The sequence below is a fragment of the Eptatretus burgeri genome, chromosome 8 (genome assembly GCF_056783735.1).
Source record: "Eptatretus burgeri isolate ZD-2024b chromosome 8, Ebu_testis_v1, whole genome shotgun sequence".
Classification (NCBI taxonomy): domain Eukaryota; kingdom Metazoa; phylum Chordata; class Myxini; order Myxiniformes; family Myxinidae; genus Eptatretus; species Eptatretus burgeri.
In genome coordinates, this window is record NC_140968.1 from 4,004,011 (window position 1) to 4,076,099 (window position 72,089).

At 42.9% G+C, this 72,089-nt stretch overlaps 1 protein-coding gene across 2 annotated transcripts; it reads right to left on the bottom strand.

Annotated features, from left to right (window-relative positions):
• Nucleotides 1–9,024: 9,024 nt before the first annotated feature.
• Nucleotides 9,025–59,683, bottom strand: LOC147020957 (GRAM domain-containing protein 2A-like). 2 transcript variants are annotated; one of them, XM_085890682.1, is made up of 14 exons: nucleotides 59,495–59,683; nucleotides 54,670–54,789; nucleotides 49,943–50,012; nucleotides 44,253–44,325; nucleotides 38,738–38,841; nucleotides 38,127–38,225; nucleotides 36,927–36,998; nucleotides 30,557–30,655; nucleotides 28,614–28,728; nucleotides 28,217–28,315; nucleotides 21,093–21,180; nucleotides 17,934–18,023; nucleotides 16,955–17,054; nucleotides 9,025–13,153 (listed from the first exon to the last, which is right to left on the bottom strand). In XM_085890682.1, exons 1-14 carry the CDS (start codon nucleotides 59,629–59,631, stop codon nucleotides 13,109–13,111), a joined length of 1,311 nt encoding a protein of 436 aa, XP_085746808.1. In that variant the 5' UTR covers nucleotides 59,632–59,683; the 3' UTR covers nucleotides 9,025–13,108. The 2 variants fall into 2 exon arrangements, with proteins under 2 accessions (XP_085746808.1, XP_085746809.1); XM_085890683.1 differs by lacking the exon at nucleotides 59,495–59,683 and adding an exon at nucleotides 55,261–55,532.
• Nucleotides 59,684–72,089: the final 12,406 nt, after the last annotated feature.

Consider the following 72,089-nt stretch of genomic DNA (forward strand, 5'->3'; position numbering starts at 1 on the left):
TTGTGGTGAGTTGTCAGTGTGTCTTTGTACCCTCCTGCCACCTCCCACCCTCCTCCCTCCGTCTTTTTCTGTCGCTGTGTGTTTTTGACGTTTTTCTTTTCACTTCTCTACACCTTTGCCTTCGAGAGAGAAAAATATTGAGTGCGGGCCTACTCTGGGTGTGGCCTACTCTTTTTGACGATGCTTTGTAAGCCTGTTGGCTTAAAATGCATTTTTGTTTATTTTAGTTTTTGACTTATTTCATTTTGGTACCGTCTTGTCCGAACCAGACAAGAAGGGAGTGATAATATGACCATCATGGCGAATGCACCCTCTCGTAGTGAGGCGTGTGAGGGATTAACCAGGACGCATGGGTTTGTGTGTGCTCCTCCTGAAGGAGTTCCCACCGAGGACATTGTCCTCATGGTAGGGAATATAATCGGTGATGAATATATTCGTGCCGCATCGCATATGAATCAGAAAGTGTTTGTTTTTGTTTCTGACGTTTTACTCGTCCATGAGGTCGTGAGTACGGGGATAACCACGGAAAGCGGTCATTTTATCATGGCGTCGCCGTTGATAACTCCCCCTACAAGAGGAGTAATATCTAATGCTTAAATGTAAGCCACCGGGAGTGTGGCAGCAAAGATGTAAATGTTTTTGAGGAAGATGGTGGGTAGTGTGCTGATGTTTCCCAAACCCAACACTCTGGGGACCCCCCAGATGATGGATTAACAGCTCTTAAAACAAAAGTAGCTGAGAATATAGACCCGGACCCCAGTGGAGCAATGACTGATTTAACAAAATCAGATGAGAAGATGAGCATGACTGTGTTGTCACAGCCAATGGCAGATCAGCCCCAAATCCCTCCACGCCTCGTTCTCTCGTTTCTTAATGAAACTTATAGACAATGGAATGTTGTGATCATTGATCACTTTCCCAATCTGGCTCCCTTTATTCAGACTGCAAAACACGTTCTAAAAAAACTCCGAGGACCTCAATCAAACAAAATCACAGTTTCATCGACTAAAGAAAGTTATAACAAAGGCAAAGGCTGAGTATTATCAGCATCAAACATAAACTACTACCAAATGATGAAAACACTCACTTTCGCAACACTTAATATCAATGGTGATGGTGCTAACCACATCCGCCAGACCCAAGTTAATAATTTATTTAAACGGATGCAAGGTGATGTGATCCTCTTACAGGAAACTCACATCACTGATAAGGTTGAGCATGACTGGTGCAACATTTTTAAAGGTAAATGTTTCTTTAGTTACACGTCTTCCCTATCTGCTGGAGTTGGTTTTTTGTTAAAACCAGGACTCGCAGCTGAATCTTGCTTCTTTCAGGAGGTGATAAAGGGCCGTTTTGTTTCCTGAGAACTGATGATTAATAACTCAATATTAATCATTTTTATATCTATGCACCAAGCGAGATCTCTGACCGAAAAACTTTCTTTTTGGTCATGCTATTTGATGCACCCAAATGATCAACAGTACACATGGCGTCGATGCTCCAATGGTCACGTGTCCTTAGCGAGGCTTGACCGCTGGTACATCACCCCATGTTTAAAGAATGTTGTAGCCTCCTCAAATATTTTTCTCTCCATGTTCTCTGACCACCGCATGGTCACTGTGGGTCTATCCTGTCCCCAATTCCATCGTAGAAGTGCTTATTGGAAATTTAATACGAGTCTTCTTCATGATACCACTTTTAAAGAAGCTTTTCGCAATCTCTGGATAGCGTTAGCAGAAATAAAGCCTTTTTTCCAATCGAGTAATGTTTGTTGGGACAATCTGAAAACCCATACACGACCGTTTAGTCAACAGTTTAATCCATACAGGACTCGTACAAATCAAATCACATTAGCCTAGTTAGAAACCCAAATTCTCTAACTGGAGAACAAACTGGCAAAACAAGAAAAATGAGACAAATTATAAGTTACTCCTCGAAAAAAGGACTCAGAGAGTTATTGCAAGAAAAAGCTGCTAGTTCATTAGTTTGGCATAGAATACATAATCTAAAAGTATAGGATAGTCCTAGTAAATCCTTTTTCCACCTCAAAGCCGAAACCAAGCCATCTCGGCTTATTTTATCAATTTTGGACCCCAGTGAAAATGTAATCACAAATTCTGATGAGGTAAAAAAAATACCATTATAAAGTTTTATTCAGAACTATTTTCCAAAAAAGATGTTTGTGAGGATAAGATGAACATCTTTTCCTCCCCATCTTCCATCCCTGATTGAGATTCAGCATCTATAGCTGGTGGTGCCATTAACCCTCACAGAATTAGAACGAACCCTGGGTGAAATGGACTCTGGAAAGGCACCCGGAAATGATAACATACCTGCTGAATTTTATTTGGAATTTTGGGACCTTATAGGTCCGGAACTCTTGAACGTTATCCAAGAATCTTTGCGATCTGGTGTAATGCCATTAAGTCTCCGGAGAGCAGTGGTGAGTCTCCTCCCAAAGTCGGGTGATCTCCGACGGATGGAAAACTGGCGACCGGTCTCATTGCTGTGTACTGACTATAAACTCCTTTCAAAAGCGATGGCAAATCGACTGAAGAAAGTCATTGGCAATCTCGTCCGACCTGATCAGACTTTCTGCATCTCCGGTCGTTACATTTATGACAACATTTTCTTGGTTCGAGATCTAATGTACGCTTGTTATGATCGAAATGACTTTGGTATATTTTTTTTAGACTTGGGAAAAGCTTTCGATAGTATTGATCATGTTTTCTTGTGGCGGATCCTCGAAGCATATGGATTTGGAGTGAATTTCAGAACCTTTATATCATTATTGTATGCTGAAATATTTAGTATAATGAAGGTTAACAATTAATTGATTTCCCCAATACAGGTTCAGAGAGGGGTGCAGCAAGGTTGCCCAGTTTCAGGCTTGCTCTTTGCATTGGCAATAGAACCATTACTTTCTACACTCAGGGAGAATATCTCTGGTCTAACTTGCTTTCCAAGGAGTCCTCTGTTGAAGATATCTGCTTATGCTGATGATGTTTGCATCATCAAGAGCAACCAAGATATCACGACACTCACAGAATCCCTGAGAACCTTTTTCATGGCTTCTTCTTTAAAAGTTAATTGGAAGAAAAGTAAGGCACTGTGGGTGCCATACCTTAATAATTGCCTTCCTGTCTTGACACCTTCACAGCTGTTAGGGTTTTCCTGGGTTCCACACAATTTATGAAAAAGAACTGGGAAGACACGACTGAAGAAATAAGGAAAAATTGAAGAGGTGGCGAAGAGCCCTACCACATCTATCTTTTAAGGGCCGTGTCTTGGTGGCCAATAACTTGGTTGCTGCAGCTCCATGGCATAAACTTATTTGTCTGCAACCACCAGAAGTACTGCCTGGCACGATCCAGGCAAAATTGGTGGACTTTTTTGGGAGAGGCCATCACTGGCTGCACCAAATGTAATATGCCATACTTCGTCCAATGGAGGTCAAAACCTAGTTCCTGTGAAGTCCTGCATCATGGCTTTTCACTTGTCCTCCATTAAACACCTCCGACACACTGAACACCTGCCAAACCACCCCTTGGCCTATCACATTTCACCACAAGCGGGAAGTTTTGGCTATGGTCTCAAAATATTCCTGACACACCTCAAGGTTGTGGATACATCGGTACTCCCCTTATTTTATCAGAGCCTTCTCAATGCCTGGAAAAGGCGCTCTGTGAGTCGCAAAGCGGACGCATACTCCCTCAGGGTGTATGAAATTGAGCCGCTATTTTTTTAGTCCTCTTTTTCCTGATATATTCAGGAGCCGTGAATTGTGCCAACGTTTCAATGACGCGGGCATAAACAAAGTATGGCACCTACGGCCAAACTCTGGTGTATGGTGGACGACTGTGGAGGAAATTTCAACTTCACCAGGGATTCGATCCAAGAGGACACTTGGGCTAATAATGAGGAAAGTTGTGCAAAAAAATAATCAATTATGACTACGATGGACTCAAAACATTCATGTTCATCCAAATGATCCCTATTTCCCTAAACTGCTCTTTGACTGTTCTCCCATAGATCTCCCCCCTGTTAACACAGGGACACATTAACTACATACTGCCCCCAGCAAGAACCTGCACAAGTAATGTTTGAAGATAATTCTAGGCGTTTCACCACTAAATGGAGTGTCACATTGGAAGAGCCTACTTCCTGCCAGTTCCCCCACTGAACCTGTATGGGAATCGATGTATTGTAAGCTATTTACCAAAAGAACGGGTGATCTCCAGTGGCGCCTTGCCCACTGGATCATCCCATGTAGCACATATGTCAGGAACTTTGCTCCAATATCCGCATGCTGTCCATTTTGTTCTGTAAACGAGAAGGTATTTCATTTTTTTATTGACTGTGAAAGACTTTTTCCATTATTTCATTGGTTAATCTTGTTTCTCTCAAAATGAATTTCACGTTCAATTTTTCCATCATTTCTTTTTGGGTATTAAAAAAAGAATGCCAACATGCCAAAAAGTATGAATTGCTGTGATTTTTTTGTTAGTATAGCAAAGCTATGTATTTATCGAGAAAGGGGAAGAGAAATGGAAAACCCCTTCAACAATGTAATGTAATGTAATTTTTCATTGTGCTTGTGTCTGTAAGATTAAAACTAGAACTTAAATTTTCCAAAGCCATGGATATTGTTGATTTTGTGCAAAAATGGTGCTTGGAGGATGTTTGCGAGGTTTCTGAAAATGTTTTGGTATTACTTGTTTGAGATCATTCCTGAAATGATGTAACCTGTTTTGGAATTTGTCGTGTTGATATATTTTTTTTCTGTTTTACTTTTTCTTCGATTCCAATTGAACATTTTTTTTTCCTGCTTTTTTCCTCTCACTTTAATCCTTTTTCTCTTCTTCGTTTTCTTGATGTTTTCTGATTTGTAAATTGTACATTCATATATTTTTTACTTTTTTAATAAAAGGATTCCAAAAGTCAGTCTGTGTCTCTCTCTCTGTGTGTCTCTCTCTCTCTGTGTCTGTCTCTGTCTCTGTCTCTGTCTCTGTCTCTGTCTCTGTCTCTGTCTCTCTCTCTCTCTCTCTCTCTCTCTCTCTCTCTCTCTCTCTCTCTCTCTCTCTCTCTCTCTCTCTCTCTCTCTCTCTCTCTCTCTCTCTCTCTCTCTCTCTCTCTCTCCTCGCCCCCTGCATACCTGCCAACCTTTTTTTGAAGGAAAAGCGCTAGGCTGGCGTCACACGCGTCCCTAGGGGGTCCGGGGGCATGCCCCCCCGGAAATTTTTCAAAAAAATGAAGCAAAATGGTGCAATCTCCTGCATTTTGAGACCACAGTTAGCTGAAATATATCAACATATTTTTCGAGTGAAAAAGAGAAAAGTTAACATGGTTGATCTACTCACCAATCTTTATTTTTCTAAGACATCATGATCATCAGTCACGTTTCCATAAATTACTGACTGTCCAAGCTCCACATGTATGTGCCCATACGTGTACACTAGAGTTTACATAAACTCACTGATACATCTTTATGAATGAAATGACTGGCCACTCTGATTTCATAACATATTTACAGTTTACCTTACGCGAAGCCTTGATACACTTGAACTCTGTTGTCCAACTTGGCTTAAACTCGTTGACCCAGCGTGGGGGTGGTTTTTTTCTTTTCTGATGTTTGCATTGTTGTCGTGCACTGAAGCGATGAGTCCTCTCTGTTAACTTCAGTCTTTGATCATGAATGGAAAATGCCAATGGCGCATTGTCTGGAAATGAATGGCCGCTGTTTCCTGTCGTCCCGTTTGATTGGTCATGCTTCGTTTGGAAGCAATAACCAATCGCTGACGAGATAAGAAATCAAGGTCAGGCACGAGTTTTGTAGAATGTAGAAGCAGCCGCGTGTAATACGATCTTGGCAGTGAGAAACGAACGCAAAACTGAAAAAACACAACTATTTTTTTCCAATAATAATTTCCAAATGCGGTATGTCTGACGAATAAAATCGGTAGGGTTGGCAGGTGTGGCCCTGCTGGCCGTTGGTACATTGCGTGGACTGTCATGGCGGCTGCTTGCTTCGTGTCGTGAGTTCCTGTCCTCCATGGAATCCCATGTAATAACAGATTTGCCTTTCTGGAAGAAGAAAATAACCCAGAAACGTCTGCTTGTTCAAACATCATCAATAAAGCAATCGTACTGAACTTGCCAATCAGCGTCTCCAACCCCACAGAGAGCGTCCGCTCGCACAAGGACGTTCCTAATGTAGACTGCTCCCATATCCAACAGTCACAGGAGGAAGAGAAACTTTTACAGTCTCTTTCTCTCTCTAACAAAACAATAAATGAAACAACAAAGAACACTGAGGAAACGAGGGAGGATAGTTTAAATTCTCCAATGCAGAGTGACACTCACGACCCGAGCACCGTGGCCGTTTCACGGACAGGCTTGGAGTCCACTCTCTTACATTCCGAAGAATCCCCAGACATAACTCTGACATATCACGCCGCCGAAGAAGATTGTTTCATGGAAACCGAGCAATCACGTGATGCTCACAATGAAACTGAAACACCAATCGATTCCCCATGTGAGTAATCTGATGATGAAAGTCAAGATGAGTCCTCTCACATTCTAAAGGCTGAAAGCAGACCTTCGGATGACGAGCTTCGGGACTTCTTGAGGGACTCTTATCATAAGAGAAATATTGAACTGAAAGATCATTTCCCTGATCTTCCCATGTTGATTACGAAATTGAAAGAAATTGTACGTAACCCTGTCACCCCAAACTTAACTGAGGCTCAGAAGCACAGGTGAAAAAACAAACAAACTGAGGCTCAGAAGCACAGGTTGAGAACGCAAACTTCAGGTAAAAGACCTGACTCGGCATTTGCACCTGGACGTCTTGTTATTGCAAGAGACGCATGGAGATCTGACTGCCCAAGCCCAATGGAGAAGGCTCATGAAGGGTCAGTGGTTCTTCAGTGATATAAATTCCTTCACTGCCAGGATCGCCTTCTTTGTCTCTCCCTCATTAACACTCTCGCAAGTTCATTTTAATGAAATAATTCCTGGACGTCTGGCTTGTCTTCAGTTCATTGCCAACAATTAAATCTTTATTTTTGTAAACATTTATGCCCCCAATGAGAATGCTGAAAAGTATAACTTCTTCCTTAAACTAAAGGCCTTTCTAAGCACAATTCACTTGAACTGTTGTTTCATAATGAGTGGTGACTTCAACTGTACCCTTGACCCCGCTTTAGACAGAAACGGTGTGGAGCTACATCCAAAATCTGCCAAAACTTTGGAAAAAATTATAAAAACTGTGGGACTCATGGATGTTTGGCGTATCCAACACCCCACACAACGTCAGTTCACCTGGTTAAGATGTATGTCCCAGAGACACACTCCAGCTCGGTTAGACAGAATTTATGTCAATGCTACAATGCTTGATAAGATATTAAAATCTGATATCATGCCTTCTCTTTTCTCTGATCATCTGGCGACAACATTCTCCTTTAAGCTTGCTCTGCAGCAACATGGCAGTCCGTATTGGAAGTTTAACGTCATGTTACTTGAGAATGTTACTCTTTGTGAAGCCTTTAGGGTGTTTTGGAATAGCCTCATCGAACGAAAGAACAGTTTAAGTAGCCCTAGATTATGGTGGGACTACGCAAAGGCACAGATTGCTGTTTTTTGCCAACAGTTTAATCACTTCCCATCTTTTAGTGCAAAAACGAAAGGATTGTACTCCAAAAAGAAATATTGAAATTACAATCTGATGTTGCAAACAACCCCAGTGCAACAAATAACCATCTGCTACTGGAAAAAAAGGCCCTTTTAAATGATCTTGTTGACTATCAAAAAAAAGTTGCTATGATCCGATTACGGATAGATCAGATTTATAATTTGGACTCTCCAACAAAATTTTTCTTTCATTTTGATAAAAAGACCACCCATCAAAGGCAAATTGAAACCCCAAGGTTCTCAAATGGGGACATCGTGACATCACAAAATAGCATAAAGAGGGAATTCTATAACTTCTTCTCAGATGTGTTTAAGGCAAACGATAATGACAATGATGCAATGCAATACTTCATGTCTGATCTACCCACGTTAAGTGCTACTCAAAGGGACCAGCTTGATTCCTTACCTTCCTTGGAAGAACTTCCACTCTCGCTGGCTTCTCTGCCAACTGGAAAATCTCCTGGACTAGACGGCTCCCAGTCGAGTTTTAAAATCCTTTTGGTCCTTACTAGTTCCAGAGCTTTTGGAAGTCTTTGAAACCTCTCTCTCTCTCTCTCTCTCTCTCTCTCTCTCTCTCTCTCTCTCTCTCTCTCTCTCTCTCTCTCTCTCTCTCTCTCTCTCTCTCTCTCTCTCAACCTCTCTCTCTCTCTCTCTCTCTCTCTCTCTCTCTCTCTCTCTCTCTCTCTCTCTCTCTCTCTCTCTCTCTCTCTCTCTCTCTCTCTCTCTCTCTCTCTCTCTCTCTCTCTCTCTCTCTCTCTCTCTCTCTCTCTCTCTCTCTCTCTCTCTCTCTCTCTCTCTCTCTCTCTCTCTCTCTCTCTCTCTCTCTCTCTCTCTCTCTCTCTCGCAACCTCTCTCTCTCTCTCTCTCTCTCGCAACCTCTCTCTCTCTCTCTCTCTCTCTCTCTCGCAACCTCTCTCTCTCTCTCTCTCTCTCTCGCAACCTCTCTCTCTCTCTCTCTCTCTCTCTCTCTCTCTCTCTCTCTCTCTCTCTCTCTCTCTCTCTCTCGCTACCTCTCTCTCTCTCTCTCTCTCTCCCACCCTCTCTCTCTCTCTCTCTCTCTCTCTCTCTCTCTCTCTCTCTCTCTCTCTCTCTCTCTCTCTCTCTCTCTCTCTCTCTCTCTCTCTCTCTCTCTCTCTCTCTCTCTCTCTCTCTCTCTCTCTCTCTCTCTCTCTCTCTCTCTCTCTCTCTCTCTCTCTCTCTCTCTCTCTCTCTCTCGCAATCTCTCTCTCTCTCTCTCTCTCTCTCTCTCTCTCTCTCTCTCTCTCTCTCTCTCTCTCTCTCTCTCTCTCTCTCTCTCACAAAATAATAACGGTACACAACTACAAAGAAAAAGCAGCTTAATTTTTTTTAATTTGATTTAACAATTCCTGCCCGTGAGAATAAGTTGGGAATAAATATATTCTCCTTTTAAATGTATCATTTTCGGGCCCAAGTATGTCTTTGGTGTAATTTGAGGATGCAGGTTCTTGGACTACAAATGTATTCATCTTATTATTCCTAAAACACACACACACACACACACACACACCTTTTGTCTTCGCAAATGTCTAACAGTGGATTCCACATGGGTTGGATAAATACCACGTTGGCAAAGTTCAGCCACCAGCCTTCGAGCTGATTTGGCGAATGACAAACTTTTAAAAAGATTAATGGTGGGACAGAGTGGTTATAGAGTACCTATAAATATATTACTGCCATTATCAAACCTGTTTCAATTAAAAACAGCTATTTCAACTTCAGGAGAAAATGTGAATCATCTTTCGGTGTATTCGTGAACATGATCAATCGGAACTGTAAAGTGACCATTTATAAAAATAAAAACAAATAGGAGGTTCACCCCAACTTGCTGATGATGATTGCACAGCTGTCAGCTTTGTGTGCTATTGTATCAGCTGGAATTACAACTTAAAAACATCAAACTGGCATCCTACATGTTATGGGATTCTCCCTTGGTGTCGGATCCATCGTGTATTTTTGCTGTTGAACAAAATTAATCCATAATCAGCCAATCATCTTTGACGTCATAATCATCATCTTCAAATGCTCCTGCAGTAGCAAACAGGAAGCAACAGTCTTATGTAATGTCATAAAATATCACACAGATAGACACACAAATAAATAAATCTTCACAGCATATTTGGCTTAATTTTAAACATGACAAACACCCGCATATCAAGTGTACTTCATGATGTATATATTCTCAAAAAATCTTCGTCAAACAGGATCCCACACCCAATTTAAAGCCTAGGCTTTTCTATGGCTTGGTGACGAGCTCGAATTACGAGCTTGACTTGGTTGACAGAATGCCAAACTAATTGTGGCAGGAGATTGAAGACATTGTAAACCAACATCCCTAAAGCAAGTGAGGAGGAGAAGGCTTCATGGCTGTCAGAAGAGACAATAAATAGTGCAGAGAAGAAGAGAGATGAAAACCAAAGGTGTATCAAGAGAGGACGCAACGTGGCTAAATGCCGACTTCACATCAACAAGCTTAGAAAGACAAAGATAGACATTTCGAAGAGGTGTTCATAGAGATAGAAAGTGACAACAGAGCAGAGAAAAGAAGAGATCCTTTTTAAAAAAAAACCCAAAAATAAAACAACCCAGAGATCACATTCGTTCTAGGATTGGGGATGTTAAGAGTAGAACAGGAAAATATGTGACTGAAGAAACACAGGTGAAAGAAAAGGAAGGACGATACTGGAACTCAATATGAACAAGATAGCAAAATGATGGCAACCTTCGAAGAAAGAGAATATGAGCAAGAACCAATAGTGATAGAATGTGACGTCCACATTGTCCGGAAAGAGCTTGCAACCGGTAAAGCACCAGGTGCCTATGAAATTCCAACATAACTCTTGAAGGTAGTTGGGGGAGGATAGAAATCAAAATTTGAACACCTCTGTGTACACAGATCTGGAGCAGGATTGTTTGGCCGAGAAGGTGGAAGCAGTCAGTCTACATACCATTACCAAAGACGGGGGATGTAATAGAATAGAATGTTCAAATAACCGAATCATTGCCTTGATTTCACAAGCTTACCAAAGATCATTCAACACAGAATAGAAGCCTTCATGAAGGGAGCAATGCCGATTGATCAAGCAGATTTCAGAAGAGGTACTCGAGATCAAATCGCAAATCGGAGGTGGATCATGGAAGAAGCAAGGGAATATCAAAGGAAGGTGCATCTCTGTTTTATAGATTATATCAAAGCTTTTGATTGTGTTGATCATGAACTGATGTGGATTATGCTGAGAGAAATGGAGATGTCGGAGCACCTGATAGGTGTTATAAAAAGCCAAAACACTAAACAAGAAACGGCAGTAAGAACAGGGTATGGAGTATAATCAGTACAGTCTTGAGGAAATCAAACTTGGATGACATCATGGAGGCTGGAGTCATGATTGGAGGACGATGTATCAACAATCTCAGGTATGCTGACGATACCACTCTGTTGGCAGAAAGTAAAGAGGAATTGATGAAACTGGTGCAGACGGTGAAGAAGGAAAGTGAAAAGCTGGTCTTCATTTAAACCTAAAAAAGATTAAAATCACGTGAACTGAGAACATCGATGCAATCAGATTGGGAGACGATCAGGTGGGAATCGTGGAAAGGTTCATCTTCCTGAGTTCTAAGGTTGAAATGAGTGGAGAAGGTGAAGGAAGGAGAAATGAAAAGACGATTTTAATAGTGTTACTGGAAAAACAAGGATGTGATAACACAAACCAAGAGGAGGCTGGTGAATGCTCTGGTATTTCCAGTTACAATGTATAGATGTGAGTCATGGACGATGAACAAGAAAGAAAGGAAGAAGATTGACAGTTTTGAAATCTGGTGTTCAAGACAAATGTTCGAAATTCTATGGACTGCAAGAAGAACAAGCAATTCAGTGCTTGAAGAAATGAGACCACCATGAGGAAAGCGCTGATAATAAAACAGAAACTTTCATACTTTGGACACTTCATGCTTTCAGAAAACGAGTCTGGAGAAATCAACCATGCTGGATATGGTTTAGGGAAGTAGAGGAAGAGGCAGACCTTGTATGTGCTGGATGGATTGGATGGGATAAAGGCTGCAATCAAGCCGTCTCTCTACCAGAGCTTTGGGAAGCAGTGTAGGATCGGGATGGTTGAAGAAATCTGATCACGAATATCACCAGAAGTCAGACACATAGATTACTGGGGAATACAATTGAACAAGACTTTTGTCCATTGATACTTTTCATCCGCTCAACTTTGTTGTTTAAGCTTCTTGCCACTCAGAGACCGTTTCTTGAGCTGTGGTTTACATCCTCATGACTTTCATCGAAAGCCTGGTGTTGGCTTCATTGTTAGGGTGGTGGGCTGGCGATCCTCGGATCCTGGGATCCTGAGTTTGAATTCCACTTGGCTGTTGAATTAATACCAGGTGGGGTTAACTCGGCCTGTCATCCTTCCGTAGTCGGAAAAATGAGTACCAGCTTTCTGGTATCCTGTGTCAGAGTGGCGACCCATCCAGGATTGTGCCCAATAGCCAAGGAGACTGTTTAGGCAGCACCAACGCTCTGCACAGAGTATGGTCCCAATCTCCTCTCCTCCTGGTGTTTGCTTAGCGATTAGGGTGGCTGGTTTGGGATCTTAGCATCTTGAGTTCAAGCCCCTGTTGGCTGTTGAAATAACACCAGGTGGGGTTGACTCAGCCTGTCATCCTTCCGAGATCAGCGAAATGAGTACCAGTATGCTGGTAATTGGGGCACAGCATCAGTGACAGCCATGCCCTCAACCAATGATGCGACCCGAAGCCTTGTGCTGAATACGAAGGAGGAGGAGGAGGAGGAGGAGGAGGAGGAGGAGGAGGAGGAGGAGGAGGAGGAGGACTTTCAGTGACAGTTTGAAACTTCACCATGAATACCGCCAGGAGGATAGTGATGCTGTTCTCCCACATATTAGGACACCTCTTGGGTATAAATGTTAAGTTTTAATTTAGATCATCCAAAAACTGGAGGATGAGTTTGTGAATAAAGTGTCCTGCTTTGCAGCAGCGATTATCTGAAATGCACAAAACGCTTTCAAAACTACCACGACCAACCCACCATTAATGTACATTGCTTATACATGGATATGTTCAAATTTTTGAGAGAATGACCACCCAGTTCCCAATCTGAACACCCTCAGTACAAGACTTTAACAAAAGACAACCCATAATACCAAAGGATGGGGGCAGGACCGGAGGACAAAACATGGGTCAGAAGGGTTAACAAAGTTCAAAAACTTCACACGGCTTGAACATGAGAGAAACAGCCTTTCATCCACTCGGTAAACGTGTCTGGTCAATGCAGCACCAAAGGATTGTTTGTCGACAATGATGTTACAACAGCATGAAGGCGACATCACGTGTGGTCTTGCATCAATGTTTCGGGCTTGTGGCGGAAGGAGCTTTATGAGCCGGGATCCTTAAGGAGTTTCTGGAGGTTTGCTTTTATCTGTAAAAGAAAAACTAATTCAGATTGTATGTTCCTCTTTCTAAGAATGTAGTAAGACCTATTGTTCTCCATTGATGGAACATTCACAAATGTAGGACACTGGTGGTGACCTTGGTGCAGTGCATTAAGGCTTGAGTGTATGATGCAAGCATTCTGGACGCTATGTTTTGTGACATACACAGAATTGGCCTTTAGCAGCAAATTTTACATCATATTTAAACCAAGTTTATTTCTCCTACTGTGCCAACACATATCATGTGATGTAGTAGGAAGTTGTAAGGCCCATGTGTTGTTTTCATTATCTTTTCATGTTGATCTGAGGCTTGTGGTGGAGTTTGTACGTAAGAGACATGCAGGGCAAAGCCATGAGAGTACATCAGTATACTTTTGCTTGAATTACAAGGACATTACGAGACAATTGACAAACAGTCAGTTAATGGTATGTGGGGTTCAAACTTGGGTTTTCCACTACAGTCAAAGCTCGTTACTATGCCACCTCGCTTCTATGCCACTCTCGCTATTATACCACTTTTGCTCGGTCCCGACAAAATTCAATACAAAATAAATTTACTATGCCACCCCCTACTCTCGCTACCATGCCACTACTGTGTGACTGTTAAAAGGCACGAGTCGTGAAAAAGTCTGTATTGCGCAGTGCTCGATTATCATACTCACGTCCAAAGGCGAAGCGACGAACTACAGTCCAGCTGCGCACAACATAACTCAATACGTACGCGCATAGTCAGACTGTGTCAAAACACGCGATTCTTCTCCCCGATGCCAGCCACAACAAGCCAATCACAACACTCACAACGAGACACAAAAAAGCGCGAGCACACACACAGACACGCAGGCACACGTACAACAGTGACATCATTTTTTTTCAAATTCAGCCCATAATGTCAGCTCAGAAACGCAAGCAAACCGACTTTACGCTGAAGGAGAAGAAGGAGATCATCGATGCCGCGAAGAAGGAGCCGAATCAGTCCAAGTTGGCCAGGGAGATTAGCAAGAAATGGGGCGTCGAAGTTAAGAGAACCACCGTGAAGGGCATTCTCATCAAGAAGGATGCATTCGAGGCTGCAAACAAAGCTGGATTTCCATCGAAGCGCATGAAGTTGACGCAGGCTCACGACCCGAAGCTTGATGAGGGAGTGCTCATGTGGCTGAAGCAATCAAGAGGACAGAATGTGCCTGTCAGCGGCGATCTGATCAAGGAGAAGGCGATGAAACTGGCCGAGCTGATGCACATCCCAGACTTCATGGCGAGCGACGGTTGGTTGGGCAATTTCAAGAAGCGCCACGGCATCACGTTCAAGACAGTGCAGGGCGAAGCTGGAGCGGTGGATTCGCAATCCCTTCTTGAGTGGCAACAACAGGTTCTCCGGCCCTTACTCGGGCAGTTCTCCGCAGACGACGTCTTCAACCTGGACGAGATTGGACTCTTCTGGCAGCTGCTTCCGAACAAGACCATGGCTTTCAGGGGAGAGCGGTGTACTGGAGGAAAGAAAAGCAAGCAAAGGATCACTCTTCTGGTTGGGGCAAACATGAGCGGCAGCGAGAAGTTCCTCTTCTGGTGATTGGCACCTAAGAAACCCCGTGCCTTCAAGAACAAAGAGATCCCAGTCAAGTACAAGGCGAAATCGAAGGCGTGATGACGGCGGAGCTTTCGAGGAGATGTTGCGTGCGTGGGACGGACGACTGCCAGCAGGGACGCAGAGTGCTGGTCTGTCTCGCTAACTTCTCTGGCCACCCTCCCGAGCTATAGCTGAACAACATCCAACTGGTCTTCTTCCCACCCAACACGACAGCCACTCCACAACCAATGGATCAGGGAATCATAGAGAACCTCATGCGCCACTACAAGAAGCTCCTGCTATGCTGCTGGCCTGAGGCCATAGACGAGGGAAAGGAGTTCAAGTTCACATTGCTCGACGCTCTACACGTCGCCCGGCGTGCTTGAGAGCAGGTCGGCAAGTCGACGATCAGGAACTGTTTCGCGAAGGCCAAGTTCATCGAAGAGGAGATCCAAACTGAGCCACAGGATGCGGAGCTGCCCGACATCTGGGAAGCTCTACCTGCCGAGGAAAAGATGCACGAGAACGAGGAGATCGAGCTGTCTGACTTTCTCGAAGCCGACGAGCGCCTCGCAACTGGCGGGTATTTCACGCTGGAGGAGATTGCGGAGGAGATTCTGTGCAGTGAGGAGCAGGTGGAAAGCAAAGATGACGAGGTAACTGTCGTGGAGGAAATCGTTCGTCTGTCGAGGAAGTCCAGCGCTTGTAGCACCGTCCGGAAGTTCATGCAGCAGAGAAGCGGGAAGCCCGGTGTGATGCAAGCGTACGATCGGCTAGACAACGAGATGCACGAGATCCGCCGAAAGAAGATGCGCCAGCCGACGATTCTTGAAAGCTTTGTGTGTCGTGAATTTCTCGCCATGCCATATGTTAGTGTGTGAACTCTGTTAGTGTGTGTATGTTCTCCGTTCGCTTAGCTTATACAACAGTCGTGCCTGTTACTTGCTGGAATAAATTTTGTCTAAAGATTAACTACAGATGGGTAACTTGAGAAAATAAGGCCGTTTTTACAAAATCTCGTTACTATGCCACTCTCGCTACTATGCCACTTTTGCTCGGTCCCGACGGGTGGCATAGTAACGAGCTTTGACTGTATACGAGTTGAGGGTTTACATGGAAATGTTTAAAAATATAAACACCAGTGCAATGGAGTGAGGTGGGGAAAGATTTCCCCCTTCCCTCCCCCCCCAACATGGATGTATACCCTACTCGGTCCTTTTGTTCAGTGAACTGAATATCAGGAAATTGACCATATAACCAAGAGTGGGGAGTTAAATGAGAAGGGGGAGATGGGCATCTTACCCCACCTTACTCTACTCAAATGAGCCTCGTGGCAAGGAATGTGGTAGAGAGATATATAACAGGTGATTACATTTTCTCCAATAACATATTAAAGATCCCACTGCATCCTTTGAAAAGACTAGGCATGTTATACCAGTTGTTTGATGTACCATACTCTTTGCAGAGCGATGGCACTGCCGCATCCATCCATCGGGACCATACTCTGTGCAGAGCATTGGTGCTGCCTAAGCAGTCTCTTAGCTATTGGGCACAATCCTGGACACAGGATACCAGCAAGCGAGCACTCATTTTGCCTACCTCGGAAGGATGACAGGCTGTCAACCCCACCTGGTATTAATTCAACAGCCAAGTGGGATTTGAACTCAGGATCCTCAGGATCCTCAGACCATAACCATTAAGCCAACAGCAGGCATATGGCACTGCTGCAGCACACTCCGTTTATAAAGTCTGCTGTGACTAGGCCAGGGATCGAACCACTGACTTCCCACACTCGGAGCACACGTTCTAGCCATTATGCCACCGACCTACCTCGGAAGGATGACAGGCTGTCAACCCCACCTAGTATTAATTCAACAGCCAAGTGGGATTTGAACTCAGGATCCTCAGACCATAACCATTAAGCCAACAGCAGGCATATGGCACTGCCGCAGCACACTCCGTTTATAAAGTCTGCTGTGACTAGGCCAGGGATCGAACCACTGACTTCCCACACTCGGAGCACACGTTCTAGCCATTATGCCACCGAGTCTGCAGTCATACCAGGATGCGGCCAAATTCCCTGCTTGCGGTTAATTGTGTAATTAGCACGACCTGCTTCGTTGTGAAAAGGACGCAAGCATTGTGGGCCCAATGGTCTCAACCTGAGTTCTAAATACCTTGTTTAATGTCTCGTGAATCTACGGATTTTGTGCATCTACTGTACCTTGTCAATTCTTGCAATACTGAAGGTGATTTCCTCTTTCCAACACGCATGGTTTTTTCCAGGATCATCTGATGCCTTACAATTGGCCAGACCCAACAACCTGCAAAATAAAGATAAATATGAAATTACACTTAAAAATAAAATAATAACAAATGTATTTGTGTGTTTTGGGTGTAAGGACAGTACTACAACCTTAATGTTATCTTTATAATACAGTATTCAGTTAGTGTGAGGGGTTTGGGCAGCACTTTCTTTTACCTAGGTCACATTCCTATGGTACAGTATATGGAATTTCTTCTTTTCTCTGCTGTGAACCCAAAAGAAAGGAACCCAATTTTCTTCTTTCAAATCAATTAAGATATTGTTGTGGGCCAGAAGAGAGTGCTCTTCCCCTTTCAATATACTTTACTTAACCCCCTCTCATGGTACCTACCTCCACCCAACTTCCTTTACCCCCTCCAGCTCTTAGCAAAATCAACTCCAAGAACGACCGAGATGTTTGTACTTTGCATTGTCAAATGGTAAACGTACTCGTACATAGCGACTGTGATCAGCCATTAATTAATTACATCTTGCAAGCTATCTCGTTCTTGCATTATGTCTGCAGAAATCTGCTGAAACAGATACTTTTACATTTACAAAGGAAAAAAAATCAGACAAGACAAGAAGGCATCGGTAAAAATTTCGAAAAACATGTTTTCACTTTGTCATTTTTGGGTATTTTGTGTCGATCGGTAACATTAAAAAAAAAATTTAATCAATTTTAAATTCAGGCTTTAACACAACAAAATGTGACAAAAGTCGAGAGGTGTGAATACTTTCTAAAGGAACTGTAATTCAAATAAAACATTGCACATCTGTAATAGTGCATTCGCAAGATTAAACCATATTACCAAACGAAGGGCAGCACAAACATCTAACAAGGCCAAGATTATTCTGGGCTGTCCGAATGATAGGAGGATGGAGAGTGCTTGCTTACGCAGGGTTCAGTTCCAGAAAGGTGATGTCCTTTTCCAGAGCAATGATTCTTAATGCCAGGTAGCAGGATGAGGTGACCAGAACAACTATCCTGGAATATAAAATGAGAAATGCAAGGAGAGGAACTTATAATTATCAAACCATGGTCTGTCCAAACAGCGCACGACATCAGACCAACCTTCTTACTACTGTCTCTCATTGAACTATAATAAACGAAATTAAACAAAATATTTATAGGATATAGATACATATTTCAAGTTGTTGTGGTACAAATTTCATTGAATCGAGAAGTGTACAAAATTACTTCTGAATTTCGATGTGATTTCAATCATTTTCAAGCAGTGTGCGCGTCCTTTTGAAATACTCCAAGACCATGTTCTGTCGCATTCCGACCGTAATTTCTCCAAAAGCTGCTCGAATCTGCTCTTTCAGGTCTCGAATGTTCGCTGGTTGAGATGCGTAAATCTTACCCTTAAAAAAGCCCGACAAGAAGAAATTGCACGGGATGAGGTCGGGCATATTGGGCAAATATCGACCCATCCACCGGTCAGGAAAAGTCTCGAGCCATTCACGGACCTGGAGACCCAGGTGAGCACGTGCGATATCCGAAATTGAATATACCAATAAGAACGTTGAATAGTTTTATTGTTATTCAAGATACTTACGTTAATTTGATATGATTACATGTGTTGGACTTGTAAGTTTTAGCTTGTTGTTAATATTGATTGTTATTTTCTGTGTTTTAGGAGAAGCCCATTTTCTGATATAATATGACAAGTCCTCAAGAGAAAGCAAAAATTGGGGGATTTGTACATGAATGTGTTTCATTCACGATGGACATTTAAATGTTTCTCAATAATTTCAGAATATCGAAACAAAAAAAACTAAATAAACAAAAACTTACAAGTTTAATGCATATATTCGTATCAAATTTATGTCAGTATCTCGAATAATAACAAAACTATTTAACATCCTTTTTGTTTTTGGTATATCCATTTTCGGGCATATATATATATATATATATATATATATATATATATATATATATATATATATATATATATATATATATATATATATATATATATATATATATATATATATATATATATATATATATATATATATATATATATGGGCTGTTTCACAATGAGGGTACCAAGTTTGTCTCACAACCACTAAAAAGTCAAACTCAATATTTTTATATTTTTATTTCTCCAAATCCAACATTGTTAATTACAATACTTGAATCAATTTTTGGAGTATCTGAATGAATATTTCTTATTAAAAATAATACCCCAAGGATGTGAGTATTTTTTAAACTACAACAGTCATTAATACAATTCAACTATAACCACAAAATAACAACACTATCAAACTTCAGTGGTTTCCATATGTTCCACAAGTATTATTCCATTACTGGAATTATGATTCAGTATACAAATTAAGTATATTTGTCGAAATATCAATAAAAGACTGAACTAAGTTTCAAATATCCAGAAAAAAAGATGTTTTAATTACCACTGTCGCTAAAAGCACTGCATATGATGGAATTTAGCACAAAATTTTAAAACTACATGTACTTTTCTACATATTCTGAAAAAGTTACTAATTTATCTCTGAAAATAAAAGTTTACCACCACAATGAAAAATATGAAAAATCACATATTTCTTCCGGAGAGGACATAATTTTTTGACAAGAAGCAATACATTCTGTACAAGATATAACTGCAAAGTAATACATTTATCAGTGTTGTAATGAGATAAATTACATAAATGTAAATACATCTCCTGAGTAGACAAGATATCAAAGCTGGCTTCTGAAGCCAGCCTAAGGGTAGTAATTCTGTGCCATTCCAAGTCAATCCCTGAAAAATCAGATGTAGTCACAATCTACAAGGCTTTTGTTTGGAGCTCAATGAGGTATCTCTCACCCCTATAGCCAAACCTCTGTTGCACATGCGCTCCTCTTGTATGCTGTGAATAAATCCCAAGCTCTCAACATCATTGGCCTCTCACATGAAGACAAAAAGGCACAGGGCCTGCTGCTCTCTCATTAGACCTCAAAGCGAGTCAGGAATGGTGGAATGCACAACACAAGCCGAGTGCACAGGAGAGTTGGTGTGGAGTTGGAGCACACCTTTGGTGACACCCCCTTGCGTTTGTTCTTGCTGGCCTGGCACGATCTTTGCATGAGGTTCGTGTAACATTCCCCTGTGATTGTGGTTGTGTGAAATATATAGTGAGTCAGACAGATTCCCTTGACATCCCTGAAAATTGAGATTGTGATCTTGCCAGATGAGAGTAAGGTGCAAAAAAAATTTTGGATGGGAGTGAGTGATCCCTTGTACTTCCCATTGCATGGATTCCAATTTGGTTTCAGATTCCCATTGGTGAGGTCACACATCATCCCCAGTTACCAGACGAGCGATGAAGTTGGCTGGGTCTGCATTGACCATTTCATGAAGCTCACAACAGGATGCCAGCCATCGATCGTGAGTGCTGAGGTTTTGGGGCTCTATCTTGCCCTTCAAATACCCAATTTTTCACGGATGATTGTGACAACAGCGCCTTGAGAAATTCCAAGTTCTGTGGATATTTAAGCAGGTGATTTAAACAGGTGATTCTTCATGATTAATGCCTCGACCTGTGAAACATTTTGTGAGTCGGTCACATCTGTTGGCCATCCATACCTGGGGCCATCTTCTCGGAACTCACCTCCATGCATCCACCCATTTGACTACTGTACGATATGAGGTCACACCTTCACCATACAGCAATCATGCATTTGAGGATTTTGATGAAACTGTTGCCTTCTTTGCATAAATATTTGACGACACCTCAAATGGTCAATCTACCATAAATAAGAACAATAATTGTATGAAAAAACAAAATTCTGGATTTTCCATGTCAGATGAATGAAATCAATGGCATAAAACAAGCATACGTGTAAGTTTATTATTTAGCAAAAAAGGAAAACCATGCCTCTTCGGGTGCTCATGAAACCCACATTTAAACAAGGCCTTACTTGACTTCTTATCTGCACTTGGTTTTGTGAGTGTAGACTCCCTCTATATGAGGTGTCGGAGGTAGTGGAGTGGAATGTGGTTTGCAATGTTTGGGGATACATAAAGGGCTTCACCAATAGGAGTACACTTACAAAAACAGGTAAACACAAAGAATGATGTTGATGATGGCATTTTCATCCTTGATATTCTTTTTTATAGACTTGGGATTCTCAGCAGATCCTGATAGAAAAAAAAAATAAGTAAAAGCAATTGGGGGGAGGGGGTGGGGAGGGAGAGGAGGGATGTAAACCAATGTATTTGGTCATTTTGACCATCATGTTTGTACATCATTGTCATTCTCAATATATATATATATATATATATATATATATATATATATATATATATATATATATATATATATATATATATATATATATATGTACATTGCTCCCTCACCTATCGCGGTTAATGCGTTCCAGACCCACCCGCGATAAGTGAAAATCCACGAAGTAGAAACCACATATTTATTTAATTATTTAAGTATATTTAAACACATTTTAAACGTATTTTAAACCATAAAACAGCATCCACACACTCTTATTAACCTTTCCCACACACATTTAATCAGTTATTTAAAAAAAAAAAAAAATTAAAAATTTTTCATCGGAAATGCGACTTCATCATGGGGCTGCAAAACCTAAGACCAAAAATAATTTTTAAAATACTATATTGTACTATAAAATATAAAAAAAACTATTATGGGTACTGACCTATGAAGATATGACGATGATGATGATAGCTGTGCAGTACTGATGACGATGAAGATGATGATGATGAGATGAATGTAGTACTGCACAGCCAAGAAGAGCATTAAATCTCTTCTACTGGAGGCGACTTCTACTCTTCTACTTCTACTTGAAAACCCGCGATGTAGTGAAGCCGCGAAAAGTGAACCGCGATATAGCGAGGGAGCACTGTATATATGTATTGTTGTGGTGACGGATACCGAGACACCAGCTTGTCACTCAGGGGGATTAATCCTCGGTTGTCCTCGGTAGAGCGGGACCTGGGGCCACCGCTCACAATTAACGTTGTGGTACGGTGGGTTGTTTTAGAACCACGAACGCCACCCAGTCAACCACGAGTTCCAGTGTCTGCCATCTAATTATTCCGTTTAACTGGAGGTCACGTGGTTACCGGAGCGGCAGCGTGCCCTCGGCAAAGCACCAATATTATCTGATTAGATTTTAATTAGGGCGGCCGAGCGTTTTAACCGCTGGTGCATGCCGACTTTTTTGGTCAAATCTGTGGTAATTACCTCCCAGTCTATCTAGGTTCGGACAATGCTAGACCAATGGAAGGAAAGGACAAACACGGACTGGTTGGAAATCGACAAATAATTTATTAATAATAAAATAAATAAATAAAAAGAACTATTTTCTGAGGTAAATAAAGAATAAATTTCAAAGCAAAATCAATCAAAATGCCAGGAAAGAGACAAAGAGCGGATGCTCATCGGGGTTTATTTACAGCTAAACACAGATATGGGTACCCAGCAGATCATTCAGGGGGGGAGGGGGTGGGGGAAAGAATCGTCTCGCTCACCAGAAAGTCGTCTGTGAAGCGAAAACGTCCTGAAATGCGTGCGTGCGTGTCACATCCGTCGCCAGCACCCAGCTTTGCAGTACACCCTCTCGTGGGGCAGCCTTGAATGCCAGCCGAAGTCTAGAGGGCACCGAGATCGTCCGTCGTGGGTTTAGACCCTGGTGTTGGTGATTGACCTGTGCCTCACTTGTTGGAGGCGCTGCTCACATCCACACGCGCACCACACGCTCGCTTGCCAAAGCACTGGGAAGGAGGAATTGTCTCGTTGGCGCTGGTCAAACACCCACACGCGCACCACACGCTCGCTTGCTCAAGCATGGGAAGGACGAATTGTTTTGTCGGCACTGGTCAGACACCCGCTTCTTGCTCCCTTTGCTTTTTTCCTCTCTCCTTTCGCTTTTTTTTTTCCTCTTTTGCATTTTTTCCTCACGATTTTCTCCTCACGCTTTTCTCTTCACACTTTTCTCTCCTCTTTTCTCCCCAGAACGTATCTCTCTCTCGTTTTTATATTTCTGGGCCGTCTCTGCGGGGTGCCATCCACCCCAAGCTCACCCACCCCACTGGTGCACGGTTACCATGACGACCCTTGTGCCCTCAAAAAATGCGGGCATCGGAGCTCACGAAAAATTGTAGCTGAGGAAGAATGAGAGCAGGCTTCAGAGCTCGTGAAAGAAATGGGTGTGAACGTGTCTGTCATAAAGAAAAAAGCTTCCCATAAGAGAGGGGATCTATTCTTTACCCTTCTCAATGCATCACATTTAAAATCCCACTAAACATGGGGATGGGGTTAATCTGAACATGCATTTAAGGAAATAACTGTCTGAGGACCTGGATGTGTGGATGCATTCATCAGAGCAGATTCTGAAATCTGTAACAATATATATATATATATATATATATATATATATATATATATATATATATATATATATGTATATATATATATGTATATATATATGTATATATATATATATATATATATATATATATATATGTATATATATATATATATATATATATATATGTATATATATATATATATATATATATATATATATATATATATATATATATATATATATATATATATATATATATATATGTATGTATATATATATATGTATATATATATATATATATATGTATATATATATATATATATATATATATATATATATATATATATATATGTAAATTTTAGTATCCTGGTGTTGGCGCAGTGGTTCGGGCAGCGGCTTGGGATCCAAAAGGTCCCGAGTTCAAGCCCCGTTGGGCCACTGAATTAATACACCAGGGGGTTGACTCAGCCTGTCATCCTTCCGAGGTCGGCGAAATGAGTACCAGTATACTGGGCCGGTGTATACCCCGGTTAAAATAGGTGTACCATATCCCTGTGTCGTAAGAGGCGACCAGGGTTGCGTCAGGAAGGGCATCCGGCGTAAAACATGTGCCAAATCACTATGCGGATCATACGGATGATCCGCTGTGGCGACCCCTAACGGGAGCAGCCGAAAGAAGAAGAAGATATATATGTAAATTTATGCAACAATAAGGAAAGCACAGATGAAAAATTGGAGCCCTTGAAAATGATGGAGCTGCTGTAAGTCATTTATAAAATTTCTTTCACAAAGAGCGAATAGAAAGAGACCTTGTTCTGTAAAATATGGACAAACTGCTGGTCCTAAAACAAAACATCTACATCTCTATCATTTGCTCTATTTTCAGGTTTCTATTTATTTTTCCAAACTTTATCACTTCCCTTGAATCCACATAACAATTGTCTGTGTAATATGTTTGATTTAGTAGTTAATTTCAGCGAGCTTAGACCACCGCACATTATCCGTGTCTCTTTAACTTGTTAAACTTTTTCTCCAAAATCGATGGCTCGTGAAACTTGGCGGAAACATACGTTACGACGGTAATTGTCAAGTTTGTTCGAGCTATCCACATTGTAAGTGGCTCAATGTGAGGTGAAAAAGGTCAAAGTAGCTTTGGGTATTAAGTGAGCCTTTTCCAAAAATCTCATACTAATTGGCTCATCATGAAGTCTAAAAGGTCAATGTTACCTGATGTGGGTTGGTTTTGGATGAGCAGCTCAGCTGAGTGACAGGGACATTGGACTGGGCCTATTCTTCATGTTGTTTATTTTCATCCTTACTTAATCTCAGGGCAATCTTGACATATATATATATATATATATATATATATATATATATATATATATATATATATATATATATATATATATATATATATATATATTTATGGATCTTTATTAAAGTGACAAATTATCCTGAATGTTATGGTGTTGAACCCTAAATTCAGCAATTCCCAGAGATTTAAAAGCCTCTTCCCCTTCTTCAACGTTCTTGTGGGGTTGACTGGGGGAAAGTTTTTGGAATAGTCTGTTGATATAAACAAAAGTTTATATCAACAGCAGGTTTATACGCACGGTTTCGACCTTCAGGCTTTCAGGATAAATGAGAAATTTCATGGACAAAAAGGGTTCATGCAAAACTCCTGCAAACAAAACTGGAGCACACTTTGAATGCAAACTTTCTGGCAGAGATAGAAACAAGAGGAGAAAGAGAAAGTTGGAAAATCGATTTAAAAAAGATGAAAATAGAGGGGAAAAAAGCAGAAAGAAGAAATGCCAGTAAAGATTTTTTTAAAAAAAACTTTTTTTTGAAACATTGTCGATGCTTGAATGAGAGCTCTCACACAGAGCATATAACAACAAAGGGAGCATGAGACAAGAGGGGTGGAAGAGGGAAGGACAAAACAGTGGGGAACAGAGACATTAAGAGAAATGTGGAAGGGAGAGAGATGGGACGGGGAACATGGGAATAGAAGATGGACATTACAGGGACTTTCAGGAATGAAAGCAGGGAATTTGAAGGAGGTGGGTTTGGGTGGATTGGCGAGGGTAGAAAAGATCGAAGATTTGGATGGGGAATGATAAGAGGTGGTGGTGAACAGCTGTTTTGAAGGCCTGGAGGGAAGAATGGGAATGAATAGAGTGAGGGAGTTTATTCCAAAGGCGGGAAAAAAGAGGAATGAAAGAGTGAAGGTGAGCAGTGATTCGTGATTTTGGTAGTTTTACCAGAAGGGGGTTGTTGGTGGACGTTGAGCGCCCTCTGGAAATGTGCTGGGGACAAATCACAGAGAGAGCGGGGGGGGCGAGGCTGGAGAGGAGACGGTAGAAGACAGAAAGACCACCGACCAACCTGCGGTGATTGAGTGAGAGGCCCAAAGACTCAGCCTCATTGCGGGAGATACCAATGATCCGAAATGCCTTGGTTTCTACAGTGTGAAGCCGAGAAAGGTGGGAGGCAGGAGCACCAGCCCAGAGTGGAGAGCAGTACTCCATCAGGCTGCGGACAAAAGCTTTGTAAGTGGTCAGGAGCTCAGGTGGGCCGAGGAAGGACCTTGCATGATGGAGGATTCCCAGTCGGCGACTGGCTTTGGAGGCGAGGTTTGAAATGCGTCTTTCCCAGGAAAGGTCATGGCAGACAGTGAGACCCAGAAGCTTGAAAGAAAGAACTTCTTCCAGAGGATTGTTGAGAAAGTGGATGGGGGGGGGGGTTCTAAACGGTCCTTTCGAAGAGACATAGTGAGAGTGTGAGATTTGTCTGGATTGAAAGACATGTTCCACGTGTTGGACCAGCTTGTGATTTTATCCAGATCAGCAGTGAGCGAAGAAGCTGCTGCTTGCCGGTCTGAGGGATGACCGATGGCACGGCAGAGGGTGGAGTCATCAGCAAAGAGATATAGAGGATTTTCCAGAGAGTCGGAGAGATCATTGATGAAAACCAGAAAAAGAACAGGGCCCAGAACGCTACCTTGAGGAACTCCAGCCTGGACAGGAAGGGGGAGGGGGATGAAAGAACTCCATTTAGGGCCACACGTTGACTGCGACAGGAGAGGAGGTCTGCGAGCCATGATTGGAGATGGCCTTGTATACCATAGGCAGAGAGTTTGGTGAGCAGGACAGGGTGCCAGACTGTGTCAAAAGCACGTGATATATCCAGGGATACGGCTCGGATTTCCTGTCTGGCATTGAGGACCTCCATCCATTGTTGGGAGAGCAGAAGTAGCATATCCACGGTAGAGTGACCTGGTCTGAAACCAAATTGATGATCAGAAATCAAGCCATTGGAGAAGAGGAAGGGATTGATGTCTGAAGCGATGATGGATTCCATAACCTTGCTGATGATTGGGAGAAGGCTGATTGGTTTGTAGTTGCAGGGATCGGTTTTTGCACCTTTTTTGTGCAGGGCAGTGATGTTTGCCGATTTCCAAGCAGATGGCAGATGACCTTGAGCAAATGAGAGGGTGAATAGAACAGAGAGAGGGTGAGCAAGAGCAGAAGAGCAGGCTTTGAGGACACGTGGGCTGATGCCGTCTGGACCGGTTGCAGAATCTGAGTCGAGGTTTGATAGCAAGCTCTCCACCTTGTCAGGAGAAAAGGACACAGAGTCCAGGGACAGTTGTGTGCGACTGGGTAAGGTGGGTAGAGAAAGTGATGGGTTTTGGACACAAGATTTAGCTGCAAACACCGAGTTTAGGCATTCAGCTTTTTCACGTGCGGTATCAGCAGTGCGTCCTTTTGAAGTAAGGGAAGGGATGGAGGGGGAACATACACCAGAAACAGATTTGATTAAACGCCACCAGGATTTTGAGGAGGGAGAGGGGTTTGAGAGTTCAGACTTGAGATGAGAAAGATGTTGTTTTCTGGCTCTCCTGAGGGTAGCTACACACTTGTTCCGAGCTTTATGGCAGGAACTGAGATTGCCCTCAGTTGGGTTTGCTTTCCATGAGGCAAAGGCAAGTTGTTTCATGACAACTGTCTCGCCATAAGCTTCAGTGAACCAAGGGCGGGAGGAAGGGTAGGACAACTGAAGACGAGAGGGGATAAATCTGTGCATGAGGGAGAGCAAGTTTCTTTGAAAGAATTCCCAGGATTAGTTGATGTTGGATCTGTGACATGAGATCTGTGGCAGGGAGAGGGATGGAGCGGGGAACATGGGGAACACAAGATGGACACCACAGGGACTTTCAGGAAGGAAAACAGGGAATTTGAATGAGGTGGGTTTGGAGTGGATTAACGGGGGTAGAAAAGATCATGGTTTTGGATGGGGGAAGATAAGAGATGGTTGCGAACAGCTGTTTTAAAGACCCGGAGGGAAGAGTGGGATTGAAGAGAGTGTGGGAGTTTGTTCCAGAGGTGGGGAAAAAAGAGGAATGAAAGAGTGAAGGTGAACAGTGATTAGTGATTTTGGTAGTTTTACCATAAGGGGCTTGTTGGCGGACATTGAGCACCCTGCAGAAATATCTCAGACAGAGAGGACATATCTTAGACAGAGCGGGTGGGGGGGGGGGGGTGGTGAGGCTGGAGAGGAGACGGTAGAAGACAGAGAGACCACCGAACCACCGAACCACCGACCTGCTTGTGATGAGAGAGTTAGAGAGCCAAAGACTCAGCTTCATCGCAGGAGAAACCAATCATCCGAAAAGCCTTGAGTTCGGAAAGCAATAAAAAAGAGGAAAAAAAGCAGAGAGAAGAACCTTCATGTACCAATAGCATCACAAGTGTAGGATACCAATTCACACTGAAGAGGAATTCTGGTCAACGTCAGCAATTGATAAAAATACAAAGGGATTTTACCTAATGTCACCATTGCAGCATCTGGCACCTCTTCAGCCAAACGACTCTGGCTCCGACAGGTGGAAAACTTTGCTGCTCTTTTTGTCCTCCATGTCTCATCTGTGGGAAGTATTCACACTTGCACGGTTAGATTTTCGCAAAGCAATTGTTCTCAACTCGAATGTAACTTTGCCTAAGAGAGATAACACGTTTACCTTAAATTATACTGAATTTAAGGTAACAATTACTCTCTGCCATTTGAAGCAATACGTTCTTGAGTAACACCATGAGATGATTTAAGTCCAATGTTAATTACTTAATAACAATACTTAATTAGCTTTCCATGGACAAATCTTATTTTGAACAGTCTTACATGCTGATACACTCCACAAAGCTCCTTGTCTCCATCGTGTACTACCTGAGTAGATGGTGGAGGTTGTGCAGCCCTGATCGGAGGTACTTGTCTCACTCTCTTGACGGTCTCCAAGCTGGCCATCTGTAGTAGCTAAGCCAACATTGGGGTACATTGGGTTCTGCTCTCCATCAATGAGAAGTAAACAAACACAAACAGGGTAGAAGGAAGACTTTTGGTATCGCACTGATCATAATAATACTGAAAACTAACCTTATTTCGATTGAATGCTGGAGAGCTTCGACAAATCTCATGCTATCAAGTAGAGTAAAGAGAGGAAAGAGATGTAAAACGTTTCCTTTTCTGAACCATTTATCTGAAAGTTATTTACTTCTGAAATCGAAAATTCGAAAGTGCAGTATATTCATTTCCTGAGTATGTTTGTTTGTTTGTCTGTTTGGCTGTTAGTAGCTTACAGGTCACAATACTCAACTGATGTTCATGAAACTTAACCAACCGATGGAGCTCGTCGAAAGCTGGAAACATATTGTTTTTGAAGTCAATAGGTCAAAAGGTCAAGGTCACAAAATCGTCAATTTTGATCCGATTGCAAATTGGGTTACTGAATTGGTTCACCATTTAAAAGCTGGAAGCCTATTATTTTGAGGTCAAAGGTCATCACATAAAATCGTCAATTTTCACCTGATTGACTTGCAGTTAGAACAGGGTTTGCACATTGACTCACTGGATTGGTTCACCAAAAATCAGAACGATTGATTTAGCCGTTTTTGACGCGTCAACGGTTTCCATGGCAATAATTCCATCCCATTATAACCAACTCGGACTTTTTGCGATTTTATTATTGCCAGATGTCAAAAGTTTTCAAGCTATCAAGTTGAAACTTATTCAGCTTATTTGTAATGTGTATGTGTATAAAGTGTGGTCAAAAGTCGTCAAAGGTCAAGGCCATTGAAAACTTGCAAAACACCTATTACGCCGCAGTTATAAAAATTCCCAGTCAAATTTGCTATGTATAACAATCAATCATGTAAAACATTTGAGAAGTCACATGTTCAAAATCGATGTTTCCATGGCAACTATTCTCTATTTGGATTTCGCAAGTATCGTGCTATGCACAACATCTTTCTTGTTTGGTCGTTTGTTGAATTGTCCAAATATAATAAAATTAATGTTAGACACAGTGACGTACAGTATATGGCAAACACAATAACCACAACCGTGATTAAGGCGATTGTTGACACGTGCTGCAAATTAATCCCATGACTAGCTGAACTAAAAGGCTGAACTTGGACAGCACGTTCCCCAAGTGGTTGAGTAACGTGCCCTTTTGAACTCACATGTGTCTAAACATGCACGATTATCTAAACAAGGGAGTGCCTTCATTTATTTATTTCCCTCCAGGGGTCTCAATAAATAGAATTGGTCAACCCAGGAAAGATGGCATGAACAGACATGCACGTATGGCTCAAGAAATAATTAATATTAATAAATCTCAAGATACAACAAATGTGAAATCCGACATTAAGACAGACAATGAATACACATAATGAAATTAATCCCCCTCTAAGGGCCCACAAGCATTCAAGAGTCACACACTACAAAGGGAACAAGGTAAATGGGATGTGTGGACTGGTTGGGACTCCGCGAGGCCGTGTGTCATGTCATATTAGACAAAGACACAGTGTCATAACATGCATGAGATTTCCGACCTCTGACCTACTCTGGCTGGTGTAGATCGAATCATGGTACATACTCTAAATATCTGGATTGCACAATAATAAAAATGCAAATTAATACTCAATTGGTATTGTGTTCGTTTACTAAATAGGTCATAATAAATAAACTAATGGTATCGTTCCTGTTTGTTAAAAAAAATAAAAGAACTAACGAATTTTGTTTTTCCATTTTTCTCTTTCACAGGTTGGTAGTTCTATAAATCAGACTCCCCACCACACAATTTCCCAGCATGGAAGAAAAGGAGGCCTCACCAATGGTAGGATCGTTGGACGTTTGGGTTTCAGGCCCTCGGCAAACTGAGGATCTCGAAGAGGAGACGGTATTTGAGCCGAGGACTGGCTGTCTTCACTCTGTCACCCATGAGAGATTGTTTAACATCAGCCATTTTCTTTCCTCATGGAGTATTTGCTTGGGAGTCTGTGCCAAGGAGGCATATACATATTCCATACACGAGGAGGTGACAGGATTGGGGAAAATTAAATTGGAAAAAAAACCCCAAAACAAGTGAATGCGGAAAGATTAGGGATGGTAGGGCAGTTTGGAAGGAGGATGGAGAAGAGGGAAAGGTTTAAGTGAAGATAAAAGATAACAAAAACATTAAAACAGACATGTGTGAAACACGTATAGGGAAGTGGGAGTAAGAAAATCTCACTATGTTACATATGTAATATTTAGAGGGTCCCAGTGCTGACTATTCATAGCGGTTATTGACCAAAAAGAGTCAACTCGCAACGTAGTAAAAAAAAACAATGCAATTTGTACAAAGAATTTTGGACTTTGGCACTGGCATTGCACACATGGCCTGATCTTTCATTGGATGGAAATTGTGTAACAAACGACTGGCAGGATAGCTTTGAGATATGCGCACTCACCTTTAGCTGTCTAGACTGTGTTCGAGTCTCGATCTCCAGCTATAAACTGTCACTCCGGTGTTTCGCATGCAGAGTGAGGCATCACAAAGTACACCGTCCATCGGATGCACATCAAGCCGAAGAACGGGTCTCCCAGCACTGGCCGTTTGTGAACGATAAATATCCCGTGATGGTTTTCATGAAGAGTGGGGAAGTTATTACTGTACAAACCCTCTTGCCAACACAAATTCCTGCATAAACCCTCTCTGTGAGTATCAAAACAAATTTCAAATTCCTGCACAAACTATCTCACCAACCCACACATGGCACGTGCGGCATGTATGTAAATACCACCAACGTGAGGTGAGGGAGATTGTTGTCCTGCAACATGGCACTTTCGAAATGACCCAGATTGCTCAGCATGCATGTGAAGAAACACCTGGTGATGAGGTCCGGCGGGGCGGCCTGGACATATGTCACGTGTGACAGATAAGGATTGCAGCATGGAAAGGGTCACAAAGCTTTTAAAGAAGCTGAAAATACTTGGAAACGTACTTGTGAGAAAGGGGTGTGCCTCTGCACAACGGAAGATTTGGAGAACTTTCTGATCAACTCAAACAAGCAGTCGGTATCTTACAGCTCGTACTGAAAAACTCCCGACCGTGTGGGCTCGTGAAAGGTCCGAAGGTTCGTAAATGGGTGCGTTCTACCCAAACCTTCGTGCTTATTAAGACCGACGGGAATGCCATATCTGGGGCTTGTCGATGCACAGGGTAGGTTTAAAATGTTGATATTTACTATTAATTATGTTTGGGAACATTGGAGTGGGAGTTGTATGGGCTGTGAGTGACGTTATAAATACGTATATATTTTTTGTTTGGTTCCGTGGTCACAAGAGAGATTATACTTGATTTTTGCATCTACTGGTGAAAGGAGAAGTGTGTGTGTGTGTGTGTGTGTGTGTGTGTGTGTGTGTGTGTGTGTGTGTGTGTGTGTGTGTGTGTGTGTGTGTGTGTGTGTGTGTGTGTGTGTGTGTGTGTGTGTGTGTGTGTGTGTGTTATAAATTACAACCACAGCCGCCACGAGCTAATTGGATTAACAGCAAATGGGACCAACCGGACTCCTCTCATCCATGGATATTTCTTGTATTATTCTATTTCCACAAGTCTGATTTTCATTCAGGAACACAAAAATTATGGATAACCATTTTTAAATCTCCACTCTTTCATATGGATTCTGAAAATTATGCTTAAAAGACGATTTGAATCACTGATTTCATGCCAGCAATGGCAGGTCAAAACTGCCTGGCGAGTGGCGAGTATTGAAAGTGCGGTATTGACTGCAAACAGGCTGATGGTGATGATGATAATGATGATGATTATGGTGCTGATGACGATGATGACAATGATACACAATGAGAAAATGATGGTAAGAAAAAAAAGAAAAGATGATGGTAAGAAAAATAATAATCTGGAATCGCGCCAGCTTTGTACGGCCTACACCACCATCCAAGATGGTGCTTTGTTCCCTCATTTTGTGGCTTCACTGGCTTCATGACAACCTGCTCTTTTTCAAGGGACTATTGATTACCTTTCACATCTTGATTTGTGTCAGTTTTCAAGATTTTTTTTTGTCACTATCATCATGCAAACCACGCCATGTGAATACACACTCAGGGCTTCACAGGAAGTTGGTTTCATCACTGTTGGCAGACATTCATTGCCATTTTGGTAAACCATGTATGTTTGGGGGCAGAATTTTTTATTTTTTTTACTGACTTATTCGGGAAAATGGTCACAAAAAATGCTTTTTCTGCCTCAAGTCAAATTTTGTTTGTACGTGCACAAAAACACTGCTAGCGAAAAACCAATTACATGACAGAGAGAATCAAATCGCATTATTGGGAAATGTCCACCATGTATCCTGCAAACTTTTAAAGTTCAGTATTTTATGATTATGTGAGCAAATACCACCCGTCGCTTCGCTGACGGGAATACTACAGGGGGGGGGGAGAAAAAGAGGAAGGAGAGGAAGAGAGGGATGGGGAGAAAGAGAGGGGGGAGAGTGAGGAGGTGGTGGGGGATCAAGGAGGGAGGGAGAGTGAGGAGGTGTGGGGGAAGGGAAGACAGTGTGGGGTGAGAGGAAGGGAAGGCAGATGTGCAGTGGAGCGTTAATTACGATTCATACTGTCTTGTCAAAAAAACTTGTCACACTATAAATACTGCCCGGAGACAAACACCACCCAGACACGTCCAGAGACAAACTCCCATCCGGACGTAATACCACCCAGATACGTTCAGAGCAAGCACTGCCTGGATGCTTCCGGAGACAAACTCTCATCTGGACACAAACACCGCCCAGATGCGTCCGGAGTCAAATGCCATCCGGATGCATCCAGAGCCAATCTGTCTGGAGACAAACTCCCGTCTGGATACATCCAGAGATAAACACCGCCCGGACATGTCCAGAAACAAACACCGCCCGGACATAAACACCGCCCAGATACGTCCAGAGCTAAGCTGTCCAGAGACAAACACTGCCCAGACACGTCTGGAGATAAACAACGCCTGGACACGGCCAGAGACAAACACCATCTGGACATAATCACCACCCAGACACGTTCAGACAGAGGGGAGAGAGAGAGAGATGTGTGTGGGAGTGTGCTGCTCAGTATTAGGCGGGGACGGAGCAAGGATGGGACAGAGAGAGAGAGAGAGAGAGAGAGAGAGAGAGAGAGAGAGAGAGAGAGAGAGAGAGAGAGAGAGAGAGAGAGAGAGAGAGAGAGGTGGGGGGAGGGGAGTTAGCAGAGAGAAAATGTTATCCTTTATGAACAACACACACACACACACACACACACACACACACACACACACACACACACACACACACGCACACACACACACACACACACACACACTATTAGTGTTTGGCCGATATCGGCAATTTTTCAGGAATCAGCAGATTGGAGTCATTGTGATTACCAACGACAGTACGTACTGTATACAACCCAAAAACCTTGAGTAGCTTTCACCCCCATTTTGGGGGAATTTCAATAAACAAATTATAAAAACAACATTGCATTGTAGACATTTCAGGGAGATGTGTATAACATTAATCTTTATAAACAGCTGCCAATCATCGTGACGGGTGGAAAAAAAAAGTTGGCTCTGTAATTCAGAAAACACGTTAATACAACTCAGAAATTGGGTGTTAACAAATATATTTTGCTTTGAAACTCACAAAGAAACATATAACCTTTGTAAATCATGTATCTCTACCTTGTAGCAACTGCCGAATGTTCATCCTGTTCGGGACACGAACTGTACCGCTATCAACTGTAGGGCGCTCGGCAAGTGGCTTAAGCACTCAAGCAAGCACTCCAATTAAATGGTTGATAAGGAATGGTTTGGCCAGGCTGTGGCTGCATATCATGTAGAATCCTTTTAACTTTAAAGCCAGTCTTCACCACTCACGCAGCAGTTAAAGAAATTAAATGAATTTGTTCAAAGAATCATTTTATCCACAAAAGAGTTGCTGTTTAACATATAAGAACCCTGGACACATCGCAAAGTTTAACCACCCGTGAAATAAACGTTGCAGATAATCCATCACGTTGCCTGCTCGTCTGTGCATGTGTCATGTGGTATATCGGTTCTCGGTCGACGCAAACATTATAACTTTATTTTAAAACATCCGTTTTTCTCCAGGTTTGCTTTGATTTCCTGCAGAGCACCTCGCGAAACCTCCAAAAATATAGACAAAGATCTGGCAGATGTTATGGATAGGCAGTCCCTCTGGGGGACAGGGAGTGAGGTCTTGCAGTGAATGCATTAAATCATGTAGCTCAATGAAGCTGGTTAATTTTGGCACGTTCCTAAATCATTTCTTCACTCAATATAATTCTCCAAACAGAAGAAAAAGATAAGCTTAATGGTTTGGAAATTTCATATTTTCTTGTGTATTTATGAAGAAGGAGAGAACATAACTTTGCTCGCTTAAAGTAATAGGTGTATCGGTTTAGTTATAAGACTCGTCATTTCTTTAAATTATCAAATTTCACTCCAGATTTCGACACTTAATTAGTCCGGACGATATCCAATCCTCAAATCCGAAATCACATTTCGATCATATACTTTAATTAGTCCGTGAGAGTGGATCATGGAAAATTGTATCATATAATGCATGAAAACACTCCAAGCTCCTAATTTGAAAACTATAGTACTTAAAAAAGCGATGTTCACAGCAATTCGTAGCGATGATGAACAAGCATTCGATAATATGAGTGAGGAAAGTGAAGAAAAAAAAAACTATGATAAAGAAATCATTACAGCCTGTTTGTTCCAAGTCAATGCATGGTTGAGCAGGCCAAAAAACATGGCGGCTTCAGACCCTGAGAAAGTGGTGACCGAGGATGTGCCAGATAAAGGATATAATTAAATAAGGCCGTTAATTATCTTCAAAAGGGGTGTTTAATTAACTCAAACATCCAATTTTCAGTCATGCACCTCCTTGGAATTTTCTCCGTGTGCACGCAAAGTTTCAGGCCTCTACGTTTCATGTTTTTGGACTTATGGTGGAGACACATTGACACACATACACACACACACACACACACACACACACACACACACACACACACACACACACACACACACACACACACACACACACATACACACATACACACATACACACACACTTATTAGTATAGATAATTGGCAAAATATTATTTTTCTGTGATTATTGCAGATCCCACCCATAATTTTACAGTTCACCTGACTCCATCCACAACTTGGAAAAACATCATGCGGTCACCATGTTGGTGCTTCTGCTCTGCAAAGTCAGACATCTTTTGAGCTTTCATATTCACAATCGCCATGCCGTCCCTATAAGTTTTCCCTTCATTGCAAAAGGACCAAAACATCAGCTAAAAGGATTTTTTAGAGTCGACAGGCATCACAGACTTTGTGAAGATCGGCCTCAGCCATCGAGGCGGTGGTCTGTTACCTTGTACACTGCCCAAATAACTATTTAGCATTCTCTCTAACAGGGATTAAACCCATGGCATTATTAAAGGTCTTTGTTCGAGTTCATGATTTACTCTTAATGATGTGTGTCGCATATATGCATCAGGAAGAAGATAATTTGGTTTCTTCTTGTTTGTTATCACATATCCTTTCTGCAAATCTCGTGGGATTGTGAGTTAGATAGGCAGCTGTGATGGGCCATGACCTGCTCATGGTCACGTATCTTTTCCGCTTATCTCACGGGATTGTGAGTTAGGCAGGCGATTGTGATGGGTTGAGAAGGGGTTTGAAGGCTTGAAGTGGGGAGGGGATTGATGCCTTAGGGTTGGGAGGGGGAGGGTGAGGACGTGGGGTTGGGGGAGGGGGGAGATGAGGAGTTGTTGTGGAGGTGAAGAATTTAGGAATTGGGGTTTGTGAGTGGCGGAGGGGGGGGAGAGTTAAGGACTTGAAATCACATTTTACATTACACGGAATTTCCACGGGTCCCTACTAGTAATAATAATAATAATAATAATAATAATAATAATAATAATAATAATAATCCATGCAAAAACAATCGGGTACCAGCCAGGATGGCTTGGTCCCATAATAATAACAATGATTAATAATCTCCATCATCATCAAAATATTATTCAATGAAAAGTGAATACACTTAATATTTTACTTTCTAAACTTAGATATATAGTGATGTGAAATACACAGTGTTAAACAGGTGATCAATGAGTGTAAACCAATAAGAATACCTCAATGTTCTTGCACACTTTCCTGAGCACTTTCAGTGCTGTATCTCGTGACAGGAAGGAAGCAAACGTGTACTGCATACAAACAGGAAAAGTCAACCTTGTGATTACATCATTAAAGTTTGTCTGTGTTTGTACAGGTGTTACGGAAATGCAGAAACCCTGTTCAAAGCCAACACGTTTCTACTTCTTCTATTACATCAGCATAAAATTCACCCTCTCACTGTGTGTTTGCAGGAAAAAGACCTCCTGCATGTTAGAACTCCATTAGCACCAAATCAGCAACCAAACTTCACTTATACCACTTAATTTGTAGGATAAAATATGAACAAACTAGCAAATACCACCTGTCGCTTGTCGCTGATGGGAATACCAAGAAAGGAGGAAGAGAGAGAAAAAAGGGGAGGGGGGGGTTAGCAAAGATAATGTTATGTTATGCTTTATGACCTGTCCTAACAATGCATTTCCCTGTCCATTGATATGAGGGGATGGATAACTTAACTAAATAGAATTACTGTGGAAATATCGAAACTCCAGGGTTCTTTTCTGTGTTGAATGTAACTCTCTGGGATCGTTCCAAAACCACAACAATATATCAGCAGAGGTGGACAGAAAGGCCTTTTGCTTGGCTTTAGATAAGGGGAACTGTTCAAAGAGCAGTTATAAACCCAAATATGTCTCTAACACCTTCACTTATACGTGCCTACGTGATGAGGCTCATTCTTTTGACAGAGTGCCAGGACGTTCTCAACAAGAGGTGACCGCATCGGTGTCCAACTCCAAATGTTGGACAGGTCGCCACTCTATCACAGGTTTACACATTTCTCATCCAGTCATCCTTAATTAATTTACACAATCGGTACGACTTGACTTGCTTGACCAGCCTATAGTCCCCCTCAGGATGAAGACCCCTCCTCAACATGGTGCATTCTGTTCTACTCAATGCAATTTGAGGCCATGATACTCCAGTACATTTTTCAATTTGATCGATCTGATCTTTGATCTTTCTCTTCTTATACAACCCCTCAACATGATGTCACAACCTAAAAATACCCCCCCCCTCCACCATTATCCTCAGGGGTACTTTTATGCATTCCTTCTCCTAAATTACACATTTCTTCTCCTTAAAGAATACCTTACACACTCTATATTCTCACGGATTCACTTACAAGTCATTCCTTCATACGTTTAGGATTCACTTACACATTCCATATTCTCAAGGATGATCAGGACGGCGTTGGGAAGAAGCTTTGCAGTTTTTTCCTTTTTGACAAATTTTACCATTGGCACCGGTATTAAGATCTGAAAAAAGACCATGATGAGTACTGTGGCATGTTGGTCACATCCGGAAGTATTTGTGAACCTTTATCTCTGAATTGAAGTTGGAGAAGCCACCTGGGTGCTACTGCTATGCATAGGGATGGGATTGGGACAACATCTCTAGGGGTGGTTGAGCTGGCTATGTTGCTTTTACACAAATATATAAATTACACATTTCAAAATCCTTCCACAAGACGAGACCATTGTCCACATTACAAATTTACACCAGCAGTTTGACGTGTACAGACACCTGCCCATTAACTCGATTGTTCGTACACAGGTGTATGCGCAACTCTGTTGCAGATGAAGGCTGAAATGAAGAACCGTTTCGATCTGTTTCAAATTTTCATTTCAAATATACCTTCCAATAACGAATGGCTCGTGTCTACAAGTGAGTTAAACAACATTCCAAGTGTGAGTTTTCAGGTCGTTGTTCCTCATAAGTGTCATGTTGTTTGATCACGTGCGTTCAGGTTATCAAAGAGATTTCTTACCCTGATATTTTTACCGAACAAGTTGGCATGGAAACAGATCCAATTCTTTGACACAAAGAGTCGGCCTTGGTACAGAATGTCTTTCTGTAAAGCGCAGGTGAAAGCTGGGGAAAGAGACAATAGGATAAAGTAGGAACACGAGAAATGTTATTCTTTACTGACTCGGAGCCTTATTAAGGGTCAAAGGACAGGAAGCTGTTTTTCCCTTTCATAAGAGTTCAACATGAATACACATTTATGCTTTCGTACTTATATAGAACAGGATATAAATTTAAAAAGCAGGTTGCGGGTCACCAAACATGTTCTGAAAATTTATCAACATGATTATATGTGCATTAAATAGTTCGATGCAAACTATTGTGGTTGCCTAACTATTGGGAAAATTAATGAAATTTAACTCCGAAGTTATTTCTCGAGGCTGTTGAAAAAACAGCCGCGTGCCCTATATGGATGGTGACGTCACGTTCTCCAAAACAAAGTGGACGCTCACTTGCTCATTGAAGAAGTGTCCAGTTCAGCAGGCCGTTCTTTCGCTTTTTTTTTTTTAGCTTGCAACTGTCTATATTATCCTTTTTTATTTTGAATTATTGTAGAACAAAGTTATTTGGATATTTCGACATCATGCCTCTTACGTGTGTCGTCATGTTTTGTGAAAATGGCTGGAAAACGGGAAATCACTCTCACCGATTCCCAAAGGAATCAAACATTCGCCGGCAGTGGAGAAGATTTGTACAAACAAAACGGGCAAATTTTCCCCCAAATAAAACGGGTAAAGAGGACCCTTTGGATAGACTTGTCATTTGTGGTGACCATTTCACAGCCGAGGATTACGAAGGCATAAACACATCTGATCACCACTGTGAATATGAGTTGTTGGTTGACAAGTTCTCCAGATACTGCTCTGTCACAGATTCATTTGTTGGGTTTAAGTGAGAAAAACCTTGAAATGTATTCTAAAAGAGTACATGGAAAAACACAGAAATAAACTTTCTGAAAAACACAAGCATGAAAAAATTTCTCAACAAATCAACTTATTGTTGATTAAATTACTTTCTTAACAGCATCAGCAAATTGGGCTATTTCATTTCAACTAGTACGTGCCGGTACGTGCGTGCCCGTACGTGCAAAAAAAAGAAAAAAAAATTTATTTTTTTTAAAGCTTTCAAACTGCGTGCCAGAAAAAACAACCACACAGGCCGTTCCTTCGCTCTCGTGTGCCCGTGCGTGGCCATACGTGAAAAAACAAACAAACAAAAAAAAAACTTTCAAACAACCACACAGGCTGTTCCTTCGCTCTCGTAAACGACGACTGGATTGGGGCATTGTGTTTATCTGTAAATGCGCATAAGAAATCGAGAAATTATTGGAATACAGTAAGTCATCACTATCTGGAAGTGGTGCGTGCCCGTACGGAATGTTCACATGCATTCCACGAATTATCACTTTCATTGAAGTAACAACTGCTGTGATACTTACACACACAGAGTTAATTAAAATCCAAATTAAAATCAAGTTTTCCTCCCTGTCTTTGCTAACCATGACATTTGCTACCATTGACCATTGCCACTCCTACGCCACGGTAACTAAGGCGCCCTTTCCCCATCGGCCATGCCTACGCAGCAATGTATCCTGTCATTGGTTTGGTAAATAAATGGCCACAACTTGGGAACCACTTGTCCGATTAATATCAAACCTTGAAAAGGCACATCTACAGGTCCTCAGCAATATACCTGGCAAGTTTCAATTAGATCGGACCAGTGGTTGTCGAGAAACAGCGGTCACAGACACACACACACACACACACACACACACACACACACACACACACACACACACACACACACACACACACACACACACATTGTTGGAATTATAGATAGATTGTAAAAAATTGATCAATTTTCCACTTTTTTTTTCTAAATTTGTAGAATATTTCCCGATGAGGCTAAACATGTTTTGGTATTTATATGCCACAACACTCTCTTGAAAGTTGGGGTTTGTTCTAACTGTTCACTTTCGCTGGGGTCAAGCTCAGCTGTCAGAAAGACTTCAACGCCAAGGCTACGGTGTATAATATATTTGGGTCCATTATTGATTCATTCTATTTCTGACTCTTCAGTGACTCGAGGGTTAAAAATTATTATATCAAGTCACAGACGAATCAAACTTTACATTATTTTATGCATCGAACAAGAAAATGAAAATCTACAAACCAATCTGTCTGGTGGAGTCTGTCAGTGTGAACTGCCGGGCAGTCAGTCCTGCCACTTGTACATGAAATAGGCCGTTTTTCTGGCACTTACAAGTGGCTCAAATTTATATGGCTCAGGGCCAGAAACTCCATAGTATAAATTCCCATCATCCTCCGACTTTTCATTCCGATATTGCCGAGGACAACACTCAATTTCATCGCCGCTGAAATCACTCTCCGATTGGCATCTCACCATTGTTCACACGCTGTTTCCGAATGCTCACAAAGTTTTCGGAGAACGTGACGTCATAGTATCTTCGGTAAATTCCAGTCTGTTTTTCGATCACTGACAAAGATTTTGACTTAAAAGTTAATTTTAGCATATTTTGAGTTTCAAATGTAAGCAAATAATTGCCCAACGATTATTAATGTGATTACAACCTTCGAGTCACACGAAGTCATCAGCGACCCAAAACCTGCTCTTTAAGAACTATGCTTGTTCATGAAGGGTAGTGCAAGCTGACAGGTGGAATGATGGATGAAATCAACAGGTCTGGACAAAGAACATCAATTGATCCTTCCCAGCTCCTCCAGGATGCACACGCTCTTCCAGTTACCCTGTCCTGGTTAATCTCAGAAAGTTAAGGTCTACTACACACCTCAATCCCTTGTTACTCTTTTCGTTCGTTTGTGGAACACCCTTCTTGCTGTTCATCCCCCATCCCATTTGTAATATTTTCTACCCCCATTAATCCTACAGAACCAAACCCAACACTTACTTACAAGTCACTGTGTTTTCTGCCCTGTTCTCCTTTTTTCCTGTCCGTTCATTCTGTCTAATTGAGGCACCACTTGTCAGTAAGCCTGGTGTTGGTTCAGTAGTTAGGGTGGCTGGCTTGCGATCTTAGGGTCCTGAGTTCAAGCTAAGTTTTACCACTGAATTAACACCGGGTGGGATTGACTCAGCTTGTCATCTTTCTGAGGTCGGTGAAATGAGTACCAGCGTACTGGTATAGGGGACTCAGCAATCAGTGGCATCATCATGCCCCCAACAAAATGACAACTACCCAGCAGCCAAGCAGCCATATGCAAGAAGAAGAATAAAACCACTGTCAGTCAGTTCCTTGCCTTTTAACCCTCTGTCACCTCCCTCTTCAATAAGAGTCGGTCTTGTGTCCCAACACATACTGCGAGTCAGAAATTTGTCCACCAAAGGTGCATCGAGGTTATGTTTGTCACCCCCTGACTGTCTGCCTGTGATCATGATATCTCAAGAAGGTATGGATGGATTTGGACGAAATTTGCTGGACAGGTTGGATGTGTGACAAGGATGAATTTATTCGATTTTAGTGAAGATCCAGATCCAGATACTCGAATCTTTTAAGTGATTCTTCACCATTGAGAGATAGGCCCAAAAACGATGTCTACAATGCCCTGCAAAAGTATTCACCCCGTACCAATCATGCCTTTACACGTCAGGAATACCTGTAAAAAAGGTGCACAAATCAAAATTCACTGGTTGTAAAAGTATACAGCCCCTGAGGTCAGTACTTGGTGGGAGCATATTTTGCTGCAATGACCGCTATGAGTGTTTGTGAGTAGATCTGGACCAGCTTGGCACAGCGAGTGGTGAAATCATCGTCCATTCTTCATGTGAAAATTGCTCTAGTTCTGCCAAGTCTCATGGGGATTGTCAATGGACTGCAATGTTCAAGTCTCGCCATAAATGCTCAATTGGCACAGGACTTTGAATGGGCCACTCAAGAACATTTATTTTCTTATTGTTCAGCCACTCCAGTGTGGCTTCAGCTTTGTGTTTCGGGATCATTGTCCTGCTGAAATGTGAATCTCCTACCCAGGTTTTCATCAACGATTCTCCTGTACTTTGCACCATCCATTGTCCATTCCATCGTGACAAGCTTGCCAGTCCCTGCTGATGAAAAGCAGCCCCATATTAAACATGATGCTGCCACCACCATGCTTGGCAGTAGGGATGTTGTTGATTGATGAACACTGACCCCCATCTCAGACACAGAGCCTTGCAGATCTTTCAATCAATGTTAGATCTACAGTGACATCCCGAACCAGTTTCCCGCTTGCCCGGCTGCTGAGTTTGGATGGGCGACTTGATCTGGGTAGAGTCTGAGTTGTATGATACGTCTTCTGCTTCTTTATTTATTTATATACAATATCGAGGCTGGTATAAGAGCTAACACACAGAACGTATAGCAAGGGGGGCAGGAGACAAGGAGGGGAGGGAGATGGAAGCACCAAACAGTGGGGAACAGAGACATGAGGAGATCTGTGAAAGGGAGAGGGGTGGGGTGGGGTACACGGGGTAAACAAGATGGACATCAAAATGTGAAAACTTTGGAGGTGGTGAATACTTTTGGAGGCCACTGTAGCACAATATCTCAAAAAGTTGGATGGATTTTGACAAAACTTGGTGGATAAGTTGATCAGGTGATGAGAAGAAGCCGATTAGATTTCCGTTCAGGTCTGAATCCAGATCCGGCCCATCAGTGGGATACAAAACAAATTGTTCAGCCTGGCGGAGGTATGCGCTCGGTTCATAGTATGATCCTGGGGCTCATTTCCAGCAAAATGGGATGCAAATAGAAACGTTCTCGTCTTGTCAGAGGGGGACACTGCATCATTCAATGTTGGAGGAGAGAAATAAATTGTGAAAAATAATTTGAGAGAGGAAGGAAAGGTGTGAGGATAGGGGAGAAAAGGGAAAGGGGGCTTGGAGGAGAGCGAGGAGTAAGGGGAATGGAGGGAAAAGTGGAAGAGCTAAAAGGGAGGGATGAGAGACATATTGGAAAATATTAGAATGGAAAATGCCGCCATTTTTATGCAAAATATGTCGATGGCTGCAAAGGAAGAAGTGGCTCCGTTCCACAATGTCGAAATAACCCAGGTATCCATAACGAGCTTAGGCCAAATGAACCGCAAAGCCAAATTAAAAACGATACAAGTACAAAGCACAGGATTTCCCATCTTGCCAGTGGTGACAAAACTGTTGTTGGTCTACAACTTCCACAGAAGTCCCAGGAGGCTCCATGTGAGGAAGGTCTGAATTAAGGAAGATCGAACCAGATGATCTCACCAGCATCGGCCTCTTCCTGGTGACCTTCTTTCTGAGCCCATTGCGGCATGCACTCCAGGTCTTGCTGACGATTACCATGCACGAAAATGAGTCGCCAATGTAAGTCTTTCTAATCCACTGAAATGTGTGCTTATAAAAGTTATGTTTAACAATCAAATGATTTCCAAAATCAAACAAGCAAATATGTTTAACAAGGTCACGGCATGCACGCTTACTGTCAACGAGGTCCTCGCTCTCAGAAACTTCATTGAAGAGTTTGTGGTAGTGGATGTTGTGCTTATTTGGAGACTAAGAGAAAAATCAGAAGAAGAAAATAAACATTTTTAACTACCAATATTGATTTAAAAAACAGAATCATCAGTACCATCAATCATCATCACCATCACTAACCACTGAAGCTACAACCACCTCCCTGTTAAAGACTTCTTGTTGCAATCAGCTTGGAAGAAAGTCCTTTGCTTAGAATCATGTTGTGGGATGACAGGATGGCTTAGAGGTTTGTACACTTGCCTCTAAGCTGTCTAGTCTGGGTTTGAATCCTAACCCAGCGATAAACTGTCATGTCGGTGTTTCACAGAGATGGTGATTCATCAGTGTGTGTGCCATCCCTCGGATGGACGTTAATCTGTGAGCATTCGTTGGTGCACATTCAAGACCCCATTGTATCCTTCGTGAAGTGTCGGTGAGCTGTCGCCGGTACCCGAACAAATTCCAAATTCCTGCTATAACCAGCAGAGGGCGTAGCATCACTAGTGCAGCTCTGCCCTCAGCCATGGATGCTACCCCGCAGCCTTGTGCTGCATACGAACCAAGAATAAGTCATGTTGTATTATTATTTGTTTGATGTTGTCACATGATAACATTGTCGCTCTGTGGCGAATGTGCGAAAGGACCACGATTGTGTAAGGGTGAACTGTGTTTGTTGTTCCTAGAGGCAGATTAAGATTTTTGGGGCCATGGACACATAAAATGTTTTGGCCCAAAAAAGAGAGGACTCAGTGTTATTTTCACCTAAAAGCACCCCCCCCCCCAATTGAGGACCCCGTGTTATTTTCACCCAAAAGGCCCCCACCAAAGAGGACTCCGTGTTATATTCACCCAAAGCCCCACCACCAAAAAAGAGGACTCTATGTTATTTTCACCAAAAAAAGCCCCCCTCCAAAGAGGACTCCATGTTATTGTCACACTCACTTAGCCTGTGTCGCTTTTGACTCAACTGCAAAATTTCTGGAGCAATTCCCAATTTATTACCTTTTCCCCACTTGCAAAAAATGTCACGTTGAGGTGTTCCATTCCCAATGGGCTTGCTATCGCCAAGGCAACCGTTTCTGTTCCACAATTTGGTTGGAGTGCTTGCTTGAGTGATTAAGCCATTTGGCGAGCGCTCCACAAGCTGATTGGTAAATGGTAATAGAAACATACCCCAGCACACGCAGGGGCGGGTTCAGTTACCAAGTTTTTATATATATTGTTGTGGTTACCAGATTCGCAAACCACCATTCAGGTCCCTTAGGTGAGGTATCTCGGTAAGTGCATGTGTAGTTAGGCCCAAACCCGTTGTCTAGTGGGAATACATGTCATTTATGCGAGCTGCGACTCTTCAGGATAGCCGTTTTTCTTTTACTATCTTTATTTTGGACCAACCGCCATGATTACCACCACAACCACAACATCAACCACCAACCACAACACCGCTTCACCACAACCGCCACGACCTTCACGTCACACCTCGCAACCGTAGCATCGCCACCGTTCTTGCCCCGCTGTGGGTACCGGTGTTGGACTCGTGCAGGGCGCACGTTGAACAGCGTGTACAAAATCACGGATTTTGTGCTTCAAAAACGGATCAAAAACGACACACGCCCACTTTTTGCCGTCCAATCGGTGAGCGAGGGGCGATTTGGCCCCGCCTCCAGAACGATCGATATATGCAAATTTGTGGATCAAAAGCCTTTACGCCCACTTTTTCTCGGGCCAATGGGGAGCGAGGGGAAAAGTCAAGGGGAGGGGGGCAAACGGGACGCTACGGGGGGATAAAAGGATCGTGTTCGTCAGTCAGAGCCGTGTGGAAGTCTGGAGCCCGAAGCCTGCAGTAGCTGGAGAAGCTGAAGAGAGTCGAACGAGGAGAGCCCAAAGAAGAGTCCAGGGTGGAGAGTCCAGAGGCGGAGAGGCGGCAGCGGCGAAGGCAGACGAGGGGGTGCTCGCGACGGTGCCGGGAGCTGCACGCCCGAGGAAGGCCGGCAGCGCGACCTGGCCGAGGTGGAGACACACACCAGGGATAATAAAGATCCTCTATACCCCGAGCATCAGCAACCCCCTCCTGTTTCCCCCCGCGCTGAGATAGTGCGACCAAGGGGGCCCCTTTCCCACCCCCTGCCTGACACTGTCCGCGAGGCCCTCGGAGAGAGGCGCCATCGCCGCTCCGCGTCTCATCACCAGACGGGTAGGCGCGACCCGGTCTCGGCCTCAGGCCCGCCTCATTCTTGAGGGTAATCTTTCCTTGGTTTTGGGTATGTGTTGTCGGCGCCGTCTGTGAAGTAGAATTGTATAAGTGTTGCCGTGTGCTCGGTAGTCGGTATTAGCTCTGCACTGTGTTCTCACTTTTATATTTGCTTTTTGTGTAAATGGAATTGTGTTTTCTTTTTTTGTGTGCATTTGGTGGAATTGTATTTGTGTGCTTCCCGTGTGCCGCGAATAAATGTGCTTTATTGTTGAACTGTTCTCCCGCTTCGCTTCGTCTTTTCCTCCATTGAATCCTCATCTTGCTTCACGTAAAGGGTTGGTAGTGGGCTGAATACGCCCGATAATTAATCGAACCGTCGAGGTCGACGATAACACCGCTCGGTTATTCTGATAGTACGGAACGGGTCGCTTAAGTGGCCCGTGTCCGAAGTCGACCTGCGGCGAGGTGCGATCGCCCGGTCTACCCTCCGCGTGGGTACTTAGGTAGGTCGAATTTGGCGAGCAACCCTATCCCACGCGGGGGCTGATTGGCTCGATCGCGGTGAGACTGAAAGGTCCACCCGTGACTGGTTCCCGGCGTTAGTCCGAGAGGGTCACGACTGGATTGTCCGTCCGGTGGGCGACGTGCCGCGATTCGAGTTACGTGGCCATCGCACGCCGGCGGGCGCGGAATCCGCAACAATATATTTTTTTGTTTTGTTTATTGTAGAGTGCTTGCCAAGTGGCTTAAGCACTCCAGTGAGCAGTCCAATGGAAGCATAGATAAGGAATAGCTGGCTTAACAAGCGATAGCAAGTTCATATGTAAATCAACACAACTCGGCACATGCGCGGAGACGAAGGACCCTTTTCTGGTTGTGCCGCTCGTGCAATGGAAAAAGTTAATTTCAGGTGATTATCGCCCTTTTCGCCATTGTTGAGCTTTTTCTGCTTTTCAGCACCACCGGGGTCGTTTCGTTTCATCCTCGGGGCGGACAGGTGCTCTGATTTAAAAAAAAAAACCCAACACATTTGTTAGAGAGCTTGTTTTTGTGATCGTACAATATGTTGTCGTATGGATTTGTTAAACAATATCGGTATGTATGAAAATTAGGAATGATACAAATTTTATTGTGATTATTGTTATATTTGTGTACATTAAACGTAGTTATTATTCCAACTGCTTTCTCGACTAATCCAACTTCACTCCATACATTTTGTAATCGTCCTGTCCAATTAAACATCAGGGGAACACATGTTTTTTTTTAATTGATTCATTACATGACTGCTTTCTTTCCTTGAAAAATGTTTATCACCCACTCACAAGTTGATACCTTTTGTCTCTCCAAAGATATCTCCAAAGATTGTGAACCACGACCGGTCGTGTGGGGCCCCGTTCAATTGCGTGGTCCTCACACTACCTCTGCCCAGTGCCCACATTGAGCTCGGGCCCCACGTTGAGCTCGGGCCCTGGGCATGGGCCTTCCGCGCCCGTGCCTTAATCTGCCACTGGTTGTTTCATCTCATAACCATCTCATGCAATCGTGAGAAAAGCTGAAAGCTCAAGACATATAATTCTTCAGGGTGACCAGAAAGTCACTTTCCCCCAGCGAAATATCTCTCACCTCCCCTCCCTCTCTTCCCCATCCACCTGTTCCCTCAACGATGGATTGGATGCAGATCACCAAATGCAACGTCACCAGCTCCTCTATCATGGCCGACTGATAGCCCTGATCTGACTACGAAAGACAACTCCTCGTACAGGCTTCATCAAGGAAAGATTGTCGATAAACAGGTATCTGAGGATTAAACAATTGCACACCGCAGTCATGACCTCTTTCGCACAGATGACTCCACAAACACGACGGAAGATGTCTAAAGAGGACTTGGCGGCGAATTCAGCGGCGCAAGGAGAATAGTGGAGCACACACATACAGATGCAATGAGTGATTGATTATTGTAAGTACTGCACAATAAAACCAGAACATTGAAAGAGTTGAGGAACGAATGCTTCACTGCGGAGGGGTAACGGGAAGCTTGAAGCTTCAGGCCGCTCCGTACGTTCATCCCTACAATGGCGCATTTTTCTGTTTCCACTGTTTCTTTGTTGGTGCTTCATTTCTTCAAACACAAGATCGAAGGACGTAGTGAATCAGGGATAGCAGGAAACCATGGCAACCAATCGATTGTTGTGTTGGAACCGGTATTGTGTGGAGACAAAGGAAGTGCAAACAGTCCGGTGGAATTGGTTTTCACCAGCTGCATTAAAAACAGATCACATTCCAGGAAGGGATGCATCGGCAAGCACTTCAAATGGACTCTTCTTTTTGCAAATATTTATTCATTCATACAAACAGCCGCGCGTATGTCTTGTGTATAGAATTTCTCTTTGTGCCGTGTGGGATCTTTACACTCGTTTCATGATTGTTCTCCATTTTCATCACCTTAAGTTCACCCATTTTTCACCACTCTCCTCTCTGAGAAGTCAGATTGGAAATCCGTCGTTCATTTGCCATTTCTTCGTGGTTCTGGAGTTGAAGCGTCAAAGCCCCGACCCTGGAATGAAACTCAGCTGATGAATGACAAGAAGTCTTCTGTGTTCGCAATGATCGGGGTCGGGTGGAGCCGTGTGGGATGGGTATCAGTAATGATGGTTTGGTATCCAGCAGAATGTAGATACAAGGGAGACAGGATGGTGTGGAGCTGGCACGCTTACCTTCGAGCTCAGTTTGGGTTGGATTCCCGACCCGAGTATAAACTGTTCGATTGGTGGTGCTTCGCGGGCAGGGCAACTTCCCTCGGATGAATGTTAAGCTGGGTGTCCCATCTGCCAGCATTAGTTGGTGGACATGAAAGATCCCACAGGTTTCTTTTTGTGAAAAATCGACGAGTTATCGCTGGCACCTGAATCAATGACAAATTGGTGCCCAAATCGCCTCTGACCAAACGAATTTATGAGCATATGGACAAACAATTCCATACTTTAAATCGAGAGATACCGTTGGATGGATATGTAACATCCATGACCCGAATGTAGGCAGGACAGCTGCCCTTATGTCCCCACCTGAAGGCTGATGTGCACTCAGATGCAGCACCCCACCCTGTCTTGCGGGCACGGCACCAAGGACAGCAGTTCAAGTTGGATTCAGAGTCAACCCCCGGAAGATCAGATTATCTCAGAAGCAGGCACACTTTGCCAATGGGCTATCCTGTTCTCCAGCCTACAATACCCAGCCTTACATGGATGGAGGTGTGCCATCTCAGAGTTTGAGTGCGACCCACAACCCAAACGTCACCAATTTTTTTCTGTGGTTTATTACCAAGCATTCCCCCTCCGTTTCACCAAACACTTTTTGAATTGCATTTATCCTTTGCATATTTATCCAAGGGGCACAAGACAATGTACTAGTCATATTGTCGTTTGTGGCTAAAAATCAATCCAATCATCAAAATATCCAACATACCACAAGGGATTTGTCTCCGGTCTTGTCCCTCTTGAGCTGATGGCTCGGAATTGGGTCTAAAGTCTTTGCCCTGAACGAGAAACAAGACATTGCATGACATCACAAGGTCAACAAGGTCAACGTTGCACAATTTAATTTACTTTTTTAAACCTATTTGTCAGAGCAGTATGAAAATGAGCATTCGACATTTTAACGATCCATCCATCCATTTTTATTCATTGAATAATGATATATGATCGATTTGTTGGCCAAAAAATGTTTGGTGCGACCACGAATTTGCCTCTACACTTCCTCCAACTGATGGATTAAATTGAGCACTACCGCTTCAGCACAAGTCTGACGGTTTATTGAGTTGGACAATTCTACAACACGAGACCTCAAACGCACGAGAGCTTTGTGACCCGTCTGAAGTTCTGAGCCCTCAGATATCCCAACTGAAAACAATCCGATGGATTGACGTTTGGGCCATCAGAAGTAAGCTGCATCATCTCCCCTCTGGAAATTTGAGAGAAATGACATGATGTTAAAATTTCGTGGACAAATTCAAGGACGAGTCTCACAAGATGGGGATGAACAGCTGCGTGCCCGCACGACCGAGTCCTTATTCCATAAACGCAGTGAAAAGTCATTTTGAAGTTTTTTTTTTTGAATTCCGGTGCCAAATTAACTGTCAGTTCAATGAATCTTGTTTTGTTGATAAACAGTCGCCATTTCCCAAAATGCGCTCGAAACATTTTTCTGCGCAGGATTCCCTTTCGATACAATGCCATTTTGTGGGCCAATCGAGCAAGATCAGGATTGGTATAACCCCTTCTCCTCCTCTCCTCCTCTCCTCCTCCTTCTTCTTCTTCTTTTCTATGATCTTGTAAACAATTGTAATTGAAGATTTAGTGATAAAAGCCATTGAATTGCAGCATCAGTGGCCTGGTGTAATTCTCCAAAGGACTCGCTGAATCACCTCTGCACACAGTCTTGTACCACATGTAAGACTGTCTGATCTTGATGGCCACAGGTACACACTGGCCCCTCAGTTTGCTTTCACTTATACCGAGTGGTCCTCACGTGTCGAGTTCGTAGTTGGTTAAGACCGCTTCACTGGTCTCTGCGCAGGTCAAATCCTGGAGGCTCCTTTGTAGGAACCTGTATTAGTTGGCCATTTTGAACTGATCCCTTTTCCCATTGCTACCGCCACGACTCCTTTTCGTTAGTATTGGCCTCTGCAGGTCCCCTAATCCAGCAAGGTTTCCGTGATTTCAGTCAAAGTCTTGGAGGATTCGGCAGCTCTTCATGGATTGGCAGGTCAGCATTGCATTGTATCTGCAGGTACACTTGAGACATCCGTACTCGTCTGCGAATGTTTGGGGGCGCGATGTTAGTCAGCACGGGGAGATACGGTCGAGGGGTTGACCTCAGTGTGCAAGATACAATTCTCATTGCAAAGTGCAGGATAATGTCCAGGTGCTTAGCGTGACTGCTCGCAGGCCAAACAGTGGCACAGTACAGTTACTCTGCAGTGGATATACCAGAGCGAGGGTAGAAGTGCGAAGGCTGTGTGTGCCAGGTCCCCAACTCGTGCTGGCAAGCTTACCGATGAGGTTCACTCTCGTCTTCATTTTCTCACAAACCCTTTTCAGATGTTCCCTGCATGTCAGGCTGCGATCCGGAGTGATTCCAAGATGTTTAGGGTTTGCTTCATTCTGGACTGACTTACAACAGAAGCTCACATCATCGAGATTGCACGATTGGTAGGCAAGGGTGAGGATCATCAGCATAAGCAAACTTTGTGAGGTCGGCACAGGTAGTCAGATATATATATATACATACAATTTTTTATTTTTATTTTTTTTATTGAACAGCATTGGGACTAACAATGATCCTTTGAGGAGAACATCATTCAGAGTTCTTGGTGCACTGGTCATATCCCCAAATAAGACTCTTAAACAACAGTTGCTCAGTGCGGATGCTGGTACCCACATGGTTGCATCGCAGGGAAGGAGCATTGCTGGCTTGAGAAGTATCCCACGTCTCTAAACTGTCATAAGCTCCTGACAGATCTACCAAGGCAACATCACTCTTGAGAGAGCATTGGTATCCAACCTCAATGTACTTTGTTGAAGCCAGGACCTGATCCACAGAGCTTCTACCCGGTCTGAATCCTCCATGTTCCACTGGAATGGAAGGCTCAACTCGCGATGAGATATGGCTTAGCAGAAGACTCTCAAACAAGTTGTATGATGTGCAGAGTAATGATATTGGTCGGTATCTTGAAGGGTCATCTTGCAGCTTCCCTGGCTTGGGTACATTGTGATAACCTTAGCTTCTCTCCACATTGAAGCATGTAACAGCAAGCCGTATCTCTCCACATCGAATAACAGCAAAGCTCGTGGATAAATGGAACTTATTATGATCTTCAGGAGCCTTCAGATGGTAATCTTTTGAAGTCCATTAGATCCCGAGGTGTATGTTTTAAGGTGGCATTTATCAAACCAGATTTGACACCTTTAGGAAGCCAGATTTTCGAGTCTGTAGACACCTTTGGGAAGCCAGATTTTCTAGTCTGGAGACATATCTTTAGGAAGCCAGATTTTTGAGTCTGTAGACATACCTTTAGGAAGCCAGATTTTAGAGTCTGTAGACATGTCTTTAGGAAGCCAGATTTTCTAGTCTGGAGACACCTTAAGGAAGCCATATTTTCTAGTCTGGAGACATATCTTTAGGAAGCCAGATTTTCGAGTCTGTAGACATATCTTTAGGAAGCCAGATTTTCGAGTCTGTAGACACCTTTAGGAAGCCAGATTTTCGAGTCTGTAGACATGTCTTTAGGAAGCCAGATTTTCTCGTCTGGAGACACCTTAAGGAAGCCAGATTTTCTCGTCTGGAGACACCTTAAGGAAGCCAGATTTTCTAGTCTGTAGACATATCTTTAGGAAGCCAGATTTTTGAGTCTGTAGACATACCTTTAGGAAGCCAGATTTTAGAGTCTGTAGACATGTCTTTAGGAAGCCAGATTTTCTAGTCTGGAGACACCTTAAGGAAGCCAGATTTTCTAGTCTGGAGACATATCTTTAGGAAGCCAGATTTTTGAGTCTGTAGACATACCTTTAGGAAGCCAGATTTTCTAGTCTGGAGACACCTTAAGGAAGCCATATTTTCTAGTCTGGAGACATATCTTTAGGAAGCCAGATTTTCGAGTCTGTAGACACCTTTAGGAAGCCAGATTTTCGAGTCTGTAGACATGTCTTTAGGAAGCCAGATTTTCGAGTCTGTAGACATGTCTTTAGGAAGCCAGATTTTCGAGTCTGTAGACATGTCTTTAGGAAGCCAGATTTTCTCGTCTGGAGACACCTTAAGGAAGCCAGATTTTCTAGTCTGGAGACATATCTTTAGGAAGCCAGATTTTCGAGTCTGTAGACATGTCTTTAGGAAGCCAGATTTTCGAGTCTGTAGACATACCTTAAGGAAGCCATATTTTCTAGTCTGGAGACATATCTTTAGGAAGCCAGATTTTCTCGTCTGGAGACACCTTAAGGAAGCCAGGTTTTCTAGTCTGTAGACATGCCATTTTAGTTTCTTCGGCAGGTCTGATTTTTGCTGTCACGATAACCATAAACGATTCTATCCAAGCTAGCGTACATGCCATTGGTGAGCAACCATCCATTTATTACATAAATAAATGTGATGGAATTGTCATGACATCCCCCTTTTTCCTCCCTCCCCTCCTTTCCCACCCTCACCCCATATGTTCCGTACCTGCCTCTTTCCTACCTTGATTCCAATCCCCTCTGAAATTTCTTTCCCTTCTCTCCCCACTACTCACATACCCCCTTACACTAATTTCCCCATCCTGTCCTCCTTTCTTTTCATCATTTTCTCAAATTTGATTTTTCTCAACTTGACCACCACGCACGCAGAGTGTAATAAACAGAAGGTCCCTTAACTCACTCCAAAAAGAGTTTGTCAACCTATTATTAAATTAACGTCACCTTTTTAGCTCGCCTGTTCGAAGAACAGAGAGCTATAGCGATACCCCCGGCGTGAGCGTGAGCGTCAGCGTGAGCGTGAAAATGTTAAAGTTTTTGGTGCAAGTTATTTAGAAGCTTGCCATTCATTTAATATGTGTACTAGGATGCTGATATTTGGCATGGAGGTTCCTTTGGGGTATACTATTGGTGTAGTGAAGTTGAAATTAGAAAATAATTTCAAATGTTTTAAATTTTTGACCTGTTTTGAACTTAACTTTTTTGTAGCATATCAATGTTAAAGTTTTTGGTGCAAGTTATTTTTTAGAAGCTTGCCATTCATTAATGTGTGTACTTGGATGGGATATTTGGCATGGAGGTTCCTTTGGGGTATACTATTGGTGTAGTGAAGTTGAAATTAACAAATGATTTTAAAACTTATTAAAATTTCAACCTAAGATGGTGTCAAAGCCACCCAATGCTCGCCTGTTTATACTAGACGCTTTCCATTCATTTAATGTGTACTAGTTTACTGATTACAATATACAAATACATATATTGCTTTAAAATTATTTGGATCAGACTTCACTGCAATGCTTTATAAAAAATATTATTAGACTAGTCTTTTTAAAACGATAAATGTATAAACAGGCGAGCATTGGGTGGCTTTGACACCAACTCTCTGGTTGTCAAATCAATGATCTTTTACATTTCAAATGGGGTGTACGTTTTTCGAATTTCATTGGAATCAATACAAGGAAGAATGACCTGGTAATAGTTTGTGGTTTCTTGTGTACTCCCCCATCTGGGTTGAGCTTGCCACCGTTGAATTCCTCGCTCAGCCTGCGGTGTCCTGACTCTGTGGTGATTCCATCTTCCGAGAGAGATCTGCACGTAAGGGGGATCAAGAGGGGATGGACTCGTTTAGTCATACAACGATGTCAATACATGAAAAAAAGGAATTCGATGAAACAGCATTCCATCTTCATGAAAGAGGTGCATACAGGCAATTACTCATCATGGCGATCATTTCAATCATGATCATCAAATCTCATGATTTCTTCAAAATAAAAGGTGTGTCCATTTAGTAATCAATTAATCAATCAATCTGTTTGATCGAAGCCTGGTGTTGGCTTAAGATCTTAGGTTCTTGAGTTGGAGCCCCTGTCGTGTCGTTAAGTAACACCAGATGGGTTGACTCAGGCTGTCATCCTTCCGAGGTCAGCAAAATGAGTACCAGCAATTACTGGAAACAGGGGACACTGCATCAGCGGCCGGCAGCCAGCAATGATGCAACCAGCAGTCACAACAACAATAATAATAACAGTAGTAATAATAATAATAATCTGTTTAACTTACCTCAACTGTCCTTTTCCAAGACTTAATAGACTCTTACGACGCACTCCTATGAATGTAGTTTGCTTGTCTGCCATAGGTTCGGAAAAGCTTGTAACGTTTGCGAACTACAACATGTCCTTAACCGGATAGGTGGACGAAGGACCGAATTGGGGAGAATAACCGAGCAAATGTACTAGGGAACAGAGCAAAGGAAGCGGTGATAAAAAGCAGATATTTTGCTCAAGAACACCAACTTGCTTGATAGTGAGACTGAGATGCAAACGTTCGACTATGACGTCACACGTGGCGCCTCCCTCTTGGTTAGACCACATTCCACTTGGTGCAGTTGGAATGTGACACCAACATCGTGCCCACATCATTGCCATAGCAAATGAAACGTCCAACAGAAAGGAGGCCGAGCCGGAAAGAAGAGAAGAACTAAAAAATTTTTGTTTTTTTTTCATCCACAGGACTCGGAGGGAGAATAAAAGTTGGATAAAAGGAAAATATATGAAAAGTTAATCAATTGTAAGCCAGAGAAAACGGATGAGGCTGAACTCCGCAAACAAGCGCCTTGCGTTGTGCACGCCAAGGTCATGGCTTTGTTGAGCAGTCAAAGGTTATTCTGACCCCTTATCACTGGATGCACAAAATGATGTTTAAACACTTCAGTCTTTACAGTGCACAGTTCAACTATTTGGTTTTATAATCATGTTTGCTTCCTTTGTTTTCAAACCAAAGGGGTCTTTGTCCAAAACCTTAGCTTGAATATCCCCTTCTTTTTCCTGATATTTAAAGGTCCAGACTCTAGAGGGACTCCGATTCCATTTAATGGCATGTTATTGTGGCTTAAAGTTTTTATTTTTCTTACTATTTGGTTCGAGAAACTTTGTGGTGGAATCAACTTTTCATAGATACCATTTGATTGGCTACAAGCAAGTGCCCCCCCCACACGCCCACCCCCACACCCTTTGTCCCTCTCCCTCACAGAGCATCAAGGGCCATTTACAATGAGTGGTCTGGCATCGTATGCATACCAGAACAAGAGAGAGGGGCAGAGTAAAGATTCACTCTTGAAAAGGTCATTAATAAGCCATACGAGTTCATGAGCCACAAAAATGAGCCATATGGGTTATTAAGCCACATTAATGAGCCAGATTTATGAGCCATATGGATTATTAAGCCACATTAATGAGCCCCATTAATGAGCCATATGGGTTAATGAGGCACATTAATGAGCCATATGAATTATTAAGCCACCATTAATGAGCCATATGGGTAAATGAGCCACATTAATGAGCAATATTGGTTAATGAGGCACATTAATGAGCCATATGGGTAAATGAGCCACATTAATGAGCAATATTGGTTAATGAGGCACATCAATGAGCCATATGGATTATTAATCCACATTAATGAGCCATACGGGTAAATGAGCCACATTAATGAGCCATATGGGTTAATGCGCCACATTAATGAGCCATATGGATTATTAAGCCACATTAATGAGCCACATTAATGAGCCATATGGGTTAATGCGCCACAGTTATGAGCCATATGGATTATTAAGCCACATTAATGAGCCACATTTATGAGCCATATGGATTATTAAGCCACATTAATGAGCCACATTTATGAGCCATATGGGTTAATGCGCCACATTAATGAGCCATATGGATTATTAAGCCACATTAATGAGCCATACAGGTTCACAAGCCACATTAATGAGCCATACAGATTAATAAGCCACATTAATGAGCCATACGGGTTAATGAGTCATTAATGAGCCATAAGGGTTAATGAGCCACATTAATGAGCCATATGTGTTAATGAGCCACATTAATGAGCCATAAGGGTTAATGAGCCACATTAATTAGCCATATGGATTATTGAGCCACATTAATGAGCCATACGGGTAAATGAGCCACATGTGTTAATGCGCCACATTAATGAGCCATAAGGGTTAATGAGACACATTAATGAGCCATATGGATTATTAAGCCACATTAATGAGCCATACGGGTAAATGAGCCACATTAATGAGCCATATGTGTTAATGAGCCACATTAATGAGTCATAAGGGTTAATGAGCCACATTAATGAGCCATATGTGTTAATGAGCCACATTAATGAGCCATATGTGTTAATGAGCCACATTAATGACCCATATGGGTAAATGAGCCACATTAATGAGCCATATGTGTTAATGAGCCATAAGTGTTAATGAGCCAAATGGATTATTAAGCCACATGAATGAGCCATACGGGTAAATGAGCCACATTAATGAGCCATACAGATTAATAAGCCGCATTAATGAGCCATACAGGTAAATGAGCCACATTAATGAGCCATATGGGTTAATGAGCCACATTAATGAGCCATAAAGGTTAATGAGCCACATTAATGAGCCATATGGGTTAATGAGCCACATTAATGAGCCATACAGGTTCACAAGTCACATTAATGAGCCATACAGGTTAATAAGCCACATTAATGAGCCATACGGGTAAATGAGCCACATTAATGAGCCATAAGGGTTAATGAGCCACATTAATGAGCCATATGTGTTAATGAGCCACATTAATGAGCCATAAGGGTTAATGAGCCACATTAATGAGCCATATGGATTATTGAGCCACATTAATGAGCCATCCGGGTAAATGAGCCACATTAATGAGCCATACGGGTAAATGAGCCATATTAATGAGCCATACGGGTAAATGAGCCACATTAATGAGCCATAAGGGTTAATGAGCCACATTAATGAGCCATAAGGGTTAATGAGCCACATTAATGAGCCATATGGATTATTGAGCCACATTAATGAGCCATACAGGTAAATGAGCCACATTAATGAGCCATATGGGTTAATGAGCCACATTAATGAGCCATAAAGGTTAATGAGCCACATTAATGAGCCATATGGGTTAATGAGCCACATTAATGAGCCATACAGATTCACAAGTCACATTAATGAGCCATACAGGTTAATAAGCCACATTAATGAGCCATACGGGTAAATGAGCCACATTAATGAGCCATAAGGGTTAATGAGCCACATTAATGAGCCATATGTGTTAATGAGCCACATTAATGAGCCATAAGGGTTAATGAGCCACATTAATGAGCCATATGGATTATTGAGCCACATTAATGAGCCATCCGGGTAAATGAGCCACATTAATGAGCCATACGGGTAAATGAGCCATATTAATGAGCCATACGGGTAAATGAGCCACATTAATGAGCCATAAGGGTTAATGAGCCACATTAATGAGCCATAAGGGTTAATGAGCCACATTAATGAGCCATATGGATTATTGAGCCACATTAATGAGCCAAACGGGTAAATGAGCCACATTAATGAGCCATACGGATAAAAGAGCCACATTAATGAGCCATATGTGTTAATGAGCCACATTAATGAGCAATAAGGGTTAATGAGCCACATTAATGAGCCATATGGATTATTAAGCCACATTAATGAGCCATACGGGTAAATGAGCCACATTAATGAGCCATATTCACCCATAATCCTCCTGGATTCGATCTAACCCAAAACAACGGTCCACGTTAAACCAGTTTGCTCATGCCATGGTCGGACGGCTCACCCTCCACTTAAATGGGAAATCAATGAAAGCCCAGCATGTGAGAGCAGGAACTCTGACCATATAGTTAACCACTGCAAATTACCAAAATCCAGGGTGGAAATGGAGCAAACCACAGAGCCTGCGGCTGATGTCATTCTTCGCTGTGAAACCACCCGGACTTGGACTTACGAGAGAGAGATCTGGACTCGTCGGACTAAATGCAAGAAGAAAACGGACAGCATGATCATGACGTGGGAATAATTATCCGAGTACAGCACTATCTCAGTTTCTAGAAACCTAGCAAATCCATATTAATAACTTCGGCAACATTTAGGATGCCAGTCCAGTGTCCTTATAGCTGAGACATCAAAGTTAGTCCACACTCAATATAATTAGGACAATTGTATTGCATGCATAATCGTACTGAAAAAAAACAATAAATTATTAGCTGTAGGAAACTTTTTATATGATCACATCTTTCTGATCTGATCTGGTGGAGATTCAGTCACCGTGCAGCCTTAAAGGGCGTCCGTACTGTCGTTGGAGATTCGGAAGTGTCCTTACGTTGTACTTACACAGTTTGTTTGGAATTTATATAATTTATTATTTAAGATTCGAAAATTCAGCACACATGATGCTGGAGCGATGAAGTGTTTATAACTAACCTTGCGCTCTTTTGGTGGTTTGGCTCCTCCATGAGATCATCGAAAAACCCCTCCTTCGGCCATCGCTGCCTCCTAGAGCACCTTGATGCTCTACTGCTGGTCTTTCTGCTTCCCCTGACGCTTGCTTGACGTTTCATTGGAGCATCAGCACGCGATCTATGGCAATGCTCAATGCCCGACCAAGGAGACCATTATCGAAGGAGGTTAGGGTTTAAATACTGGGCCATTGAGGGGCGTGTATGAGCCTCAAATGGGGGTTCCGTCTGATTGGTGGCTCTTTTGGGCAAGTAGCCATCACGTGAGTTCAGCATGGAATGATAAATTCTTGAAAAAACTCACAACTGAGCTTGGTTTGGCATGTGGGTGTTCTTATCAGAATCCCAAGCTCATGATCCTGGGATCCCAGGTTGAAGTCTCAAATACTTATTTGTTATTTGTCTATTTTTCACCAATGGACAACCACAGTGATGTTTAATAATGTCTTTCTCCTGTATGTGATACAAGTGTAAGCTCCTCCAGAAGGCTAACATCACTGGGAAAACAGGTCATCGGAGGTCGTGATTTTTGTTAGGATAATTGCAGTGATTTTAATTACTTTAACGCTCACATCTAGTGCATATCGGGGCTGGCAGGATCGCTTCGAGGTGTCTTTCTCAAAGGGTAGGTAGGCCAATCATCACCGATACGTCAACCAATGACAAATTCCTGCCCAAATCATCTTCAGTCAAATGACAAGCCTGGCCAACCGGCTCGTGAAAGGCTTCGACTCAAAACGTCCCCCAACTTGCCCCACAAGAAGGTTCGAGTAATTGGAACAGTTGAAAGAGAAGGAGAGAAACTTATTACAGGAATAAAGATTTATTGTTATCTATCTATAATTCCAGCAGTGTGTGTGTGTGTGTGTGTGTGTGTGTGTGTGTGTGTGTGTGTGTGTGTGTGTGTGTGTGTGTGTGTGTGTGTGTGTGTGTGTGTGTGTGTGTGTGTGTGTGTGTGTGTCCGCTGTTTCTCGACAACCACTGGTCCGATCTAATTGAAACTTGCCAGGTATATTGCTGGGGACCTGAGGATGTGCCTTTTCAAGGTTTGATATCAATCGGACAAGTGCTTCCCAAGTTATGGCCATTTATTTACCAACCAATGACAGGACACGTTGCTGCGGCCATTTATTTACCAACCAATGACAGGACACGTTGCTGCATGGGCGTGGCCGATGGGGAAGAGAACGTCAGCCGCGTTCACCATTATGGGTTTTTTTCTCTTCTCTTTGTGTTTTTCCTTGCGAAAAGGCAAAATACGTTGGCGCTAATTGAATAATTGGCAATTAAAACTAATAATTTATCAAAACGTTGGCAGATCCAGCAGCCTCCGCATTCTTGCCCTGGACGAGGAAACAAAGAAGAAGCGCCGTTTCCTCAGCAATGTTGTTTATGAAGAGATGCTAACGAGATGAAGGTGTGTACATGGAGACAATTTTTATTATCATTTATTTATTGAAGAAAAATTGTTCCGAAAATAATTTATCAAAAAAGTGCACAACTTTTTTTTGTTTCCAATTGTCAAAACGGTGTGGCCTTTGGAAGTGTTAAGGAATTCAGCTCTACTCAACATGCTTGCCAACGAAATACATCTCAATTTGGTGGTATGCTTTGCAAACTATTTTTTTTTTTAACTATTTTCAAACTAAAACAATTCGAACATGGAATACCTAATGACACTGTACTTTCAGGTCTCCTACAAATCCTACCCTGTCGCCTCACCATAGTGGAGGAGTGGCAATGGTCAATGGTCAATGGCAGCGAATGTCATGGCTAGCAAAGACAGGGAGGTAAACTTGATTTTAATTTGGATTTTAATTAACTCTGTGTGTGTGTAATTATCACAGCAGTTGTTACTTCAATGAAAGTGATAATTCGTGGAATGATGTGAACATTCCGTACAGGCACGCACTACTTCCGGATAGTGATGACTTACTGTATTATAATAATTTCTCGATTTCTTATGCGCATTTATAGATAAACACAATGCCCCAATCCAGTCGTCGTTTACGATAGTGAAGGAACGGCCTGTGTAGTTGTTTGAAAGTGATTATGTATTTATTTATTTATTTATTTGCACGTACGGCCACGCATGAACGTTTTTTTTCTTTTTTTGTCTTCTCTTCTCTGTTTTTCCTTGCGATGACATTGCGAAAAGGCAAAATACATTGGCACACGCGAGAGTGAAGGAACGGCCTGTGTGGTTGTTTCTGGCAAGCAGTTTGAAAGTAATTTTTTAGATATATATATTTTTTTTTTTTGCACGTACGGCCTCTGAGTGACGCATGTACGGGCACGCACTAGTTTAATAATAATAATAATAATAATAATAATAATAACTCGGTCGAGTGCATACCTCCACCATGTAATGTGTGATCCATGAGAACATACATGTTTGAGATATCACGCTATACAGTACTATATCAGTTTTGGCTCCATCTCTCAATGGTGAAGAATCGCTTTAAATATATATATATATATATATATATATATATATATATATATATATATATATATATATATATATATATATATATATATATATATATATATATACATATCGTATCCAGATCCAGATCCGGATTCGGATCTTCACCAAAATTTAATCAGTTCGTCCTTGTCACACACTCAACCTGTCCACAAAATTTCATCTGGATCCGTCGACAACATTTTGAGATATCCTGCCCACAAACAAACAAAAAATTTCTCGTTGAGCAAGGAATTGCCGGAATAACTTTTATTTGTCATATCTCCATGATCTCTGAAAAAACAAAAACCTGGAGTTTGATCTTTCAAGGTCACCAGAGATGCCTTGACCTTGTGACTTCAAATAGTGACAAGCTATGCATGCGCGAGATCAAACCTCCCATGAAAAATGTGTAAAATCATAATTAGAGATATGAATTGTGAAGATTTTAAGCCTAGTTTGAAGTCGATACGGCCATTTTTGAGTACGTTGTGACAAAAAAACGATTCACAGTTTATTGTCGACCTTGACATTGACCTTGATTGAATGTCAACCAAACTTAACAAATCAGTAGCCAGTGCTATTGCCTACATGGGTGCAAATATTGGTGAACAAATCTGCACAATTGTGGACACTGTCAAACTTTTTTTTGGTATATAATAGGACATTTTTGGTATATAATAGGACACTCATACCAAGATACCACATGCCAAATTGAAGCCAATCGGGATCGAAATGACGTTTTTATCGCAATTTGAAATTTTTGACTCGACCCCCTTGACATTCGACCCCCGACCGCTAAGAATGGTGTTGGTGTGACACCCCTATGAGACATATGGTTGGATGCAGAATTGGAAGATGCACATTTTGGATTTGGTTTGAAGTCGATACGACCATTTTAGCGGACGTTATTGCGAAAATAAGAATTTCGGTTTTTCGGTAACCTTGACCTTGACCTTTGACATAGATTCACCCAAACTGACAAGTGTCTAAGTTGGACCATGGCCGACATCTGCGCCCAGTTTGGTCATGATCGCTGAAATGGTGTGGCTGCTGCAGGGTAAACAACAAACAAACAAACAAACAGACAGACAGACAGACACAGAATGACACACACAACCGACCAACATAATTGCCGAAATCCGAAGGATTCTGGCAATTAACAAACAGACAGAGAGGGGTGAAAACATAACCTCCCTTCACCTTCAGTGGCGGTACCAGATTCTCCACAGAGTGCCCTTCATTCACATGTTGACCTCTGACTCTGACAGCCAGCAGAGATGTGAATATCACTGCCAAGGTAAGTGAATCTCTCCGTGACCTCAACACCCTCACCACAAACAGGTACAGAGAAGATAGCAGCATCCAAGATGTCATTGAAAGCCTGGATCTCAGTTTTGACACGGCCAACCCATAATCCCAGTGGCACCGGTTCCTTATTCAGCACCTCGAGGGCCCCCAAAAGGACATCCAGAGTCTCCACAAAGATGACTGCATCATCTACAAAATCAAGCTCAGAGATCTTGACATTCCAAAACGATGCACCGCAGCTTGATCTCTCTGCCATCCTCCCCAGAATCCAGTCTGTACAAGTGCTGAAAAGTGTGCGGATCAGTACACACCCCGACAAACTCCAGTAACAACTGGAAATATGTCCGAGATGGCACCACCACATCTCACAACACTCTCAGTACCAGAGTATAGTTCAGACATCAGATCGATCAGTTTTGGTGGTACCCCACGAAGACCAACAATCCTCCAGAGGGTATCCAGATTCACTGAATCAAACACTTTACAGAGATCAACATAGTCTGCAAGCAGCCCCTACCAAAACTCTTGTCTGTGTTCGGTGAGGACACGAAGAGCAAGGATACGGTCAATCGTTGACCTTTTTGGTGTAAAGCCTGACTACTTTTGGTGCTTGTGCTCAAGCAGATGGTGGCGAACCCTATCAAGAATTATCTGAGCAAAGACCTTGCCCGGCACTGAGAGCAGCGTCACCCCTCGGTAGTTGTTGCAGTCTTGGCGATCACTCTTCCCTTTCCAGAGAGAGACAACTAGGCCCCTCTTCCAGTCAGTGGGATGATGCCTGTGTTCCAGGCAGAGCACAGAACTGCATGTAATGACGAGAGTGCAGCATTTCCAGCAGCCTTGAGAAGTTCAGCATGGATGCCACAGATCCCAGGAGCTTTACCCCATTTTACCCAGTTCAGAGCAGCCTGTGTTTCCACAAATGAAGGTGGATCACAGTTGATTGGAGAGTCAGCAATAGGGATTGAAACACCTCTTACATCCAACTCAACAGCAGGTGGAATAGCTTGGTACAGCCGCTCAAAGTAACCGGCCCAGCGGGCCTTCACTTCCGACTCCTATGTCAAGAGCAAAGGGAAGTGACGTATACCTTCTCCACGAAATTCTTTGTCCAGTTGTGTGATTTATGTCCAAGCTGCACTAGGGTCCTTCAGTAAATGTAATAAAGGAACATGTGATAGGATTTTTTTAACCACAGATGCACACAGTGACAGTAGGAAGGGAAAGAACAGGTATACATGTGGTGAATCAGACAAGAGGATCACAATAATAATTTAAAATGTTGGACAGGCTAGGAGAGATCGGAAGTGGAAGAGATCAGAGAGAGAGAGAGAGAGAGAGAGAGAGAGAGAGAGAGAGAGAGAGAGAGAGAGAGAGAGAGAGAGAGAGAGAGAGAGAGAGAGAGAGAGAGTTAAAAGATGATGCTGAGCAGCTACTGCAATGGGGAAAAGACTCTGATTGGACAAATGTTGAAAGCCATGTGGGATACAAAGGTATCAGTCCAGTCGGGAGCTGTACTGGACGACCTTTTCTTACAAATACCTTGAAAACTATAAGGAAAACCAGGCAATGCCTTGGCTGTGCCAAGGATCTTGAGATGCCTCAGGAGGCCACTTTGTTCTGCCAAGGCAAGATAGATCATGGCTGATGGTGAAGCAGTCAAAGAAGCTGCAAAGATTGGACATCAGCAAGGAGGTCAGGTATGGGAGCATGCGTCGCAGCAGCGCGTCGCTGCGTTCACTTTCCACCAGTACTCCAGGGGCCTTCGTCTGGCCATCCCCCAGGCAGATCCCTGGCCAATCCCCATCTCCTTGAGATGCCGAGCAAGTAGGTGGCCACAGAAGTTGAGAGATGGATTGGCCATACCAATCCTTCCAAAGCAATCTGGTGCACACCTAATCGTCGACATAGTCCTGTTCCATACAATGAGCCAGCCGACAACGATTCCACTGCAGTCTGACTATAGTACAGGTGAGTTGAGTTGTCAAACGAATGAAATAAATGGTTATCGAAGATGCCTGAGAGGTCACCGAAATAAATCCGAAAATGGCTCGAGTCCAGAATGCTGTAAATTCCAGAAACTGCCCAGACCTCTTGTTTGAGGTTCCACGAGCACTTCACTGGTTTGCCAGGACAAGCAACATGCACAAAGTTGATTGACTCAGCTGAAAGCCAAATTTGTGGTCTGTCATGAGCGAGTTGCAGAATAAACATGACTTTAAATCTGCTATGATTGACTCCATTATCTTGCTTATAATGTGGGAGTGAAGTCTGATTGGTGGGTGACAAGATGGAGCGGAGGTATAACACACCTTTCAAGCTGTCAAGCTGTGTAGTCTGGGTTTGATGTTTGATTCCTGACCCGACTCAAACTGTCCGTGTGGTGTCTCACATGCAGGAATTGCCCCACAAGGTTCAAGGGTCAGCATCCCCTTTGGACGGATGCTGAGCTGGTGACCAGTCTGTCGGCATCAGACGATGGACGTTAAATATCTCATGATGTCTTTTGCAAATAATTATTCCCGCTATCCTGGGCCAATTCCAAATTTTTGACCCCGACTACCATTGGGAAGGCAAAGACAAACCACTGGTGTGCAAGTCCTAACAGTGAGATTAAAGGAACAAAGTTGGAACACACCAATTATGACATCACATTATGATCCCCTCAACGTCAGTGCATATTCTCATGCAAGGGTAAAAAAAAAAAAAACCAGCAAGGTGAGTAAATATGGATGAACAGGGTGAAGGACCACACACAGATCATAAAGAGGATCAATCGGTGTAAAAACACCGGTTTAGCTCAAAAAAACCATACAGGTCACATATCAGATGTTCTCATCAATATTAATATTAGTCTAGTTATCACACGAGTTATTGCTGTTTAACCAGTCATGGTTCCATCAAATGTGAGGGTTAGTTCCAGGATGATGTGGAACTGGGAAAGGAGGATGTGAAATGTGTAAAGTGTAAATAACAGATTATGGAACCTTTGTGTTCATGGGTTTTGCCTCCAGAGGGAGACATTTTTGTTATTTCGTTTTATTCAAGACTTCACCGTTCACCCATTCCCTCCTGTCCTTCATTCTCACTCTGTAGGTAGTTTGTGTTTCTGTAGGTAGTACTTGGGTTCTGAATTTGTCCCCATCGTACATGAGAAGACTGAGATAATATTTTTACTCAATGTACCTAACTAGCAGTTAAACAGAAATCAAAATCATTCCAAAACAGGAAGCATATTGTTTTTGATGACGTCATGAATGACTCAATTAAGAGGCACCAATAACTATTATGACGTGTTTCATAAGGTGGCGTAACAGACGCTGCATCAACTGCGGTAAACTTCCGGAATTAATTATTTATTCGACCTTTCATTTCTTTATCTCTATAATTCCAGCAATGTGTGTTTGTGTTTGTGTTTGTGTTTGTGTTTGTGTTTGTGTTTGTGTTTGTGTTTGTGTTTGTGTTTGTGTTTGTGTCTGTGTCTGTGTCTGTGTTTGTGTCTGTGTTTGTGTCTGTGTTTGTGTCTGTGACCGCTGTTTCTCGACAACCACTGGTCCGATCTAATAATTGAAACTTGCCAGGTATATTACGGGGACCTGAGGATGTGCCTTTTCAAGGTTTGATATTAATCGGACAAGTGGTTCCCAGTTATGGCCATTTATTTACCAAACCAATGACAGGACACGTTGCTGCGTAGGCGTGGCCGATGGGGAAAGGGCGCCTTGGTTACCAATGACAAGACACGTTGCTGCGTAGGCGTGGCCGATGGGGAAAGGGCGCCTTGGTTACCAATGACAAGACACGTTGCTTGGCGTTTTGCACCCACAGTATCTATCTTCTATCTATCTATAATTCCAGCAATCTCTGTTTGTTTGCCTTTCAAAAGGTTTGAAATTAATCGGAGAAATGCTTCCCAAGTTATGGCCAAGTTAGAGCATGTTCTCCATTACGGGTTGCAATGTACCGACTTCCGGATAGTGATGACTTACTGTATTCTCATAATTTCTCGATTTCTTATGCGCATTTATAGATAAGCACAATGCCCCAATCCAGTCGTCGTTTACGAGAGCGAAGGAACGGCCTGCGTAGTTTGTTTGAAAGTTGTTTTTTTTGTATTTTTTTGCACGTACGGCCACGCTCGTACGGGCATGCACGTACGGGCATGCGAGAGCAAAGGAACGGCCTGTGTGGTTGTTGTTTCTGGCACGCAGTTTGGAAGTTTTTTTTTGTTTGCACGTACGGCCACGCTCGTATGGGCATGCGAGAGCGAAGGAACAGCCTGTGTGGTTGTTGTTTCTGACACGCGGTTTAAAAAAAAATTTTTGTACGTACGGCCACGCACGTACAGGCACGCACTAGTTTTATTTAAATTTAATTAAACACTTGAACACTTGATCCTGGTGGGTTGTTGAATTGTCTTGTCTATTTTGTCTTGGCACCTGTCTGTCCTTTAATTTCTTAATTATTACCACTGCATATATTTTACTATATTCCTTGTTTTTTTTGTAACATGGTTTATTCATTGCTTGGTGGTATACCCTGTGTTTCTTTATCCTGATTAAAACATTTGCCTTTATTCCACGGTTTTGAATTTTGCATTGCATTATTGGATTTGCATACGATACTGTGTGTTGAAGAGTGGGGTGTGTGGATTGGTATCAGCAGTGGGATGTTAACGTCGCTCGGTCACATCTGACTGCTAATACGGCGTGACTGCACATGGGGTACGTATTGGTCTACCGAGCACGTTGATCAGGACCTCCGGAGCAAAAGTCCGTACCCCGAGCCCTCTACCCAAGGGTTAGGTCATAACAAGTGGTGTCAGGAGTGGGATCCAAGCCCAAATTGATAAATGAATGTCGGAATGGCGAATGCCAAGGTGGTAGCGTCTGGATCAAGGAAGGCATCATTCGCTGACTGGCATGTCGCCGATCTCAGGTTAGAGCTGGAGAAATATGGTCTTGATATCAGCTGGGTGAAAAGTGTGTTGGTAGATTGCCTGAGGGAAGCGGTGAAAGAGGAAAGAAATTCTGACAAGGACAAGTCCAAAGTTCAATTTGAGATGATGGTGAAAGCAACACAGGAAGCTTTGTTCAATAAGGCGAGGGAATGCACCCGTAATTCAAGGATGGATTAAGTAGGGATTTTGAGAAGGGCAGTGATATCCATGGAAACAGTTACGGAGGATGCTGAAGGATTCTCTCTGGGCCATCCATTGGATCATAGTAGCCCAGGGGCAGGCGGTGGTAATGAGTGCATGTCAACTCTGCCGATGGACATCAGCCAGCAGTTAAATGCCATATTGGCCAAGATGGATGCTCACAGAGCTGAAATAACTGGAAGCATGGACGCTCAGATATACGAATTAAGTAGGATGAGTAATGTTCTCGGTGTTCAGAGAATAGAAATAAATGAGAACATGGATAATCAAAATGAGAAGATACATGCTCAGAAAACTGAAATACTTGAGAAGATGGATGGTCAGAGAGACAAAATAAATGAGAGGATTGATGTTCAGAGAGCTGAGGCTCAAACCCTGAGAGAACAACTGATGGGATTTCAGGAGGGAATAGAAACTCAGTTCCAAGAAGTGGAGAAGAAGTTAGAAGGAATTAGGACAAATGAAGGTAAAAGTCAGAAGACGGGGTATACCAGGGACCCATCGCAACACAGGAGTACCTCCAAATTTCTGGTAGGGCCAAGCGGGCTTAACACATCTGTTACCATCGGGACGATGGAGGGTGGCTCATGCAGTGAGGATATAGCATGTGTCCCCTTAGTGGGGACGAAAATTTGGAGGCATATTTAGGACAGTTTGAGTGTGTTGCAAGGTTGAACAATTGGACAGGTGGGCAGAAGGCAGCCATGCTGGTCGCGTCATTGAAAGGAAAGGCATTGGGGGGGGGGTGTTAAAGGGCCGGTTGAGAAACCTGTTTGTCGACGAGGAAGTCGTACAATGCCTCACGAGGCGGTTCGGGACAGCACATCAGGTCTAGCTGGCACAGGTGTAGCTCACGCAGCAAAAATGGCGACCCCCGGAGACATTCCTGAATCTGGTGGGTGACATTGAATATTTAGTAAAGCTGGTTTACCCAGAGGTAGAGGAACTGGGGTTTGAAAATCTGGCTCGTGAGTATTTTATAAAGGCCATAAATGGGGAATTACAAATACAAGTTCGGCGACAGCGGCCTAAGGGTCTGTATCATACGGCTAAGATTGCTTCTGAATTGGTCATCATTAATACGCAACGGTAGCACCCTGTGCAACAGACTGATTCACCAGACACAGACCCCAGGGACTGAACAAGGAGAGATTCATAAGTGGAACGAAGGATTGGTTGACTGTTCAGAGGGGGGGAGAAGGTTATGCAGAATAGGAGGTGCAGAGGCTTCGTGAGGTGATGCAGTAGTGTTTTGGGACTTTAGGAAGGCAACCAGGGTGGCAGACAATAGGAGCCGGGGTGTCTTCTGATCTCCAGGGAGTGGGCCCCACATGCTGGGGGTGTGGGGTGTGAGGCCATCTGCAGTTGGCGTGCAGGTGGTATGGACGTCAACGAGACTCCACAGGGGGAATAGGACCAAGACGGGGTACAAATGAAGCTTCTATGGCAGGGACTCCCATGGGGGGAGGGAGGGCAAAGCCCTATCGCATGAAGGAGATCAGAGGCCCCAAGACACAATAGAGCTATTAGTTCAGGAAACCGGACATAGCCGGCTTTGCGGGGTGACAGTCGGCTGCGAATGGTGGAGAAGCCTCAGTTGTGGTGCTCGGGTTAAGTGGGGTGAGTGAACAGTTGCAGAATGTCACAGTTTTCTGTACAGTGGAGTGGAAGCAGATTCGAGCAATGGTGGACACTGTGGCAAATGCTACCGTTGTGCATCCCGACATGCTGTGACACACGAGAGGGGGGTGGAAACCACTTGCCCCTGGAATAGGGTATCATTTGAAATTGGCCAATGGGGAAACAGTACCGAAACTCGGGAGTGGGGTGATCAACTTGTGGTTGGCTGGGATGGAGTATAATACTAAGGTGTGGGTGGCAAAACTACTGTATGTGATCCGTGCTTGATTGGACGAGATTGGACTAGATTTCTTGGCAGAGAATGGATGTCAGTTGGATTTTGACAAGATGTGTTTGAGGATTGGAACAGACACTGTTCCATTTGAGGAGCAGAAAGAAAAGGATATGAAGGATGCAAGTGTCATTGCATCTGTGTCCGTGACTATATCCCCAAACTCAGAGATGCTGATTATCGCTCGTTGAGCTTGCGGGGTCTGAAGGAATGCACGTGCCAGTGCAGGTGTTGAATGCAACTGATCAGCCAAGGGTAGTGAAAGCGGGCACACAGTTAGCTACCTGGAAGTCAGGGATGGAGGTGGTAGAACATAAGGGGGAGTCCGAAATAGATGAACCAACGACGCACGACGATGGCGAGTGGCCTGAAGAACTCGCAGAGCTATAATAACGCAGCATTGTGGGGCTGAATGAAGATCAGGCGGAACAGGTGCACTGGCTAATTGCCCGTAACCGAGGCTTATTCATGTTAGCGGGCAAGAAGCTGGGCCGGACTAGCATGGTAACCCATCGGATTGAGACGGGGGCAGCAAAGCCGATTAAGCAAGCACCGAGACGGTTGCCATTTGGAAAAAGGAAAACGACTGAGGAGGAGATAGCCAGAATGTACGCCGAGGACATAATTGAACCCTCTGATGGGGCGTGGGCATTGCCCATGGTCCTGGGACAGAAGAAGGATGGGACAGTTTGATTCTGCGTGGATTACAGGAGATTGAACGATGTGACTAGGAAGGATTCATACCCTCTCCCTCGAATCGACGAGACGTTTGATGCATTAGCTGGATCGAGGTGGTATAGCACCTTGGACCTGAAGAGTGGCTACTGGCAAGTCGAAGTAGACCCAACCAGTCGTGAAAAGACTGCATTTTCAGTGGGCACAGGGCTACGGCAATTCAAGGTGATGCCATTTGGTCTGTGCAATGTGCTGGCTACCTTTGAACGACTTATGGACAGAGTCCTAGAAGACAGAAACTTCACAATTATGGTCTAGTGGTGACGAGGAATATATGTTTTAAATTTCAACTTGATCGGATGCATGGTGTGGCAGGCAGAATTATTTAATTTTTTTGAGATTTTTGGGGATTTTTAAAAAGTAATTAATTTATTTATTTTGAATGACGTTCACTTGGCTGTGCCTGGATGGGTTTGATGGTAGAGGAGTAGTACCTGAATCCCGAATCCTATCCAGGTTCCTCCTATCTGGGTTCCTCCTGTTTCTATCCTAGGAGAATCCTATCCAGGTCGTGGAGAGATTCACTTACCTTGGCAGTGATATTCATGTCTCTGCTGGCTGCGAGTCAGAGGTCAATAGACGTCTGGGTCGGGCCTGGGGAGTCATGGATTCACTGGATCATGGGGTGTGGCGCTGCCGGTACCTGTGCGGGAGGACGAAAGTCCGAGTCTTCAGGTCCTTGGTACTTCCAGTCTTGCTCTATGGGTGCGAGACTTGGACTCTGACCAAGGATCTGAGACGGAGACTTAATTCCTTTGGTACCAGGTCTCTTCGGAGAATCCTTGGCTATCGCTGGTCGGATTTTGTGTCCAACGAGCGGTTGCTGAGAGAGACTCGGATGACATTTGTTACCTGCATAGTCCGTGAGCGTCAGTTGCGGCTGTATGGACATGTGGCTCGTTTTCCTGACTCTGATGCTGCTCACCAGATTCTCTCAGCGAGGGAGTCTCATGAGTGGAGGAGGCCAGTGGGTC

Bases quoted from the DNA above. Each gene is read 5' to 3' on its own strand.
- LOC147020957 (XM_085890682.1), bottom strand. From the start codon at position 59,631: ATGAAACGTCAAGCAAGCGTCAGGGGAAGCAGAAAGACCAGCAGTAGA. The intron at 18,024-21,092 runs GTAAGTGTACTC...TTTATATTCCAG, and splicing joins CTTTGTGTTTACCTGTTTTT to GATAGTTGTTCTGGTCACCT. The intron at 13,154-16,954 runs GTACAGTAGATG...TTTCTTTTACAG, and splicing joins GTATTGCAAGAATTGACAAG to ATAAAAGCAAACCTCCAGAA.